At 37.1% G+C, this 60,889-nt stretch overlaps 4 protein-coding genes across 15 annotated transcripts; 2 read left to right on the top strand and 2 right to left on the bottom strand.

Annotated features, from left to right (window-relative positions):
• Nucleotides 1–625: 625 nt before the first annotated feature.
• tasor2 (transcription activation suppressor family member 2) lies at nt 626–24,727 on the bottom strand. 3 transcript variants are annotated; one of them, XM_053625593.1, is made up of 23 exons: nt 24,159–24,727; nt 22,481–22,629; nt 22,261–22,356; nt 22,090–22,162; nt 20,078–20,169; nt 19,768–19,905; nt 19,306–19,433; nt 18,006–18,019; nt 17,725–17,824; nt 17,480–17,574; nt 17,202–17,302; nt 17,041–17,113; nt 16,876–16,947; nt 14,648–16,768; nt 12,925–13,681; nt 12,128–12,548; nt 6,728–10,199; nt 6,018–6,586; nt 5,192–5,314; nt 3,858–4,011; nt 3,596–3,701; nt 2,172–2,353; nt 626–1,048 (listed from the first exon to the last, which is right to left on the bottom strand). In XM_053625593.1, exons 1-23 carry the CDS (start codon nt 24,187–24,189, stop codon nt 951–953), a joined length of 9,165 nt encoding a protein of 3,054 aa, XP_053481568.1. In that variant the 5' UTR covers nt 24,190–24,727; the 3' UTR covers nt 626–950. The 3 variants fall into 3 exon arrangements, with proteins under 3 accessions (XP_053481568.1, XP_053481567.1, XP_053481569.1); XM_053625592.1 differs by having other exon boundaries at nt 6,018–10,199; XM_053625594.1 differs by having other exon boundaries at nt 6,018–10,199; nt 12,925–13,264.
• Nucleotides 24,728–24,857: 130 nt separating this feature from the next.
• On the bottom strand, nt 24,858–34,382 carry LOC128608128 (serine/threonine kinase-like domain-containing protein STKLD1). 9 transcript variants are annotated; one of them, XM_053625595.1, is made up of 18 exons: nt 34,092–34,131; nt 33,846–33,932; nt 33,729–33,773; nt 33,523–33,597; nt 33,286–33,390; nt 33,076–33,146; nt 32,821–32,936; nt 32,086–32,201; nt 31,655–31,788; nt 31,292–31,422; nt 30,221–30,298; nt 29,990–30,127; nt 28,880–29,008; nt 28,599–28,724; nt 27,700–27,828; nt 27,351–27,491; nt 26,126–26,205; nt 24,858–26,021 (listed from the first exon to the last, which is right to left on the bottom strand). In XM_053625595.1, exons 1-18 carry the CDS (start codon nt 34,104–34,106, stop codon nt 25,968–25,970), a joined length of 1,770 nt encoding a protein of 589 aa, XP_053481570.1. In that variant the 5' UTR covers nt 34,107–34,131; the 3' UTR covers nt 24,858–25,967. The 9 variants fall into 9 exon arrangements, 8 of the variants coding, with proteins under 8 accessions (XP_053481570.1, XP_053481571.1, XP_053481576.1 ...); XM_053625596.1 differs by having other exon boundaries at nt 29,990–30,106; XM_053625601.1 differs by lacking the exon at nt 33,523–33,597 and having other exon boundaries at nt 33,286–33,437; nt 34,092–34,137.
• Nucleotides 34,383–34,509: 127 nt separating this feature from the next.
• On the top strand, nt 34,510–44,787 carry LOC128608130 (solute carrier family 2, facilitated glucose transporter member 6). The gene is made up of 10 exons (XM_053625604.1): nt 34,510–34,600; nt 35,127–35,280; nt 35,519–35,725; nt 36,374–36,473; nt 36,713–36,924; nt 37,533–37,682; nt 37,794–37,902; nt 38,062–38,241; nt 43,744–43,889; nt 44,229–44,787. Exons 1-10 carry the CDS (start codon nt 34,533–34,535, stop codon nt 44,388–44,390), a joined length of 1,488 nt encoding a protein of 495 aa, XP_053481579.1. The 5' UTR covers nt 34,510–34,532; the 3' UTR covers nt 44,391–44,787.
• A 4,542-nt stretch (nt 44,788–49,329) lies between these two features.
• Nucleotides 49,330–60,251, top strand: LOC128608126 (solute carrier family 2, facilitated glucose transporter member 6-like). Of its 2 annotated transcripts, XM_053625590.1 has the most exons (10): nt 49,330–49,488; nt 52,600–52,753; nt 52,998–53,204; nt 53,925–54,024; nt 54,363–54,574; nt 54,930–55,079; nt 55,201–55,309; nt 55,426–55,605; nt 57,004–57,149; nt 57,329–60,251. In XM_053625590.1, the coding sequence occupies exons 1-10, from the start codon at nt 49,421–49,423 to the stop codon at nt 57,488–57,490; spliced, it is 1,488 nt and encodes a 495-aa protein (XP_053481565.1). In that variant the 5' UTR covers nt 49,330–49,420; the 3' UTR covers nt 57,491–60,251. The 2 variants fall into 2 exon arrangements, with proteins under 2 accessions (XP_053481565.1, XP_053481566.1); XM_053625591.1 differs by lacking the exon at nt 52,998–53,204.
• The last annotated feature ends 638 nt before the right edge of the window (nt 60,252–60,889 follow it).

Below are 60,889 nucleotides of genomic sequence, written 5' to 3'. Positions count from 1 at the left end.
CAAACTCTCCTTCCAGAAACTAATATCTGAAATGCCACCATCATGAAGAAAGAATAAATAATGACAACATTGAAAGGACCTCCGAATCGAATCAAAACCCCAACGCTTGAAGAGTTTGATTAACTTAAATAGGTTAAATCAGTACAGATCCCAGTGACCACCACAGATTTAATGAAAATCTGGCTTTCAGAGGATACCGTGCATTGAATTACATTTATTCATCTTTAGTAGCCACTTCATCCTGGTCAAAGCTGTGCTGGATCTGAAGCAAATCTTGGGTACACTCAGTGCGTGGTGGGAAAACACCCAGGATGGGATGTCAGTCCATCGCAGGGCACCATGCACACGCAAATTCAGACACACACATTCACACCTCCTGGTTTCAGGAAGACACCAGAGAAACCCACATAGACATGAGGAGAACATGCAAAACTCTACATAGACAGTAACCCGAGCTTAGGCTCAAACTGGAGAGCTTGAAGCTGTGTGGTGGTAACACTACCCGCTGCACCACCATGCCACTCCAACAGCAAATAAAACCACTAAAAATAAGGATGTGAAGTCCTTGATTTCCTGTACTGATATTTTCTCAGCAGTGGAAAATAAACAGAAACAAACCACGATAACTAATCAACTGTTTTTATTAAAACGGGTCAATATGATTTATAAAACTATATGGAAAAACTGAGATACACTAAAATATCAGTGTTTTTTTTACAGTATTTAAAATTAATACATATCAAACTTTATACATAAAGCCTCCAGTTGAAAGCTTTAATTGTGGATACGATATAAATAGTAACACATGACGGAAAACATGTACATTGCAAAATAATTTACATTAAACAAAAGAGCACTGAACAACATGTAATTAGTAATTCAATCTGTACAAAAAGATAACGTGTAGGGTAGGGTGGTCACTGTGCTAAGACACCATTCTAGCCACCAGCTTATGAAATCGAGCATGTGTCATTTGAAAGAATCCGTGAGAACGTGTAAATGTTCATAGTTAAAATCCCATTCTTCTCAAAACAATCATCTGGTGTGTCTAAACAGGGAAGACAGAGACAAACATATTACATATTTAAAAGTATGTATTCATTTGTAAAATCCTGAATGATCTAAAAAAGCATCATAGACAAAGTTGATACTGTGAAACAAATCCTGATATTGTAATCTGGAGTTTTAAAATTTTTTTAAACAGTTAACCTAGCGCATGTAGAATCCTGTCCATGCAGGACATGTAGAGCCATTATACCACAGTGCTGTTGAATACTTCATTTTGATTGGACAGTATCAGACCATGCCGGCTATATTTTGACTCACAGGTTTATATAAAAGAGTTATTGTTCCAATAATAACAGCAAATTCACAGGGATTTGTAATGAGGACGCTTCACATAATCCAAGACCAGGAATAATAGAGAGACCAAAATGTGCTGATATGATGAACGTTTTCGTCAGGATATGTAGTTAAAAGTTTTGGAAGGAGTCTCCAGTGTCGGTGCTTTGTAACAGACAGAGGTAAAGCTATTCCTTTAATTATTCTGAAAGGGTAAAGTCTAAGGACGGAGTACTTTGTGGACAGTCCATAAAGTTAAACATACATAGAAACAGAAAAAAATGATGAGTCATTCTTTAAAAAAAGAAAAAAAACCCTTAATTGGTAGGATATCACAGTGGTATAAGAGGAACACTTTAGGGGTGAAGTTATTTGAAAACAATAACCCTGCTTTGTATCAGTCCACATCACTGATTATTTTCATATATATCTCAGAATGTCCTTCTGCTTTATTCCTTACATATTAAAAATGTCAGACAAATACTATTATGCTTAATTATGGAATTAATGCTTTCTTATTAAACTACTAACTGTGATTTTTTTTATGTAAATGTATGTTGACTGACATTTGTTTTTCTTTTTATGCAACAATGTCCATGCAACAAATGTCAGATCCATTATTGGGCTTGTACTGAATAGTGCATCCTCATCTTTTTATTTTAGAAACTGCTGTTTTTTTTTGTTTTTTTTATTTTTTAAATACACCTTCAAAACCTTTAAGTAAGCTAAGAAGAGCAGAAACACACAAAACATTTTACGAGGCACTACATGCACTTTACTGTCTGTGAACATTAACAGCTGCACGAACAAAACAAGAACAAAAACTTCACCTGTAATGAAAATAGGGAACCGTGCAGAGACGTTTTGGATCTGGAGATGAACTAGACAGCGAAGGTAGTCTGGTCTGTCCCGTGAAATGACGTCACATTCATGATAAGGCAAGACCTCCACTATTCCCGCTTCCTGGCAGCAGTCAATGAACTGCTTCCTCCTTTGTGCTTCAGGACTGCACCTAAAGGTAACAGCACTAGATAGCTATTGCAGAATTGAGACTTGCATATTAATACTGAAGGCATTCACCAGCAGTTGGAGGACTGGACCTTCATACTTCATCAACATGGATGCTAAACAAAATGTATGTGTAGTGGTGGTATTTTCTACTATATGAACTTTGATTCTCCTTCACATGTATTTAAATCACATGCTATTTTGGTTACTTCAAAAAGTGAAAAAGGAGAAAATTGTATTTAAAACATGTCTAAAATGAAGAAATATTAATGTATTTTATTTGCATTTCATTTTAGGTGAAATAAAGAAGATATACAAATTAGAAATAAATGCATGAAAACGGTCAATATTTATAGCAGCTGTTTTTTTAAAATTAATTATTTATTATTATTTTTTTTTTAAGAATACAGACTAATGGGCATTTCACAAGTCCTGTCCATCCAGCAGCCAATTTCTGATTAATAATATTTAATTTTATATAAAAGGTAAAAACATATACAGATTATACAAAAATCAGTATACTTAAACGATAAACAGTTTTAAGAGTCCTTAATAACCCTGTTGTCAACTCTACATTATATCAGTTGGAAATATGAAAATAATTTAATATTATCCTGAGCTGACAGACAAGCAAACGACCTGCTCACCGCTACATTTGTAACCTAATCTACTTATGGAAAAACTACTTTACTAAATTTTAAAGAAATATAAGGTTACAATGTCAAGTGAGTGTTCTCACTTTGATCATCAGCATCATCCACATCAGTATCGGTTTCATCACCTGAGGTAAAAGTCACTCACTGCATTTATACACACCGATTCATCAGTTCAGATCTGTTCTGATTACATTTCTCGTCTTTTTATTCAGTCGTTTAAAAACTTGAAAACTTTTACCCTTATCTGTACAGTAGTGTGTAAGCGCTCTACTTTGTTTTGATGATGTGCAAGTGCGTCATGAACAATTTGAAAGCTGTTATCTGAGGTCCAGGCTCATGAGGAACCAGGCTCATATTTCACTATAACGCAGCTGTCCAAGAACTTGATCAAACCGTGATATTTACCGTGTAAATATCACGGCTGAAAAACGTTACGTTTTCCGGCTGAAAAACGTAACGTTTTCCGGCTGAATTCGGCTACAGCGTCGTCAGACAGGTTTTCCAAGGCAGCCGTTTTGCAAAGTTTAATCTAGCTATATGTTTATAGACCAGACATAACAGGAAGGCTAGAACAGAAACTGTGACCTTACCTTGCACTTTCCCGAAGCTTGCGGCTGTCTCTGTAGTGCAGAAACCATTTCCACTTCCCTTTTTTATCTAGTTCTTCCATAATGCCCACAACCTTTTTAATGTTTTCTTTTAAGACATTTTGTAAAAGAAAAAAAGAAAAAGAAAAAAAAAAGAGCATAATCAAAATCACAAGTGATCTTTTAAAATAATAGATTATAAAGCAACATTTCAATATTTCTATTTTGTCAAAATTGTAATATTTTTATACATTAAATCCACTACCTAAATTCAGTGTGTCTAGTGCGGTTTCATCGAAAACCACAAATCCTCCCTTGGCAAAAAGCTCTTGGTGTGTGAGGTTTACAACATCGTCAGGCTGATCGATGCCCACAAACAGAACCCTGGATGACTTTTTTAACTCAAGCAAATGTGGAACCTGGGAAGACATGATCTGCAGTTAGATATGTAGGTGCATTTCAAAAAAATTTTAATATCGTGCAAAAGTTAATTTTTTCCATAATTTTATTAAAAAAGTGGAACTTTCATATATTCTAGATTCATTACACATAGAGTGAAACATTTCAAGACTTTTTTTTTGTCTTGATCATTAATCTTGATGATTATGGCTTACAGGTCATGGAAATCAAAAATCCAGTATCTCAAAATATTTCAATAAAGAATTTATAATACGGAAATGTCAACTTGAGAAGAGCTCTAATCAGCTAATTAACTCAAAACACCTGCAAAGGTTTCCTGAGCCTTTAATCTCTCAGTCTGGTTCAATACACACAACCACAAACTTTTCAGATGAAAGTAAATTTTGCATTTCATTTGGAAATCAAGGTCTCAGAGTCTGGAGGAAGACTGGAGAGGAACAGAATCCAAGCTGCTTGAAGTCCAGTGTGAAGTTTCCACAGTCAGTGATGATTTGAGGTGCCATGTCATCTGCTGGTGTTGGTCCACTGTGTTTTCTCAAGTTGAGAGTCAATGCAGCATCTACCAGGAGATTTTAGAGAACTTCATGCTTCTATCTGCTGACGAGCTTTATGGAGATGCTGATTTCCTTTTCCAGCAGGACTTGGCACTTGCCCACAGGGCCAAAACTACTAGTAACTGGTTTGCTGCCCGTGGTATTACTGTGCTTGATTGGCCAGCTCACTCTCCTGACTGTTGTATTGACATGTATTGTCAAGAGTGAAATGAGAGACACCAGACCCAACAATACCGACGAGCTGAAAGGCTTCCATAACACTTCAGCAGTGCCACAGGTTGACTGCCTCAATGCCACGCCGCATTGATGCAGTAATTCATGCAAAAGTAAATACCAAGTAAATTAACATACTTTTCAGAAGGTCGACATTTCTGTATTATAAATTCTTTATTCTAATTTTTTGAGATACTGGATTTTTGATTTCCATGAGCTGCAAGTCATAATCATCAAGATTAAAACAAAAAAAAAGTCTTGAAATATTTCACTTGTGTAATGAATCTAGAATACATGAAAGTTCCACTTTTTGAATAAAATTACAAGAAAAAATTACTTTTCCATGATATTAAATATTTTGAGATGCACCTGTATATTTTTCTAAATGTCCACATGTTTAAAACTGACTTACCTCAAATATGTGTTCTGCAATATCCTCGTTTCTCAGGATAATAAGTACAGGGGTTTGCCCATTGGCATAAAAGTCAAACTGATAAGGCTCAATTGCGGTGTGGCCCTCAGCTTCCAACAGATCCTGGAGATCATAACAATGAATGTTAATGAATGTTTTCCCCGCCTATAATCACACTCTAATTTATGTTATCCTTAAAGGAAAACATAACCCTGAACCACATTATGATTCTGGTGTTAATATGCTGGTTGGGGCTGCATTTCCGTTATTCCCGTGAGAAGTTAGCCGTTGCTGCATGCTTCTTTTGTTTTTATTTATCAGCGAGGTCGACATAATGGGAAATATAATGTATAAGTAGTTGTGATGGCAAATGTTGGACTCAATGATCCAATGCAATACAGCTATACGTTGAGTTATGGCAAAGACTTAGCTTGTTTTCGATCAAGAAATGAGGAGCGTGATGGTGTTGACGGTGATATTACCAAAAAAACAAACAAACAAACAAAAAAACCCTGCAGCTTTGGAAGCTGATCTGTTCGAGTATACAGATGAGGGGGTGAGAGAGCTGGACAGAATAAAGGACTAAAGCGCTGATGCATCAATCTCTGTAGGTAGAGATGAAAGTGCTAAATCATACTGGTGCCATTAACATCGGCATTGTGGGTGATGTAATAAAATGGATAACTAAAGTGAAAACAAACCAACAAGTAGATGACAAAACGTTCAAACTAAAAAAAAATTATATTTATGTTAATTATAAAGATTAACATGTAAGTTGTTCAGGGTGAATTTTTTTCCTTTAACTTCTTAGCCAATATTTTCCTACCTTTGTTTCCTCAAAAAAGGGGTCTGCTGATGTAACCAAGATGTAGAACTTGTACTTCGTCTTGCACGCTTGCCTCACAACGGCGTTTAAATTATCATGCAGATAATCAAACATGTCCTTTTTGATCCGACCACAGAATCCAGACTGTTTGCTAGTTGTAGCGCGCTCAATATCCCATTTTCTTTTCAACTCGTCATTCTGATGAGGGATAGTCTTGCCAAGGCAAATGTCATTCATCATAGTGTTGTAAGACTTTGAACATTCTTTGGTGATGTCTGATACCTTTGAACAAGTTGCTTCAGTGCCTCTTTCACAGAAAAGGCTTTGGAGATGCAAGGGCTTACAGTAATTTGGAGTTTTCTTCAAGGCCTTCCTTTCAGTCATGTCCACGTTTATCTTAAACTTAGAAAGAGTTGGCAAGGTCTGATCAAGTGCAGAAAAACTGTTCTGCTCATCAAGTCTTGAAAATTGAATGGTCATAGGGTTTTCAACAGGGCTGATATTTAGTCTGCGTTGTGGTTTCACTCTGGAGGTAGGCTTGCAGTTTTTGAGCAAATGGGTCATATTCTCTGAAAAAATAAGATACTCAAGTTCCATTAAAGACTGGGTGTCGGATTCTGTTTGCTGTTCTTCCACACTCTGACTCATAATACCATGTATGCCTGACAATCGCTTTTGAGAGGAAGGACTTTCAAATATCATTCTATTACCTTTCTTGTCGACCATAGTGACGATAGAAGAAGGTGGATCATGAAATGGTCCATCGTTGCCTTCATTTGACTCAAATATTCCCTCTCTCCTGAAATATCTACGCCAGTCAAAAGGCTGCTTGCTTCCTCCTTTATGCTGATATGGGCTAGATGTTCGTGTCCTTGATATGCTTGATCGATCTGAACTACATGAAAAGGTCTTTTTTATGCTGTAGTCTACAGTCGCAGTAAAGTCTCCTTCATCTGACTCATTTTGACACAACTTTATCTTGTGTTTCCTTTTACTGTAACACACAGGCTCTGATACATGACTTTCAGACTCATCATTAGATTCAGATAAACCTGCTCGATGTCTGAAAGAAAGAACTCTTTCATGTGACTCATCCACATTGGGACTGAATTCTGAATAACGAATTCTTTGTCCCCAACCAAAGTTGTCCGAGTTACTTTCTGTAATCTCTCTTGGCCTATATGCAACTTCTCTGTGGACAGAAATGCTGTTTGTGTAACGTGTATGCTCAAAAGGTGCATACCATTCACTGAGATCTTTTTGATCCTCTGTTTTGAAGCAAGCACTGTGTGTCCATGATGAAGGAAGCTCTTCACAGGAATATTCTTCGTATTTTTCAGATGAAAAACCAAACTGGTATTGTTCAGGCTCAATTTCTTTGGTTTTTCTAGGTGTGGGAATCGCATCGTAATCAAAATAATCCAAGTTCTCCTCGGGCACATGTTTATCAGTTACTAATAGTTCACTTTCATCGGTCTCTTTGACTGTGGCATCGTACTTATTAGAGGACCAACTAGGATCCTGAGGGGAGATTTGGTCTCTGTGAGCTGGAGACTTCTCTACTCCAGACTGCGAATCCTCAGAACTATCAAGTACCAACCATGTATTGGTAGACCTCTTCTTTACACAATAGTGCTCCGTTTCAGAAATGTCCTGTAAATTCACTTCCTGAAAGTCTGAAACCTCTTCCGTCAGTTGACTGTATGGTGGTTCATCCAGAGTAGGAGTACAGCATCTGCTGTTCATCTCAGCCTCAGTATCTATTTGCAGAGCAGGTGGAGATGCATCCATGCTATCAAAATTGTCATATATCTCATCCCTTTTAGCAGCATACCTTGCACAAATTGTGGGGATAAGAGGTTTTTGGTCAGTACCCTTCTCTAGCATTCTAGAGTCTTTGCCTGAACCAACATTTGCATTTAAAATAGCTAAATCATCAGCTTCTTCAGTTGTTCCCTGGATGCTAGAGTCTTTTGTTTCATATGGTTCTGCTTTAAAAACTCCAGTTAAGGGGGACACATCATCACACACTTTTCTGGGTTTGTTCTGATTGACCTCAGGGGTCTCATGTTGAACCACAATGGAGTCATGAAGCATTGTGCTTTCACTACCATTCTGTGTTGGGATGCAAGCGCCACCAACAGCAGGCAAGCTATGGCCTTCCTTCAACGTAATTGACTGATGAGATGTTGAGCTCACATGACCAGCAGATGAATAATCAGATATGCCTGGCTGAGCACCCTCTGTAGTTTGCTCTTTATAATTGCTTGCCACATGTGCCTCAGGTTTTATTTCATCCTCCTGCAGCTTTACAGTGTCTTCTTCAAGCACTTTAGGAAGAATTTCACCAGCAGAGACATTCACCTCATGCACCTTTTCTTGATTTTCATCTTCAGAATCCTCATCACTGATATCCATATCTACACAATCTGTCCAATCTCGAGACTCGTCAATAGTGTTCTGCTCCTCAGAGTCTAATTCAATGTCGGCATCACAAATGAGCTGTGCTGCTACTTTTCTTTCACTTTCATTAGTCATTTCATCTGTATTACTCTCATCTTTCCCAGACACATGTTCCTCCATGTTCCTTCCTTCTGTCGTATCAACATCGTGCTGTCTATCCACAGAGCTGCAGTCTCCGACATCAGGCTGACATTTCGTTTCATCCTTTGTGCCATCATTCACATCCTGTACGTTTGCAGGTGTGTCTTCTCTGACATCAAGCCCAGGGTTGGCTTCCTTGTTTATGTTATTCACATCCTGTACATCTGCAGACATATCAGTTCTGACATCAAGCTCAGGTGTGGCTTCCTTGTTTGTGTTATTCACATCCTGTACATCTACAGGTATGTCATCTATGACACCAAGTTGATCTTTGGCTTCAGCCAGTACATCTACAGACATATCTCTGATGTTCACCACAGAATTAACTTCATCTGAGGCATCATCATCCTCATCACATACACCATGAGGAGTATTTTCTCCATCATACACTGATGTGATATCTCCGATATCAAGTGTTGTTGTAACCTTGTTTGTCTCATCGTTAACCTGTACCCCCAAATGTGTGTCATTTCTGATATCATGTGCACTTGTGTTGTCTCCAACAGGTTCAACCACTTCCTTTGACTTAATCACATCAGGTACATTCACAGATGAGTCATCTGTAACAGGCACAGGTGATACTTTGTCTTTTGTCTCATCATCAACGAACACTTCCTCAGGTGTATCGCTCTGGACATGACTCGCAGGTTTAACATCCTCCTTTATTTCATTCACATTGATAGGAGTGTCATCTCTGACATCAGGTACAGGTCCAACCTTCTCTGTTACTTCATGATTAACATGCTTCTCCAAAAGTATATTATCATTTCTGTCATCTCTTGGTGTTTCATCAATTACAGATTTGACCTCCTGCTTTGCCTTGTTATTTACGTCAAGCACATCCATTGGTGCGTCTCCAACATCATTACACATTACCTTATTATTTCTCTCACCAGACACAGATTGCTCCTTTGTACTACTATTCACATCATGAATAACCATAGGTGTTTCATCACTGGCAAGAAGCACAGATTTAACTTCAATTTTTGCATTGCCATCACTCACAGAAACGGAAATGACAGAAGAACTTTCTATCTGGGTTTTAACTGGCGACTCATTCTTGCTACCAGAGTGCGTGCACACTGATGTAGTTTCATGTTGTTCCTCATCAACTGCTGCTTCACACTGCTCATCTTTGGATACACTCTCACTGTATACTGACACGGGTGCTTCATCTTTGTGTTTGTCCTTAAAGCTCAATGACTTTAATATGATTTTTCTTCCAGGCAAGGAATCATGCACTTTTGAAAGATTGACAGGCCTGACAGGCCCAACAACCTGGTGGAATATAGCCACATTTGTTGTCTCACTGCCCATCCTCCCAGCACTTTTTATGTTCATGGTCTTTGTTGTGGACAGGTCCTTGCTAACAAGTTCACTCTTTTGCACATTCAACAATTTCTGTTCATCGATTCTCATGTTTGACGCCTGGTCCAACAACTGAATGTATGCACTATTGCTCTCCAAGACTTTTGTGTAAGAGCTTTCAGTGACATCGGTCATAATATCCTCTATGTCACTGCAGTCGGTACAATCAGGTGTGGAATTTTCCTCCAAGGCCTCAGTGGATCTGTAACCCTGCAATGGTTAACAAAAAGGATTAAGGTCTGTGCGACAGCATAAAATATGGATTTCCTGCCTTTTAGAAACAGATGCAAATAACAATACAGATGTATTAACACATCATATTATTACTAGAGGCTTGTAGAAAATCTAAGAGCTATGTGAGCATTTTCAGTCACTGAACACCTAACAGATACGGTAATATTTATTATACCACAGTTCCAGTGAATTCCTGAACCTGACCGGTTGATTAATCTGAATGTATTGATTAATCACAAGCATTACTTTCTAACAGCAGTTCCGGCTATAATTCAAATCATAGGTTTATACACTAGATGGCCAAAAGTTTGTGGACACCTGACCATCACACCCATATATGGTGTTTCCCAAAGCTGTTCCCACAAAGTTGGAAGCACACTGTACAGAATGTCTTTGTATGATGCAAAAAATCACAATTTCCCTTCACTGGAACTAAGAGGCTCAAACCTGTTCCAGCATGATAATGCCCGTGCATAAAGCGAGCTCCATGATGACACGGTATGCCAAGGTTGGAGTGGAAAAACTCAAGTGTCCTGCCCAGAACCCTGACCTCAACCCCACTGAACACCTTTGGGATGAACTGGAACACCGACTGCACCACAGGCCTCCTTGCCAGACATCATTGCCTGACTTCACTAATGCTCTTGTGGCTAAATGGGCAAATCCCCACAGCCACGCTCCAAAATCTAGAGGAAAGCCTTCCCAGATAAGTGGAGGTTATTATAACAGCAAAGAGAGGACTAAATTTGGAATGGGAAGTAAAAAAAAAAAAACACATATGGGTGTGATAGTCAGGTGTCCACAAACATTTGGACATAGTGTATTAATATGCTCGTTCTAATATGTTACTGTTTATAAAGTTATGTTTATTTAGCATTCATAGAAAGAGTCTCCAGAGACATTGCTCTGTAGACAGTGCCCTCAGGGCAGAGGACTTTAGCGGATTCACTGCAAAATCACAAGCTGCATTGTTTTATATTATTATCTTCACAAGCAACGCTGGTGAGAGAACAACTATTTATAGCTACTATAACTTATGTGACAACAGGAACTTGTTTTGCAGACATTCCACAAGTCATGTTTAATTATAAATGGATTACAAAATATGCTATTATTTATTAAATAAAAATGGCTAGAGAAAAATAATACATTTTGGTTTGGCTTCACACCTCCCTGTCATTGATTATTTTCCTGTAGCATCAGTACTTAAAAGTGTTTTATTCCTTATTTAATGAATGCACTAAAATAGTTTATAATATTCAGCCAAGATTTAAGCATTTACTGTCCATCCCATCCATCCATCCATCTTCCATACCGTTTAATCCTTTTCAGGGTCATGGGGAAACCTGGAGCCTATCCCAGGAAGCATTCGGCACAAGGCGGGGTACACCCTGGACAGGGTGCCAATCCATCGCAGGGCACAATCCCATACACATGCACACACCCATTCATACACTGCGGACACTTTGGACATGCCAATCAGCCTACCATGCATGTTTTTGGACTGGGGGAGGAAACCGGAGTACCCAGAGGAAACCCCCGCAGCACGGGGAGAACATGCAAACTCCGCACACACAGGGCCAAGGTGGGAATCGAACCCCCAACCCTGGAGGTGTGAGGCGAACGTGCTAACCATGCGCCTCTAGCATTTACTGTACAGTAGTCAAATATTTATCACTTTTAGCTGCTGCGATAACACCTTTTACTTGGTATAAAGGAATTCTCTAGAATTTCCATAAAATAAATTATTTTGCCATTCCTACGTCCAGACGTCTTAAGGCGCTTTTTAGCTGAATGCCCAGAGCTACATTAATCCTATAATTTGCATTTTTGGTCATTCTGTGCAGACAGAAAAAAATAAAAACAAGATTGGACACTGTTTATGTTGCCTTAGTAGTGCTTACCATATGAATGCCTCCTGCTAGAACACTAGGAGAATAGTCTAATCTGGGTTTAATAGCTGGCTGTTTATTTTCCCTCGTATGTTCCAGGTTTGATTGTATACCAGTACTAGGTGTAGGATTCTCTCGAACAGTGCAGAGATCCACAGCCCCAGATGGTTTCACTGAAAGGTCAAGAGCATCTGCTACAGGATCTGAGGAAGTAGGTTTGTCCTGCTTTGAGGCCAAATCAACATCAGGCAGCAGTGTGGCAGTCTGAACAGCACACTGTAACACCGTTACAGGATTTTTTCTTTCCACTGTTGGACAGATCTGATCAAAGTGAAAGAATCTGGAAGTGGGTTTACTGTAGAACAGGCCTATCCACATATGGAAGATGAGATGCACCTGCTCATAATTGTCTTCAATGCTGAAATCCCATTTGCTGAGGAAATTAGAAACAGACAGGAATGTGGTTACTGGTAAATACAGCGTAGACCATTTCGGCTATTACCATTAGTTACTATTATTTGAAAAATTTTACTTATAAGCTAAATAACCTATGGACATTCAAACAGGTAATGACTTATTTCTAAGAGTCCTCTTTCAGAAAATCTACTACAAATACAGCTTTTTATGCAGTACATATGTATTTAAATGTTCACAATGTAACTACACGTTGATTACATTACTACAAACGTATATAGCACTTTATAACATTTTGACATACTGCGTTATAGCCAAATTTAAACACTCTTGAGTCACTGGATCCAGTTCTAGGTGAAAAAAAAAGAATACAAACAAAGGAAAAAATCACATACCCATGCAGCGCTCTTGTCACACATTTGTCTATCCTGTCATTTGTGAACTTGCTGTCAAATTTGAAATCATAGTTTTCTTTCCAATGTCTTGTCACTTGAATGGAGCCCTCCTTTTCAATGATGGTCCTACAGCGGAAAAACATAGAACTCCATACTTTGGCCTTGACAGCGGCTGGGGCTGATGCACTTGAAGATGGCAGGAATCTCCATCCATTTTTGCCTTCTTTATTCGGATAGTCTGGACAACTACTGAGATCAGGTAACGTCAGAAGGTGGTCAGAATTCATGGACAGACGAGACTCAACTGGAGGTTGAACCTGCTGGCATATGCCTGTCAAACCTGACAGCAGAGAGGTGGGCTGTGAGTAAGAATGCTCTTTTGAGATTTCTAATATCAAATCCCCAGTCACAACAAGACCCTCTGGAAAAGGAGATTTAGAGGGTAATTTTAATCTGGGGGTGAGGTCTCGCAACAGATGAAAGACTTTTTGCTGTGAGCTATTGGTCTTGGCTCCAAGGTGTTTTTCTCCCAGGTTAGGCAACACTTCATCACTATTTACACTGAGGGCCAAATCAGCCAGAAGATTAAGAGCATCTGAAGGTGCAGGCACACCAACAGCCACTTCCACTTTATTTCTTTGGCCATCAGATCTAATACGCTTTCCTTCTACCCTATTTTCTACAGGCTCAGATATGAGCTGTTGGTCGACTTGTTTAACTATTTCATTAGGGGAAATGTTGTCAAAACTGTTGCAACCTGTGAAAACAGAAAAAGGAAAAAAAAAAAAAAAAAGACAACAGAGAATGAAAAAGCTGCAAGAGTATGGACACAAGCAGAATTTGTCACAGGCACACACATACATGTAAGACAGATGGTAGAAGCTGTAGAAGGAAAGAAGCTGTAACTGGTAATTTCCCTACTGACAATGTAAAACTAATATTATAAATCCATCTGCAATTAATAGTAATATTAGTATTGCACATAATGCAAAAAAACCATGCATTTAAATTCACTCACAGTATAAACAATTTTAGTAGGGGCAGCAGAAAAAAAGCTAAACAAAGGCAGGCAGAGAGAATGGAGGTCCACATATGTTTTCAAGCAAGTCTGCTGATTTAAATATACATAACTTATATGATTATTTGTAAGAGGACTAAATTTATCCACACAGAGTCTGCTGTTATTAAAAAAAATATATCTGTTTTCCTTTTAGGATATTTCATTTATTGTCGATTAGAGGTGTGCATTGGGATTGGGATTCTACAGCCAACCAGAAAAGACCAAACAAACAAAGTCACAGGAGATCAGATACGAAACTCGCAGGACAAAGATAGGCCATGTTCTTTAACATGTTGGACTTGGCGGGTTGATTATGCATTCCTGGACCCCATTTACAGTGTCCATTCATTAATCTTCAGTAAATGCTTTATTCTGGTTGCAGTCACTGGGGCCTAAATTATTAATTTGTTTATATTTCAAGAAACAGAACCAAGTAATTGGTCTGGAGTTTAAAAAAAAAAAAATAAAAAAATAAAAAAAAAATGCAGGCGTCCCATGCACATCTCTACTGTAGATCGCAAATAAACTTGACTACAGTGCACAGTAATATGAAAAGATCCTACTTGTTTATATTTGACATATTATGCAAGGTATAAGAAAATATATATACACACATACACATACACACACACCTATCTCACAGTGACTTTACTATATTCCTACCATTTTCTTTTGGGATCTTTAAGATCCGTTTCTCCTGAGATGTTGTGGTCCTCAGCCGTGGTTTAGATGGTGTATTTTCCGCTGGCTCTTGGCTCCCAGCTGAGTTGTTCTTGTCTGACAACTCTACATCATTGTTTGGTTTGCCTCTTTTCAGTTCAGGCCCTGTATTATCGGATATCGATATCCCATGATCCTGTACAGCAGGAGATGTAGTCCTTTTTGCTCTTTTGAGCACTGTCTTTAGTTTACTTATGGATATTGCCCTGTACACATGGCCTTTCACTGGGCTTTTATTTTTTTCAGTTGATTCAAGGATAGATGATTGCTCAGAGTTTTTAGGGGATACAGGATCTTTCTCAGTAGTGTCCTCAGATGATAGTGCCTTACCTGGATTCACTGAAATGTCTTGTGTGTCTGTTAGGTGCATATGCTGACCACTGTTTTCCATTTCTAATGGCTGATGTTTATCATGTGGTGGTGTAGTTGTTGGCCTCTCCCCCAAAGGACTGTTGGTTGTAATGGAGGATTCTTGAGCTTGCTTATGTTTGTTTGAATTTATGTCTCCAGGAGCAACCTCTGAGCCATGTGGGACAAAGACAAAACCACAATCTGTGATTATTGTCTTAAGGCCATATCGTTCTCTCATATTAATTCCTTCCATTTTGCGCTTTGGTGTACTGGGCATGATGCTTTCTATGACAGCAAGTTCTGTAATGGTGGTATTTTTCTCAGTCTCACTGTTTTTACCACATGGTATTTCACTGCTTTTAAAATCTGACCTGAGCGTCCGCTTCGTACTGACATCAGGATTCCAGTGCCTCTTGCGCCTTGGGAGAGACCGCCAATCTTTCTTCAGTGTACTGGGTGAGGAATGTGTTGCGTCACTGTTACTACTCTGTTCAGGGTTAGATTCTGCTGAAGGGCATAAGGATAAAGTAGTGTTTTGAAGTGGGGGGGCAATTTGACTGACTCTATTAGTATTGCGTTTTAAAGCTTTCCTTCTTCTCCGTTTTCCACGCCGGTTTGGCACGGATTTTCTCTCAGCAAGAACATTGCTATTTGCCTCTTGCGGTACGTCTTTGCAACCTTTAATTAATGCGTCAGTCTGGTTTACTGATGTAGTAGGAGGTGAAATGGATGTTGGAAGGTCAGCTTCCTGTAGGACTTTGTCTGCAACAGGTATCTGACCTCCAACTTTAGGGAGTTCATCTGATATAGAATCTACTGACTGATCAACCTCCATCTCAGTGTTAGATGCCAGAGTTGAGGAATCATCTGCAATTTCTGTGGATGATAATGCCACACTGGTGTTCTCAATGGTTTCTTTCAAAACTGCCCCAGAAAACTCCTGCCCACTGCATTTGTCATCAACTGAGACACACTCAGATGTTTTCTCACTGTCCTGAGCAGTATTATCTGCATGAATGTTCTGAGCATAGTATTCTGGGGGGAGGTCACCTGATGTGGGTGAAGTGTCTGTCCTTTCAACTGGGTTATTATCAGGCGATGCAACCACTGCTGCACCAGGTGTGCTGACTTCCTCTATCAAAGCACAATGGGGCGATTCAGCAGCTACAGTTATTTCTGTTTCAGCTTGCTGCTCTGCTGTCTTTTTCATGTCATCAGAAACATTCCTGCATGTTAAATGATCAGTTTCATTAGGCAAATCTCTTTCCAAAACCATGCCAGCAGGAGTCTGAGGGGCCTCAGGTGACGATATATAGTAATAGACATCATCGTCGTGATCATCACTGCGCTGCTGTTTTCCAGCAGCAAGGAGTTCCATTGCTCTAACCACTGGAATTTCAAAACTGCGTGGACTTTCTAGGTATGTCCTGAGGCGATCCCCAGTTTGTTCTGTCCACTTTGGGGCAATCAGAGGAAAACCACTGGGTACATCATACTGATCAGGAAACATACTAGCCTCCCTATTAGGACTGCTAGTTAACCCTGGACAAATAAGAGCAGCAAAGTTCTGCAAATGTTTCTCCATTATGCCCAGAGGCTCCTCATGCTGCTTTGGAGGACACTTCTCCATTTCTAATTCAGCATAATTCAGGGCGGGGAGAACTTGAAGAACCTCCGATGAAACTGTAGTCTTATGGTATCCACTCTTGGTCTCTAAATCCCAAAAGAACCAATAATTAGAAATAAAAGACACCACATGAACAATGCCCAAAACTTACAATAACATATGCCACAAAATACTTTAGATACATTTTACTCACCTCTTGGCACAGTCCTGGAGTCAGGATAAACAAACATTCCTTGAAGAGCAAAGGCTTTATCTGTGCCTGCACCTACAAAAATGTTCCCAACATTTTACTAATCAGGAAGTAAAGCATTAAACATAGTTAATAAGAATTAGAGTATTGCCTTTAGAGTATCATTACCTTCATAGGAGAGGAAATTACATGAATGTAAAAGTACAAGGAAACCACCATCTTCCAAACATATTACAAGGGCCTGCCAGTTAACAGAAAAAATAAATAAATAAATCTCTCTTCTTGTTCCGTATTCACTGGCTCAAATGTCACCTACACCCCAGACTTACCATGTCCTTCTCCTTCAACTCTTGAGTTAAGAAAGCTAGGTCATTACTTTCTTCAAAGGAGATGACATCATACATGCTAAACCATTTGCCATCTAATGAAACTGAGAGGAAAAAAAAAAAAAAATCAGACGTATGTTCCACAAGAAATCAAAATATCCACATACAACATCTTACATCTATAAAATGACAAGTAGTACTCTGTAATAAAAAGAAGTGTTCTAAATCTCACTATTCTAAATAACATATGCTATGAATAATTACAATACATTTTAACACACCTTCACAAAGAGGAGAAGTTTCAAAAACTGCTTGGGGCAATGTCTTCCTCAGTTCAGAGACTCCAATGGCACGGTCAACTTGAACTGTTTTTGGGCTGAGGAAAAAGAAGCCAGATCGGCATTAACTAAAATAAGAATATAATTCAAATTCAATATGTTGCCACATTCAGTATACACCAACAGTTCCATATCCATATGCATAGTTTGACTCATTGTTGTACACTGCCAAAAGTGATCCAACGTACAGATTTGCTGGGAACATAGCTCCATGGATGGACTTCAAGCCAATGTTGTACAAAACAGACTCAATCTTTAGCTGGCCACTCCAGGGTTGGTAATGAAATGCTGAAATTATAAGGTCTTCAATGAAATGCCAGAAATTGAAGCACGATGGACAACAATCCAAAGAAACCTTTTTTTCTTTGCATAATATATAATAAGATGTTCAATAAAATTTCAATAAAACATGCTTTGTGTTAAGTTGGTCCAAAAATGTAGAATGTTAAAATGTTAATGCAAAGCTTACATGATTTTTCATGGCTGAAAAACAAAGAAGAAAGAAGAAACACGTTTAAACATTTGCACTACATTCACATAGGCAAATATTTACATGAACAGCAGGTGGTGGGACAAAAAGATGCAGAAGAGAATTCAAATTTATCGCTTATTTAAATCATGTCATCTTTACAAACCTGAAAGGAGCAAGAGCGCATAGGCAAAATAAAAAAAAAAAATACATCACTAGTATTTTTCCAGTTAAAACCTGATGCATAAAAACTGTATAAACAATATACAGTATTATTATTCTATATTATATACAGAAAATCATGAAGATACAGGTCAAACGCTTCAAGTTAATGTTCAGAGCAAATACGATCTCATCAAAATGTAATCTCAATGATTTTGACTGTGGCATGGTTGTTGGTGCCAGACTGACTCATTTGCGTATGATCTCTTTGGATTTTCATGCACAACAGTCTCTAGAGTTTACAGAAAATATAATACATATAAAAATATAAAAGAAGATATAAATGATCAGAAAAACAACAACAACAACAACAACAAAAAAACATCCAGTGAGCTGTAGTTCTGCTGGGAGAAATAATTTCTTCAATGGGAGAGGTCAGAGGAGAATGGCCAGACTGGTTCAAGCTGACAGGAAGGCTAGGGTAACACAAATAACCACTCTGTACAACCCTGAAGAGCAGAAAAGCATTTCAGAACACACAACATGCAGGACTACAGCAGCAGAAGACCACATCGGTTTCCACTCCTGCCAGCCATGAACAGGAAGCTGAGGCTACAGTGGGCACAGGCTCAGCGAAACTGGACATTTTAAAAAAAAAAGGGGGGGGTAGTGGGGGAGGAGTTTTTGGCTCAAACCAGTCTGGCCATTCTCCTCTAATCTACTGAACAAGGCTTTTGTGCCTACTACAGAACTGCCACTCACTAGATGTTTTCTTTTTGCAACACTGTATGTAAACTCTATTCTATGCAAACATTCAAGGCCGGGAGCTCAGCAGTTTCTGAATCACCCGTCAAAGCCATGGAGATGAAATTTTCCCCATGTGGATGTTTTCTGTGATCATTAACTGAAGCTCTTGACCTGTATCTTCATGATTTTATGCATTGTGCTGCTGCCACATTATTGGCTGTAGAAGTATATATGCATGTATATATAAACACACACACAGACACACACACGCGCACTACCTGGCTTTCAGTTCAACTGTAGTAAAAGAAAACCAATGTCCTACACCATCACATGTAACCCATTCTACATACTTCTCAGACACTATATGAATAGTTGTACTATTTATGCTGACCTTTTCTCTTTCTGCTCTAAAGAGATGGCAGTTTTTCCATAGGAGAAAGCCACAATGGCGAATGGGCACACATGCCTTGGGCATGACTCAACCTTTTCCCCTCCATCCAGAAGCTCATACATATAATACTGAAAAACAAACATTAACTTAGTAAGGCACAAAAACACATTACATTTATTTTAATTCAAACCTCTATTTAAACACAGCACATGACAGATAACCCTCATTTTATGTATAGCTAAATAATAATAATAAAAAGGTGTGGTGTGGTGATTTAGTCCTCATAGCTCTGGTGAGTACCAGCATTTAATGATCTACGCATGTGAGAGTCCTATAACATGAATGATGTGAATGTTGAGTAAGGAGAATTTTTGTGTACACAATAGTTGGATTCTACTTTTTAGAGGTCTGGTAAAGGCATGGGTCAAAGCTGAATTGGAGAAATAATGAGCTAAGTGTCACCTGAGTCCTTTCAAATGCTAGAAAGGAGCTGGTGGTTGCACACACTGCTCTGAGCTGCTCTGATACATGACAGTCAAACCCAGCAGTTGGGGGTGTGAAGTTTTGTGTGTAGTTTTCCGTCACCTCCTTCTCTCGACCCTATTGACGAAGTAAAGTTTTTTTTTGTTGTTTTTTTCTTAAAAATAATGCAGATAAATAAGCTAATTGTGGCATAAAAAACAACTCATGTATGTACTTATTTTAGAAATTTTACTTAAAAAAAAAAAAACATGCAGCATTGTGTTTTTTTTTTAATTTTTTTTTTTTTTACCTTTGTCAACTTTAACAGAACAATGTAGCCTGTCTTGCCATCGTACCAGCGCTTTAGGTCAAGGCAGTCAGAGTACTTTGAAATATACACACCTGTTTCAAAGACAAATGACACCAGTCATCCTATACACTCCTATAAATCATCCTATACACTCAATATATAGGCTACAATCAGTTTAAAGTTCTAGATAACTTGCACAAGAACCAGAGGACAGGTTTTGTTCAAATGAAAGTTCTCAAACATGAGGTACATATTAATATTTTTGACTAAAAACCCTAGTTGTTTTGTCTTTTCAAGCTCCAACATGTCATGTAACCAGGCAAACAGCAAAAACATTCAGGAAAAACCCGTTCAACGACATTAGCATGGGTGAGCCAAGATCAGCACAAGATCACAAGATCAACAAGAAAAAGTGAGACATGGGTTATAAAGCACACGACAATCCTCCTCACAGACATATGACACCTTCCTTTAAGTAAAATGTGTAGAGTCTACATGAAAAATATTAACATTTCCTATTATTATACTACATTCCACTGACATAAAACAATACCCCTTTTTTAATGTGCATTCAGATTTAGCATGCTCTGACTACCTAACGGTTAACACTGATACAAAAAAAAACAAAAACAAAAAACGAAACAAAGGGGTGGCGGGACGATGGTGGCTCTCAATACATTTCAGTTACTTTGCTGAAGAAAGATAATCAGATAATGCCAACACTATGTTGTAACAAACTGAACGGAAGAAAATGTGTAGATGACCTCATCTATTTTCAAAAGGAAAAAAAAGGCAGAGGCAGGGAAGTGCAGTGACAAAGGGTGCAATAAAAAGAAAGTGAGAGCCAGTGAGAAAGAACAGCACATTTACTGCCGAACTTTGACTAATAAGTCACTAATTTTAGGACCGGCCATAATCCTTTCATAGAATGTCTTTCTAGGAGATGATCTGGGAAAATTTAGCTGGTAATTTAACAGACAGGTCGGATCAGTGTGTCCCATCCTTACCTAATCCAACCTAAAGAAAATGACTATAATGTTTGCCATACACTAGCACAGCTAGATAATGCAAAAAAACAGCCGAAAAAAACAAAACAGAACTAGACATTTTTACCACTAGCTTCTTACTGATTATAGAAATAAATGTGTATGAAACATGCATGAACAATTCATGTTGAATATCTATTAAAATATCTTCATGGATTTTGTGTTTCATTTTCATGTTCGACTAATGTAAGCTGTATTGCTGCATAAGCCCTTTGGGCTGGTCCCTCTAACACTTTCTGTTTCTATTTCTCATTTTCTCTTGCAGATAAAGCTATACATTTATGCTTTCACTTTCTATACTGGATGACTGCTTACACATCACAAGGTGAGAGCCCATTTTCAGCTTTATTTGTGTGCATTAATGCCATGAATATACTTCAATTTTAAAGATGACTCATTATTTATAGTTTGGAGCTTTTTAGGCTGTTCCAGTGAAGTTTATGAAACGGAGCTCTTGAGATTTATATGCTGTATTTTTAGTGGTGGCTTGCTTTAGTGTTGGGAATTGTATACATACATTGTATAGATACAGTATATAAGAAACTGTCTATAACCTATTTTATTTGCTTAAATGTACCACAAGGTCAGAATGCTGTACCATGGTGTAGTCCTGTTACAGTAGAAACTGAAACCAATTTCTCTCAAAGTCCTGATTTAAATTTCTATGCTATTCTTGTGAAATGGCTCTCAATGTACTACATGATAAAACTATTCATGTTGGACAGAAGTTGTGGGTGGAGTCTTTGAGTGTCTTTGTTTGAGGTTTAAAAAAAAAAAAAAAAAAAAAAAAAGTTACTATAGCACCTTCGAGGTTGTTTCTTCACAGCACTTGGCTTTGTGTTGCTTATGGATCAAACTGAAAAACTACATTCCGAGTATCACAAGGATTAAAAAAAGGTGTCAGACACACCCACCCATACCCACAATATTCTCAGATAAATCTACCACAGCTGTATTGATAGTTACCCTTTGAACAATCTCCGAGAATGGTGCACGTCCCTTGCCCAACAACTAGGCCTGTATCCGCGAGTCTATTTGCCTTTAAATAAAGGTGAACAGGTGGTCAGGAAATTCAATTACTTATTAACTGGATTTAAATACAGGTCCATGATGGTACTCTGTGTTGCGTGAATATACCCTGGATTTGTCATCAAGCAACAAGAAGCCAAACGACTCCTTGAGTTCCTCTTCAGAGTACCGATTTTCACGTTTTTCAGCACGAAATGCAGAATACTGTGAGAAACGTGACACACACACACAAAAAAATCAGTCTGGATAAATTTGTTCTGAAAAATTGTGCAATTAAAGACCACTGATGACACACAGAGCAAAAACTAAAATTCACATGTCTACTTACTCTTTGTTGTAGAGCTGCATTATTGATCAACTGTGCTGAATTGTAGGTAAAAGACTCTTTGGACTCCTCATACAAATAGCTGTTACGAAGAGGAGCTAAAATACTGCTTTCAAAGGTTACTGAGCCAGGAAGCACTGGCTCAAGAAGACCTGCAAACACAGAGGAAACTTAAATGATGCTTCGGTTTATACCATCCATTTCTCCATCCATCCATCCATCTTCTACCGCTTACTCCTTCTTTAGGGTTGCGGGGGAACCTGGAGCCAATCCCAGGGAGCATCGGGCACAAGGCGGGGTACACCCTGGACAGGGTGCCAATCCATCGCAGGGCACAATCACATACACACTCACACACCCATTCATACACTACGGACACTTTAGACACGCCAATCAGCCTACCATGCATGTCTTGGGACTGGGGGAGGAAACCGGAGTACCCGGAGGAAACCCCCGCAGCACGGGGAGAACATGCAAACTCCGCACACGCATGGCGGGACCATCCATTTCTAATTTATTTTATTCCGACCTAAATGTTTTAGCACGACACTAAAATACAACTGGCCAACTATTATTCAACTATTCATACTACCATTCAAGAGTGCTCTTAATATCTTTGTATACCCAAGATTTCAAGATTATTTATATATTAAATACAAGCTATATTTCCTTTTTAATGTCTGTAACATGAGGATCCTGTGTATAAAAATGTCTAATGGTACTTTTGCATTCTGTACTACCACTGCTACGTTGAAAAACCACTAGCATAAATACTGACCTTACGATCATTCGGCAAGAATTGGTTATCCACTAGAAATAAAACGAACACAATCTCATCACCGGTATGTAGTTCTCAAATATCTGAGAATATCATAGCATATTTCAAATATCCAGAAAGTGGCATTTAGGTTACATTTGATTAAGGGCACACTTCTGTATGTATGAAGTATTATACAGAGGTATATTTATTGTGCACCTCTTGTACTAAGACATGTTTCTGTAATGTGGTTCTCACTCATTTTGCTCCTGGTTAAAAAGCATATTTATAAATTCTGGATTCAGTTTTATTGCATTAATTAGAGAGAGGTGGGGAAAAAATAATACCATTCTCTTGCAGGCAGAACAAAATGTTCTGCATCGGTACAGGGTTATTAGAAACGTGAGAAGTATGCGGTGTAGGGTATCTTTGTGAAACACAAAAGGCACTGTTTTTTTTTTAAAGGCTAAAACATCTTTAAGCACAGTTTTAACAGTCATTGCATTTCTTCACATAAACACAACCAGCATGCGTGTCACAGCACGCCAAGTCCTTACATCAAAGTAATGCATTTATAACCGTGAATGCAGTTATTTCCATTGTTATCATAACTTCCATTTCGTAAAAAAAGACTTCAAAACGGATTTCACCTTGCTGTCAAAACCCGAATTATCACCACTTTTTGGTTAAAAAGTCATCTTTGGTGTTGAAATAGCCTTATAAACACGCAAGCGCCAAGTTTAGCCAGTTAGCTTGCTAAAGCACAGCAGCGTTTCATCGAATATATTAAACAAGCACTTGCTATGTTGTCAAACACACCTACAAGAATCGCCAGAAAAGGAATCTATTATCTATTTTTTTTAAAAAAAGATAATCTTAACAACAAAGTACTTTCATGAGGGGGGAAAAGAGGAAGACGTTCACCTTCTTTCGATATAGTAGTGTCATTCTCCATGAAGGCGAGGCATTGGCTGGCGTTTCTGCGTTCCTCTTGATATAAGATCACTTAGATTTACGTTTCATTGCTTCACTGCTGTTCATCGGATTATTTTAATTCCAAGGAAACTGATCAAAGATAATAAGATAGAACAGTCAGCCCAAGGAAGAATACTTTCTGTAGCTATCTTTTTTTTTTTTTTTTTTTTTTTTTTTCTAGCTCGACTGAAAACTGATTTCGTCTCAGCTTTCAGGGATACCGTTGTGCAACCAGGAAGTGAAGCTAGCACAGCTAGCTTACTGCTAAAGCGTATAAAGGTTGGGCGTAACTAGAATATTAGCAGCTTACAACCAAACTGTCACAATTGGTTTAACTGCGCTGTGCATTGTATTGCTCATTGAAACTCATACATACGCTTAATGTGGACGAAATTGGGCCGAGTGCGGTTATGCTAAGCGCTTCTTGTTTAACAGACACTCAACTCAGAGCTGTCGAAGCGTCGAGAATCGAAAAAGAAACAGAAAGTTAAACAGAACTGCGCCTCCATTTTGTGTCGGAATCAAACTTGCTGTTTCGGTTTCGTGTCGCTGGTAGTCGCCCTAGAGCATTCAGTCGATAGCTAGTCAAATGTCGATATCAGTACAAGTGCAGTATAAAATATCACGTGAACATTAATAATTGTTTATATTGAAATATAAGCTCTTATACTGGTCATGACTGCCATTCATGTTTGATAGATCAATAACAGTTGATCATGTTTTGAGTCTTAGACTGATCCATATCTCTGCTGGTTATCAATGATGATAATAACATACTCACACATCTTACACAGCATTAGTCAAACCAAGATGATCTTGTCCCCCTTGAAAATGCAATGCACTGAGATCCAACTTCATATTTCCTAGATTGTTTCCTCATTAGTTATGCAAAACATCGTTGCTTTAGTTAAAACATGAGGAGTCAGGAGTCCTGTATGAATACATCCATGAAGAGAGTTTGGATAGAATGAGCCAATATGTAGCTGAAAGACTTTATGTATTTTGGTTGTTCTGTGTTGTCCAGGTTCCTCCTACCTCCAAAAAACATGACGGTAAGTGGATCGGCTATGATAAATTGCACCATGTTTATAACGGTCATGTTTTGAATCTTAGACTGATCCTTATTTCAGCTGTTTCAAGCGAATCAGTATGATAATAACATACTCACACATTTTACACAGCGTTGGTCAAGCTAAGATGTTCCTGTCCTTCTGAAAATGCAATGCACTGATATTTAACTTTGTAGTTCTTATAATGTTTTCTCATTAATTATGGGAACATTCTTCCTTTACTTAAAACATGAGAGGTCAGGAGTCCTGTATGGCGTATATGAATCCATCCATGAAGACACGTTGGATAAAATTAATATGTAGCTTAAAATGTTATGTATTTTGGGTTGTCTGGTAAATGAAAGTAAGTGGATCTGCTATCATAAATTGCCCATATGTGTAAATGATTGAAAATGGTGCACTGTGATGGACTTTCATTCCATCCAGGATGTAGCCCTATGTTCTCTGGGATAACACACTTACCAAATGCGAGTATTTTGGGTATTATTTATTAATACTGGAAGCATGTAATTTAGACCATCAAAAATAAATGATGTAGAATTCTAAATGGTTGAATATGTTGTTTTATTGACCAAAAACATGGAACAATTTTATGCTCATAAAGGAATGCAAGGATATATGAATATTTCAATATGCTAAATTGAAATGCCCCCATGGCCGTGGTCATGCTGAACTTATCGACTCTACATCATTTAAGGCTCATCATTTTCGACAGGGCGTCCTGTGCCAACAGCACAGTCTCCTAAGAGGGACAGAATAGCTGTTTAAAGTCAAGTCACATCCATATTTGTCTAATTGTCAAATGGTATATGGGACAACAAGTTGAAAAATAATCCTGTTACAAACCGTGATGGACTCATATTGTTGCAGTATCTGCCCCAATTCTTCCTGTACATTTTTAGCAAGCAATTCAGGAATGACAGCATCTAAGATCCAAATACATCAATGTCAACAGATATATGCAAAGTATATTTGAAGTATCTTTATTGTGCTTTGATATGTTAAGTTAAGCATAATATAAAGAAATGTACTTTCTCATTGACATGCAACTGAAAGCGTAATTCAACAACAGTGCATATACAGACAGGTGACAAATTAAAAGAAAAAGCCTGTAGCTCTGTTATGCATTTAGCTGGCATGGTTTGGATATACTTGCATTGAACTGTTACTGCAAATCAACACAAAATCCTATCATTATCCTATAATGAAGGGCATGAAGGCTCACTGAATGGTAAATCATATTTTATGGCCTTCATAGTAACCAGATCTCAACCCAGTTGAATACCTACAGGAGATTTTGGACTGACATGTTAGATAGTGCTCTCCACCACCATCATCAAAACATGAACATATGAGGTAATATCTTTTGGAATAATGGTGCTCAATGATACACTACAGTTCCAGAGACTTGTACACTATACCAAGGTGCACTGGAGCTGAAGCTGAACAGAAAACTAAGTGTCATGTCCATGCTGGAATCAATGTCGAACTACAGCTCCCAGAATACAGTGTGGTCTACAAACGTGGCTGCCAAGGACTATAGCCATCACAGACAATCTCACTATCACCCGACTACTGATTGCACTCATCCAGACTCTACTACACATGTTCACTATATAAGCATCATCAGTGCACTCTTACTTTGTGATGTATATGCTCTGTGTTGTTTTTCACCAGTCTTTACCAAGCCTTTGATTTGTGATTGCTATTCTGGTTTTTGCTCTTGCGTCATGTAGTTTATGCTGTTTGTTTATTCCCTGACCTGACCTTTGCCTGCACCTTGACTCTGTATTTGGATGACTTTTTTCTCTTGATTGCTTTGATTATTAAAGACTTGTCTACCTGCACTTGCATACAGTGCCTGCATTCCTGACACTAAGACACTTTGTTAGTTTTTCCTTTAATTTGTCACTCATCTGTATATACAGTTATTTTTACTGTACCTAAACATATTTATTCTAAATTAGTTACCTCTTATTTCAACAAGCAAATATACCTTTACTTCACTGATCTTTTTAATACATGATCCATTTTTAACCAAAGTAGCAACTTAGCATGTTTTTGCACTTACCATGTTGGACTAGTTGCTTCAGTAGATGGCAAAAGTTCTCTGTGACCTTTGGGTAATCTGAATGGTGTCTTCGAGCGGCCATGATGTGATAAACACCATTTATTTCATCTGGTACATGGAGAAGCTGTAAAGCAGCAGTCTCTGAGGTGGACAGATACGGAGAATGTCTTTGAGAATGTATAGAATATTTTAATTAGTTTGTTGGACATGGCTTTGGCTATGAAATCACTACCTGACATCTAGAGCACTAAGTAGAATGACATGCCACTATAATTCAGACTGGACAATGTCAATCAATTTACATATGTCATTAGCACTTAGTTATTAAATAGATCACAGGATCTCTGACCTGACGTTGTGATTAAGCCGGCCATAGCGACAAACACATGGTTCACTATAGCAGCTTCATTTGGATGACTTTTGAGTTGATGAATCAAGAGACAAGTAGCCTTCTCAATATCTTTCTCTTCATGTAGTGCTATATAGATAAAAACGAAAGTGAAAGAAAATTCTGCTTTAGTGCTGACCAGTGTTGGGTAAGTTACTCAAAAAAGGTAATCCACTACAGATTACTAATTACTACTTTAAAATTGCAATGTGATTACATTACTGATTACTGCATGTAAAAAGTAATCAGATTACTAATTACTTTATTTTCAAGTTACTTTCAAAACCTATCAAACCTACAAAAATACACTACAAAAAAGTTGGATTTATTGTAAAACTTGACTCGGGTGTTGCCACTGTTTGTAGGACTACCAGACCGATAAAATATATAACTTTTCTAACTAGGCTAGTTTGGTGTTGCTAGACAAGGGGAGGCACAACTAAGTTATGGGTTGAGCTGCTACAGTACCATGTAAAATATATTATCTTTCTTTATGCTCTGCTCATATCATGTTCATGTAAACTGGAACTGTAGTAACAATCCACTCCAAGTGGAGAATTATTCAGGCTAAAGAAAAAATCTTCGTGGCTACAGCCCCGAAGGCCCAGGCCAGGTTATGCCCCGGCACTCGTGCCAAATGTGATTTATTTTAAAAATGCATTTTACTTAATATTGTTTTCTTAACATTCATTTTTAATGCAAATAACGTAATTTTATTGACATCAGTAACTGTAATCAAATTACATAAATTTGTACTTTGTAACGTGTTATACCCAACTCTAGTGCTGACATATTTTATGTTTATGCAGTAGAAATGAAGGTGTGTCCTTGGCTCGTATACTTGAACTGCATTATTTTACCTTGATTAATCAGAAACTGTAGTGCAGCACACAAGCATTCTGTCACAACTGCATCTTGCATATGCATCTCACTCACAATGCACAATGTCTCAACAGCATCTGGAAATGATTCTGGAGCACCATAGCCTTAAGAGAACAGATGAACTGAAGTTAACTTTTCATACTAATACGTATAATAAAAATCACAGCAGTACTCTATTAGCAAGCCTTAAAATCTTTTTAACCATGAAGTCCTTTGGTCAGGCTTAATTTATTGGTGATTTAACTGTTATTACAATGACCTTTTTCCAGTGTACACTGTATGATTTTGCAGCAAGGGATGATGATATCCTTCTCATGTGGGTAGTCCTTTAATGTATTCAATACATGATGAACACTGCCCAGTTTCACAATCAGTTCACAGGCCTCCTCTAGCAAAGAACAAGCATATCAGTCTTAAAACAAAGCTGTAGAAATTGCAACAATAATTATCTAATAATATCTAAAAATACCTAATTAACAAATGGTGAAATTTCAAATGTTCTACTATATATTGTTCTGAAAACTACAGATTTCCCTGAACTGAAATGTGTTTCTCTTTTGTATGTATCTCAACAGCAAGTAAAGTTATAGCATTTTAATCTGATTTCTCCCAAAAGTTAAAAGGAGAAAGACTTCATTCTGACTGCTTCACTGGACCATACATTTTGACAGCCAGTAACTGATTACAAACTGAATTGATTAAGCTTATGTTCATTTCATATCAAACAGCTTGATCAAATTGTGACATTCACGATGTGAGGAAATCACACGTAGCTAGCAAGGTTTTAGACATCTTTAGGCAGACTGACTGATTTTACTACTACACTGATTAAACTGGCTCCTTACCCAGTGTGATCTTTGCAGGAAACTAGCCTAGGCAAGATTAAAAAGTAAACAAACACTTTTCCATGTTGTTTTGATGAATTATATTTATGATTTCTTTAAGTTGATCTGTCAAAATATGTTATAGGCATACTCAATGTTTTGTCTTTTTTGGCTGTTTGCCAGAATTCAGACACAGGGATATCCAACAGGGTTTCCCAAATCACCACACAACTACATGAGGAGATTTCATAGAATCCATACTGCAGTGAATGAATACAGACATTTACAGTAGAGGTGGGGACATCAAATACACACCATTCATTGAAATGAGTAAGAGCACTTGAAAGGCATTGGCTAGCAGATCTGTGTTCTTTGGATTGTTCTGCACAGCTTTCAGGACACAGGAAATAACATTTTCTCCTCACAGGCAACAGTCCTCGCCAATATATTGTCCTAAAATACAACTCCAATTCCAAAAAAGTAAGTGAATTGGGGTTGTAACAGGACAAGCTGTTCATTAAGGAACATATATATAGATGACTAACCTGCAGTTAGAAGGAGTTGTATGAGCTGGAATGATTTCAGCTGAATGCAAGCTGACTCAGAGTGGCTCAGCATAGCAGAAGTCACAGCCTCTACCACATCACCAATTCTGCTCATGGCTATTATATAAAGAATGCACTCTTAATGCATTAAATTATAGAAGTTATATTCATATCCATACTCTTAGTATTCTTTCTTTAAATATAACAAAAAAATCAAGTGAGAAGATATACCCTTTCTTTCCTCCTTCAGTAGGTATGACAGAACAGAAAGCTGAATGGCCTCCACATCTGTATAAGTCATCATAAAATCTATAATATAGAACAATCACTGTAAGTGAGGAATAAAGCTCCTGGGGTCATGCTTTAAGGAAATAATCAACGACAGGATGGTGTAATGATGTTACACTCTCAAGTTGATTACTGTCCCATAACAGCATGTCCCATAGTGTTTTATTCCTTTTATACCACATCAACTGTACTGTGGTACTATGCATTTTACGTTTTATCCATTTATAGATACATTTAATGTTGTGGAACAAGTTAGTTCCTGTAATCACTTTGTTGTTGCAAGTATAAACAGTAATTTCTACACCACCCTCTCTCTCTTTTTATTCTCTTAAAGCTAATAAAAAGACAAAAAAAAAAGTAGTTTATCCCATAACCACAAAACTGCACAGTTTAAATGCTTGAAGACGTTCCGAAAGACGTTTTTGTAGTAACGACACTTTTATATTATTATTATTATTATTTTTTTTTAATTTCCCCCCTAATTTTAATCTTGGCCAATTCCCACCCACAAGTTAGGTCTCCCCTGTCATTCAACAGCTAGCAACTGTGGAGGGTGAGGGTGAAGTCACATGCTTCTCCCGAGACACATCAAGCCAGCCTTCTGCATGCTTGAGCTCACAGATGCCAAAGATTGGCTAATGTCACAGTAATTGACAGGGGAGAGATAGTATGACACTCCTCCCTCCCCACCAAGCATGGCCAATTTTGTTCTCTTGGACTCCCTTCCATGGAAGGCTGTGGCACTGTCAGGATTGGAACTTATGATCTCTTAAGAGCAATTGCACTACTCAGGAGCCCCGTGAAAACAAGTTTCTTAATAAAAGTATTACAAGTCACAATGGTGCAAGTCACTATGAATGTGGTGTTACTCATGGAAACAATAACATATTAGAATGAATACATTAATGTATTATATCTTTAATTTGACTTTACTATTGTCTAAGCATGAAGACAGCTTTCTAAATTAGCGTAGGATGTGAAATTGGGGAGATGTTTCTAAGTTAGAGTACATACCCAAAACACTGTCAATCCCTTCATGGAATGGTGGCCCAGTGACTCCTTGAGGAAGAGTCCGCGTAATTGTATGTGGTGAAGAACCACAGAGAATCAGACTTTGTTTCACAACAGCTTCATTTGCCAGCACCCTGTATTAACAGAAAACTCAACTATTCTTGTGTCAATTTTCACTGAAAAATCATTAAATTAATGCATTATATATTGCATCTGTTCTGTACAAGAGGGTGAAGTTAAAAACTTTGTGTTTAACTTTGACACATACGAATATGTAAAATCACTGTAAGTAATATCTTGAGCAGATGTTTTTTTTTTTTTTTAAACATGTGGGTACACCTTTTTAAGCTATGGATTTAAACTGACCAGACATTGGCTCTATTTTTCGGATTGTGGCTTAACATCCTGGTGAGGAGCTTGCGAAAGTCTTTGCATATGATAAGATCCAAAGGACTGAGATCTTGTCTCAGTTGACTCAACTGTAACAAAGAGGCCTCCTCCTGTGAAATGCAGAATTAGTAATGATCTATTGTGAAACTGTTTATTACTAAGGCAAAGCTAGCATGAGACCAAGAAACACCACAGCAAAACATTTCAAACATTTATAAATCCTCGAATCTATTTGAAATTCAAGTTATTTCATTTCAAAATGCTGACCTTTGTTGGAAAGAAGAAAAGAAGCATCACTTTTCAGTGAATAGAGAATTATGCAAATGTCTTACAAACTGAGACAGAAACTACTGTCATTTATTATTTGACAGTATATTTGACAAAAGACAAATAAGAGAGTAATGTACATTCAGTATGTGACATATCAGCATATCCAGGAGGACACAGCCGAGTGACCAAACGTCAGACTTGTCACTCCACTGGAGCAACATCACGCTCTCCGGGGCCATCCAGCACTTCTCACCTAGAAAGACAGATTAACAGTTATGCATGTCAGCATGTCACAGTTTACAATCTCCCTAGAGCACTGTAAGGTAGTCGAATCAGTGATTAAATATATCTAAACTCAATTACAGTCCAATGCCTTTGTGAGAAGCGGCACGACCTGGTAACCTCGAGAACAGTCATTTACTTTTGTCCACTAGATGGCACTGCATATCTCAAGCAGTGGTTCATATCCATTTCTAAAAAAACGAATGAGGAGACTTTTTTCCACTGAATGAACATTCAGATTACTGGTGATGAGGTCATATATTTAAGTACACAACTGCCTGGCTCCTTTTTGGTTCAAGAGCACTGCTTCCTATCAATACATATAAGTTTCAGTGCCTTTTTTGAGAGCATGTTGGCATCAGTAATCAAGACAGAACGTGGAATCCTTAAATGTCAACAAAACTGCAGTACATGCTATAATTTTGTTATAGAACTGCCACCATTTGGGGATAAGCAACATAATTAAATGATCACTTAAAACATCGTAATGTGTATTGAGTATTGTGAACGTCTTGTTATCGTAATCACGAGATTCTGTCACATTGTTACTGAGTGCTTTTACAGTTGTGTACAATGCAGGTTAAACGTACTCTCTTTGATTCTTATATCAACCTTTGTACGATCTTGTGTGATAGTTGCTGTTCCAAAATCACATATGCGAAAGACAGAGTCACTGCTCATCAAAATGTTGGATGGTTTCAGATTTCTAAAAGTTACACACAAAGCAGATCTTTCACGCCACAATTTTAACAATCAATATAATCAACTATAGTGGAGGCTATATAAAAGATATGCAGGTGTAGTAAAGATATAAGATGATGTAATTTGTAAATACATCTATTAACCTGTGTAAAATGTTTCTGTTGTGGAGGTAGACCAATGCATCCACCATTTGTCCCAAGAACATCTGTAAGTACTATACAAAGTATGCATTTCTAGAATAAATACCACAGACATTGAGAAGATAAAAAAAAAGCCAATTGGCTAAATTGCTATACACCTGGCTGATATAATTCTTTTAGCTAGTGAATTAATACAGATGATATAGATGATACCTTGTCTTCAAACTTCTCCTTTTGCTCCCTTTGAGACGAGATGACTATTTTGAGGGTGGTCATATAAGGACAGTCCATTACCATTGAAAGCATGGACGATGTTATCTATGATGAATGACTTGTCTTAAATAATCTGTCGTATATTAATCAAACTATATATGCGAACAGAAACAACAACAAAAATACTTAAAGACAAAACAAACTTGCATTTCTGTGAGCAAATTCACAAGGTCTTACGTGTTTATCCCACAATATGAATAACTCTCTGTATCTGACAATGTTTGGGTGATTCACATTGATGAGACACAAAGCCTAGGAACAGCACACACAAACACAGCTAACTCATTACAAATCAAAGCAAAAAATATAACCAAAATTATTTGTTACACAATCTTTGGTATAGGGATAGTAGTTAAGTTAAGTTGAATTAGTTGGTTGTCTACCTCCTGTAGGCTTCGATTGGCTCTAGTTTCATCCAAACATTCCACCTAAAAAAGTAATTCTGAAATTATTCAGGCTCACGAATAGCTAAAACTAAACTAACTAGTGTTCTTTAATACCTTCTTCAATGTGTATTCCAAGCCAGAATTTCTTTCTTCTACAAAAAAGGTGATACCAAAGGAGCCTGGACACATCACATCTACAACCTGTAAACAGATGGACAAATGAGCCACTAGCCAGTTACCTTTTCAAACTTGTTACATGGTTACAATACTTTTAACAAAAAAAAAAAAACCCAAAACAAACAAAAACAAAAAAAGCATTCTTTCATAAAATAAAACAAACACGTCCCCGAATAACTTTACCACATAATTTTCCATAGTAGGAAAAATTTTGAGCTCTATAGCTAAGTCTTTCAGCTCTACATTCGTGAGGAGACGGTTGTGTGGATGTTTTGTGTGTGTGTGTGTGTGTGTTTGTTTTTGAGCGCTTGGAGACCTCGAACATGCCGGCACACAACTGCGCATGCGCTGTGCATCCTCGCGCGCGGTCATCTCATTATTTACTCCAAAATGAAATAATCGTGTTTTATGATGTTGCAGCATATTGCTTAACATAAAACACACAGGCCAAGGTCGCCGAATCCCTATTTTGTAAACCGCTTCCTCAATTCCTCTCAGTCTTGTCTGGCTTGACATGAAAAAGTCCAAGATTTCAAACTCAGTCTCGGTTTCACTTTAGTCTAATCTAAAACATGAAGCGGTCAGATAGTAAGTTAGTCAGATAGTGAGGACACAGAGGAAACAATGGAATCAGAAGGGAACGAAGCAGCTCCATTATTGGCGAGTAAAAAGAATAAACAGAAAAATATAAGGTATCTCTCTCTCTCTCTCTCTTTCTCTCTCTCTCTCTTGTATTTTCTCTATTTTCTCCACTTTGTCTAACCAAACTCTATGATTGCATATAGCCTTCAGTTTATAAATTTATAGACAATTGTTTAAACTGGTTTGCTCTGCACATCTGTAGCCCCGAACAGGCCTGTCTCTATTGTCCTTTTTTTTTTTTTTTTTTTTTACAAATTGTTTATTGTTCTATGTATACAATATCCTGAGTATTTATTGTCCTCTGTATTTATTGCTCTACTACATTTTTATATGTTGCATCTGGTCCAGAAGAAACAACATTTTGCTCCAGTATGTACGACTTATATGGTGGAGTGACAAATAAAATAATAAACAAACAAACAAACTAACTAACTAACTTGATTTTTAACTAACGCTACTATTTTCACAGTGTGTGACTTATTTTATACTTCTCTATTGTATAGCTCTGATATCCTGTTTATTTGTAGGGGACATTTAATGTTTAACAATTTGTGTTGCAACCTTGTTTTCCAATAGAAACCACTGGCTTTTTGTTGCGGCCTTTTCGGCTGTTTTGGGCAATTTCATTTTTGGATATGCCATGGTATTTCCGTCCGCTGTGATCCCACAGCTTCAGGTGGAGAAAGATATAAATCTGCACATGGATGTTCATCAGATTTCCTGGTTTGGGGTAAGAGCAGCTTGTTTGTTTCTCACTAAATATCACCTCATCCTAAACTGTTTGAGAATGAATCTATAAGCAATGTAAATGAAGGGATATGATGTGAAATCTGGTACAGTTTCTTATCTTCTCTCAATGTTTTTCTCCTGATTTAAACGCCAGTTCTAACCAAAATTCAGAAATTTTATATGTGTTTGTGTACCTGTCCAATGAATTTGACTCTGATTCTGTTCTATTTGTTGAATAGTCTGTTTTTGCGATTGGAGCTATAGTAGGAGGGTTGAGTGCCATGGTGATGAATGACAGAATTGGAAGGAAACACACCATCATGATATCCGTAATTCCCTCCACGGCAGGGTTTGTCATGATGGTGGCAGCGCATAAAGTGTGGTTGCTTCTCCTTGGCAGACTGCTCACAGGCATCGCTGGTGGCATTACAGCCAGCTCCATTCCTGTAGGTATATTCCCAGGCATAGTAAATCAGATTTCATGTCTCAAATTCCTTGTTTTTTTTTTTTTTAAAAACCCAAAAAACCAAAACCAAACAAAAGAAAAACAGACGTTCCATGTTGAATTCTCACATACAGTGCCTTACATTAGTCTTAAACCATTGTGATAGAGCTTGAGCATTTTATCCAGGATGACTGGGCAAAATATGAGAATTTATACATGCTAAGGAAATAGAGAAAGAGAACCTGAAGGTATAACTGCAATCAAAGGTGGTTCTACGTAAGTATTACTAAGTACTACTAAAGTATTGACCCAAGGGAGGGAACTTATGCAATAAGTAAATATCTGATTTTTTTTTTTTGTTTAATTAATCTTTGTACACCTTTAATTTAGAAACATAATGTAAACATTTTATTTTTTATGGCTCTTTTTTATTGCACTACAGCAAAAGTAAATGTACTTTAATCATAAAAACTCAAATCTAACTCGCATATTACAATAAATCTGCAAATAAATTGATACACTTCCATTCTCTTTGTGTGTGTGATCAGCACATAATTCCAAAAGTAGAATGACACACTGAATTTTAATTAACACCTTTATTCTGGGTGTATTTTTTAGCATAGGCCTTCATTATGCTTTACTATCGCAGGTCTACGTGTCAGAGATTTCACATCCAGGTGTTAGAGGAGCCCTAGGATCTGGTCCACAGATAATGGCTGTGTTTGGAAGTCTGGCACTCTATCTTTTGGGTAAGGCACACACTTTCTGCCTTTTCTCATTCACTCATGTTGTGCAGAGTTATCTTTGTTGTTAGCAACTCATCTGAGGTGTTCGTTCTGAAGACACCCAGTTAAATTCACGCTGTACGTTTTAATTTAGAAATCCATCTGGCCATGAAGATTTAGATGTGTATGGGAATTTAAAGAGAAATCCGTGGCATGTAAAAAAGCTACACTATCTATGTGTGATTTCCTTTCTTCTCCCACAGGCTTGGTTCTGCCATGGCGATGGCTGGCTGTAGCTGGGGAAGTTCCTGTTTTGGTTATGCTATTCCTCCTGTGCTTCATGCCAAACTCCCCACGTTACCTCATCACCAACGACAAACGAGACGAGGCCTCCAGAGCCCTCAAATGGCTCAGGGGCCCTGATTCAAACTACATTGCTGAACTTAATCAAATTGAGCGCAGTGTCAATTCACAGGTAAAAACAAACAGCAGCATTACACTTGCATGGTTAATCTATGGAACAAGACTTTTTGTATCAAAAAGCCCAAAGCTAACAACACTATAAGGAGATTTTTTTAATGAACTTACTGCATAATGCAACTGGTTGATCGTGGTTCAGATGTAAAGCCAGCAAAGTAGTACACAGCTCGAACTGAGCATTTGAAAACCACTGTAGCTCAATGGAACTGTGTATGAAAAAACCTGGCTGTAGTTTAGCATCTCCAGTTTTCTAAAAACAAAACAAAACAAAACAGCGGCTTCTGTAATAGATCCTCTGCTGTAGCTTGTTGTGGCCAGTCACATGCATTTCTGTAAACATAGCTCACGGAGAAAGATTTTACAGATGTTTATAGATTTTTTATTTTCCTCTCTGGTCTGATTAGTGAAGTGATGTCATGCCTTGTTTAAAGCCATATACCAATCATGGTTAAAAGGCATCTATTGTCACCATTTAGTCATATTCATTATTCAGACCTTTGGAATTTATGTAGATCAATGAATTTTATGCAGCTATACTTGTTAAAATGTTTTGCCGCATACCACTGGCATAGCATAACTGCTCCAATGTAACCTTTCCAACAGGTTAAAATACAGTGGTCAGATTTCAGGAGTCCTTTCATGTACAAGCCAATCTTGATCTCTATGCTTATGAGATTCCTGCAGCAGATGACAGGTATTACACCCATCTTGGTTTATCTTCAGCCTATTTTTGAGAAAACATCCATTTCATTGGTGAGTGGCTTCGAACATGTATTGAATCAGTGTTGAGTGTTGTCTGTTCGTGTGAATTTGCTGAGGAATTTGTGTAAGTCTGTCACATTAAATCTTTTAATGTTTATCTAGGCACCCAAGTTTGATGCAGCAATAGTAGGAGTTGTTAGACTGCTGTCTGTTGCAATCGCAGCCGCTTTAATGGACAAAGCTGGCAGGAAAGCTCTGCTTTACACATCAGGTTTGTGTTACAGAACAAGTTTGAGTTCTGTTGAATATTTTGTTGGATGCTTAGTACTTACCATAGTTTTGCAGTTGCTGTGGAAGTCAGTTATAATAAAGTTAGTAAAACATGATAGTAACTTTCCAAAATGATAAACTGTGCACTTAATCTTTTCAGCATTTATAATGTATCTGGCCACACTGACAATGACCATATACACCCACAAAACATCGTGTGATACTGGGAACATTACTGCTGAGGTCCCATTGACTGGAGATGCATATGGAGCCATGGCAGGCCATGCCATAAGCTCCAGCACACTTATCCCCCTCATCAGCATCATGTTTATAATATTTGGTAAGTGCTCAATTTAAAGTTATCCATGTATTCTTTAGTTTATAAAAAACGATTGCGCAATAGAGGTGAAACAGTTTAATAAAGAGTATGCCAATCATACAACCCAATATCAGGTTTTATATTATTAAAAGACTTGTGGTATATTTCAAGCAACACACATAGAATCATTCATGTAATATCATCATTTTAAACCTAAACCAGTGTAACGTAATGTTAACAGCATACCAATTAATGCAAAGGTCCTGTTGAATTTTAAATTCTTACTAGGCAGAAGATGTGGATTAACTTTCTACAATCCCAATTCCGAAAAAGTTGGGACAGTATAGAAAATGCAAAAAAAAAGAAACAAACAAAAAAGTGTCATTTGAAAATTCTATTCACCCTGTACTATATTGAAAACACGTTATTAACACAGTATTTGATGTTTACTTTGTGAATTTAATTCATTTTTGAAAATATACACTCATTTCAAATCTGATGACTGCAACACACTTCAAAAAAGTTGGGACGGTCGACTGCTTAACAGTGAGTAACATCACCATTTCTTTTAATAACACGTATTAAGCGTTTGGGCGCTGAGTGAAGACACCAGTTCATCCATTATGCATTTCTTCAGCTGCTCAACTATTCATAATACGCCACACATTCTCAATCAGAGACGGCAGGCAGGCAATGCTACCACCCGCACTCTCTGCTTATGCAACCATTCACTTGTAATCCAGGCATAATGTGGTTTGGCGTTGTCCTGCTAGAAAACACAGGGATGTCCCTGGAAAAAAAACGACATCTGGATGGCAGCATATGTTACTCCAAAATGTGTACATATCTTTCTGCATTAATGCTGCCCTCACAGATGTGCAAGTTACCCATGCCATGGGCACTGACACACCCCTATACCATGATAGATGCTGGCTTTTGGACCTGGTGCTTATAACAGCTTGGATGGTCCTTTTTCTCTTTGGCCTGAAAAACACTGGGTTTGTATAGTAAAGCCTTAACTTGCATCTATGGATGCAGCGGCGAATAGTGTTGAGTGACAAAGACTTACCAAAGTATTCCCGAGCCGATGTCAGGATATCCATTACAGACTCATGACGGTTTTTATGGCAGTGACGTCTGAGGGATCGGAGATCACGCACATTCAGAAGCGTTTTTTGGCCTTGCCCTTTACGCACCAAGATTTAACTGGATTCCTTGAATCTTTTAATTATATTGTGCACTGTAGAAGGTAAAATGCCCAAAATCCTACCAATATGTCTTTGGGGAATGTTGTTCTCAAATTGTTTGATTATTCGCTGATACATCTGTTGGCAGATTGGTGAGCCTCGACCCATCCTTGCTCTTGAAGGACTAGGCTTTTTTTGTAGGCTCCTTATATACTATGATTAGAGGATTGCCTCACCTGTTTCACATCAGCTTCTTATTTCAACTCGTCACATTAGTCCTAAATTGCCCCTGTCCAAACTTTTTTGGAATGTGTTGCATACGTCAATTTCAAGGTAAACGTTTCTCTTCAAAAAACTATGCAGTTGATTAGGTAAAACATCAAATACCTTGTTTTATACATTTTTTGTTTAAATTTACAAGGTGCATTTACAAATCACTCCTCTTTGTTTTTATTAGCATTTTCCATGCTGTCCCAACTTGTTCAGAATTGGGGTTGTATAACAACACCTCTGACAGTAGCTCCGTCTGCAAGGTTTATGTTAATCCACTTGTTCTAATACATTTATTTAGCATATTTGGAAGGAGTCTCCAATGTTAGTACTTTGTAATAGTCAGAGGTAAAGCTGATACAGGAGAGTCTTTTGGACGTTGTGCATTTATGTCACAACAATAAAAAAGCTGTCATTTTTGTCTTATTAACTTCACAAGAGAAGCAAAGAAAGGCTGGTGAGGGAACGACAGTTCACAACTGTCATAATGCAAGTGAAAACAGTAACTTGTTTTAAAGATGTTTCAGATGTTAAATGTAACTAGTAACACATTAAAAAATCTGATGAAATAGAAATGGTCAGCATTAAGAAACTGCTGTGGTATAAGAGGAACGAAACACCTCAGGATGTGCTGTTATAAATAAGGAAAATATTCCACTTTCTACTGGTGACAGTTACAAGACCCAATTCTGAAAAAAGTTGGGACAGTAAGGAAAATGCAAAAAAACAAAAAAGACTCATTTGAAAATTCAGTTCATCCTGTACTATATTGAAAAGACATCACTGACACATTCTGTTGTGACTGTTTACCATTGTAACATCACGTTTTCTTTTAATAACATTTATTGAGCATTTGGGCACTGAAGACACCAGTTGGTTAAGTTTAGCAAACATCATTTTCCCCCATTCATCCATTATGCATTTCTTCAGCTGCTCAACTGTACAGGGTCTTCGTTGTTTTATTTTGCGCTTCATAATGCACCACATATTCTCAATCAGAGACAGGTCAGGACTGCAGGCAGGCCATACTAGCACCTGCACTCTCTGATTACACAACCATGTACTTTTAATGCTGGCAAAACGTGGTTTGGCGTTGTCCTGCTGGAAAATGCAGGGAAGTCCCTGGAAAAAAAAACGACATCTGGATGGCAGCATATATTGCTCCAAAATGTGTACATATCTTTCTACATTAATGCTGCCCTAACAGATGTGCAAGTTAACCATGTCATGGGCACTGACACACTCCCATACCATGATAGACGCTGGCTTTTGGACCTGATGCTTGGATTGTCCTTTTCCTCTTTGGCTCGTAGAACACAATGGCTGTTTTGTCCAAAAAGTATTTAAAATGTTGACTTGAATATGATTCCACCGTGCTACTGTCCATTTCAGATGAGACTGAGCCCAGAGAAGTCAGTGGTGCTTCTGGACAGTGTTGATGTATGACTTCTGCTTTGCATAGTAAAACCTTAACTTGCATCTGTGGATGCAGCGGCGAATGGCGTTGTCTGACAAAAGTTTTCCAAAGTATTCCTGAGCCCATGTCAGGATATCCATTACAGACACATGACGATTTTTAAGATAGTGACGTCTGAGGAATCGGAGATCACACACATTCAGAAGTGGTTTTTGGCCTTTCCTTTATGCACAGAGATTTAACCAGATTATTTGAATCTTTTAATTATATTGTGCTCTTTAGAAGGTGAAATGCCAAAAATCCTTCCAATTTGTCTTTGGTTATTCACTGATACATCTGTTGGCAGATTTGTGAACCTCGACCCATCCTTGCTCTTGAAGAACTAGGCCTTTTTTGTAGGCTCCTTATATACTATGATTAGACGATTACCTCACCTGTTTCACACTGTTTCACCTATTTCAATTTGTCACTAAATCGCTATTAGTCCTAAATTGCCCCGTGCCAACTTTTTTGGAACATGTTGCAATTTCAAAATAAATGTTTATCTTCAAAAATTATACAGTTGATTAGGTAAAACATTAAATACCTTGTGTTTATACGTTTTTTGTTTAAATACAAGTCAAAGTACATTTTCAAATCACTCCTCTTTGTTTTTTATTAGCATACAATCCCAACTTTTTCGGAATTGGGGTTGTATTTTACTATAACAGCACAGGCCATCGTGTATTGATCCTTACTTAGTAATTGTTAAATTAATATATCGTAAGAAATGTTGACAAAGTAAGTTATCACGTATTCATTGATATTTGCTTACATGTTAACTAAATACACCTGTACTGACAAATATTTATTTATATCCATGGCTAACAGTAAATCCAGATAAATTAGCAAAACTTAAAATACAGCATGTTGATACTACTGAACATCGGTCTCCAGGCGTAAATATTGGATGTTGCTTTCAATTTTGCTTCTCAATTTTGAATCATGTCAGTTAACAAGTTTTTGCTCATGTTGATCATTTTACTCAGTGATGGTATGAACACTTTCTTCGTTTCATCATTTGGAAGTACGATATAAACTATAATGTAACTATACTTTATAGTTTAACATCTAACACTGGACTACTTATTGGAAGGTCATGAATTGAAATCCCAGCACAGGCAACCTTAAGGCCCTTAACCCTTAACTGCTCAGTTATATAAATGAGATAAATGTAAATTGCCTGGATAAGGGCATCTGCCAAATGCTGTAAATGTAAAATATAAGTTATTTTTAGTTATGTTAGTTTATGTGCAGAAACATAGATTGTATTTTTTGATGATGGCTACCACATTCCCAGGCTACCACATTCCTCACTTTCTGAATAAGCATAATTTCTCTGTCTGGGGTGGCCTTTCTGAAACAGCCAGCTTCCACAATTTGTCTTGATCAAGTTTCATTTTGATGAATGTAGACATCAGCATTTATCCATATGTTTAATTCTAGTTCCTGCTTTTGAATGGAGGAGAAATTTTTTTAATTCTAGTGATGGATAGCCAACACTTTATATTATTTTATTAGTCATACTGCTGATGTGTTTTCAGATTGCGCTTGAAGCTTTACTGAAAAGAATGTGTACAGGAATTGGTTTGTACAGCAGCTTCCTAATTTCTTTTCAGTCAATGTAAAGTGCAAGGTTTATATGATTAGCTTGGAAGGAAAAGCTTTGCCAGGTCTGTCATGTAGTTCTTTTTTAAGATTATTGCTCTTCTGTCTTGTTCTTTCCTCTTTCCTACAAACCTGACCCTGAACTTTGTAGCCAAAAAGCAAATGGCTGTGAATAAAGTTCTTGAACTTGAAGAATAAATTATAGTATGCACGCAAAGTGAAGATAATTACAAAAAACATATACATAACATTTACCTTATGTGTCCTTTTTTAACCTACCATTATCATGCAGTTTTTCAGATTCTTTTAATCCTCTAATGGATTCTTGCATTTCCGTGCAATAAAGGTGTTGTATAAATAAGGAATAAAACTTTATGTGGCATGCTGTTTTTGGAAAACAATCAACAACAGGGTTGAGGATAAGTTTTCAATAACAGCTTGTCCCAAAGTATTTTATTCCTCTCATACCTCAGCAATTTTCAAAGAATTATACATTTGTTATTTATTAAAGATGACACATCTTACTTTTTTTGTGTATAGAGGGTGTCCCAAAAGTCTCAATACATAGGGGAAATTAACATTTTTTAGCAAAATGTAACTTTATTTACAAAACATCCTCTACATGATTTAAATTTCCTTTTAAAAACCCATGGAGTCATCTCTCTGACTCACGATGAACTCGTGTTAACACATATGTTCAAACCTCTGCTAATTGCAAGTCCATCGCAACCTTACGACGGCTTCCTGATCCAGACATGAGAATGATTTTAGTACATTCTTTTTTTTTTTGGTCAATATCATTCTTAAAGGCTATATGAAATAAAAAATATATAATGTAAACTAAGCATGAAAAATTTTGGAAAACATTTTGCCTAAAAAGTGTTAATTTCTTGTATGTACGGAGACTTTTGGGACACCTGTAGTTACATTCATTGTTGTAAAACATCCACAAAACAATTTATTTCCTGTTATCCTGTTATTATTGTTTTATTTTCTGAGCAGGATATGCAATGGGCTGGGGTCCTATCACATGGCTACTGATGGCAGAGATTCTGCCAACTGCAGCACGCGGCGTTGCTTCAGGCATGTGTGTGGTAGTCAGCTGGGCCACTGCTTTTATGCTGACACAACTCTTCATGCACGTAGTGGTAAATTCCATGGCACTTTTTTTATGGTTAATGAAGCATTAAGCAGGAAAATTAAAACGACTAAATTTAATGATTTTGCATCATGTATTACATAAAAACTATGTAAACCTCCATTTTTATATAGGATTGCAATGCAGGCTAATTTGATATAAGGTCAAATGACGGATTGGAAATTTCTCAATTCCACTAGACTGTTGCAATCACTCAGTGTGAAACATTCCAAAAAGTAGAACAGATGATAATTTGTGCTTTTACGTAATGTGTCACAGTTTGTACTTTCCACTATTGTGCAAAGAATAGGATAAAGTTCCCCCTTTGCACTTTTTTTCTCCCTTGCAGGAGGCATATGGACTTTTTGCACCCTTTCTGTTCTTCTGTGTAATCTGCGTGCTGAACATCATATTCACAGCCAAATGTGTGCCTGAAACAAAAGGGAGAACACTGGAGGAAATTGAGAACTATTTCAGAACTGGACGCACCTTCACCATTGCTGAGAGTTAATCCTACTGCAATCAGGGAAACTTGAAAAAGAATTTACACTTATGGAATTTCGAGTTATGGTTCCCAAGGAAAATTTACAGGCTAGTGTTCTGTACGAATAAATATACCATTTATATATGACTGATTCTAGCTGAGAAAATATGCATTGTTCGCTGATGAAGCAATCCAAACCACTTCTACTTTTATTAATGCTGTGGGTTTGGTTGAACTGTTCGGTACGCTCGGAACGAAACACACATTGCACAAGATACTGAAAACCAATGAATAAGCGGTTATTCTGACCACAGTCATACTCATGGGTGTGTCAATTGTAAGTAAGAAGTTTTGATTTCACTATTTATTTGGATGGCATTTCTTAGGTTATGTAAGAAATCAAATAAATCTTGTGAACTCCAAACTGACTTTTTACTTATAAAAAACTTCCTTATTAAACGATGACCAGAAATGGGTCCTTTGTAATTAATTAATTATTTTATTTTTTAAACAACTGATACTGTCTTATGAGACACACAAGTGTACAAATTTAAAATGCTATTTTATATATTAATCTATGAATCTCAAATTAGCTTCAAATCATTAGGTCTCATAAAAGCTTAAAATTATTTGGTAAGATCTTAGCAGGTGACAATATTTCGAATAAATAAAAATTTCTCATAATGGGATTATTACGTAACAAAAATATATACTCATCAAATGGTTTCAGGTAACTTGCTAGAATTGGAATTTTACTTCGTGAACATGGACAAAAGGAGTGATATACACAATGAAACCTCCTAGTGCAGTTATATTATATATAAGCACTCTTGGAACACCAACTATCCAATAAGATCAGTGATCTAACTGTTGTATAAGTTTTATTTTGATTTACTAAAATATTACATTTCACCAAGAGTGTTGAATGACACATGTAGACACACTGGTAAACATTTCATTTCCACATTTTAATGAAAATTTAAAAGGAGGCCATGCTTCCCCTGTAGTCTTAAAGCAATTGCCTGAGGCGCAAATTTAAATGCTTGTAAGAAGTGGGCTTCAGGAAAAACTACTTTCAAGGTAACAAGGTCAGTGTTTTTATTTTTATTAAATTTTTTTTTATCATAGAATTAGCAAACAAATGAAACTAACATCAGTGGTAATGGCATGAGAACATTAAAGACTTTTTTTTTAAATGATTTACTTACTTACTTACAATTAATAATTTACTTTCATATTATAATTTGGATAAAAGGGTTGCACTTTCAAAAGTCATGAAGCATCAAAATATCATTGAAAATAAGGTAGGAAGAATAAGGAAGCATTTCATAAGGAAGTTTTTCTTCCTATGATTTTCTGGAAATTCAGATGATGCAACTTCCTGTTGAATATGTCACAATATTTAGAAAATTTTCTAGGGGTGAATGTGTTCAAGTAACAGGGTTGAGTGAATGTTGCCGGACATTAAAATGCATGTTTTTCATCAGCAAAGCTGATGTTTCTTTGTTTTCCAGCATCAGAAATTCTTTGTTTCTTATCATTTTTAAACCATTAACATTAACTTTTTCTCTGTTCTTTTGCTGAGACAAGGTTCTCAGCAAAAGAACAGGGAAAAAGTTAATGTTAATGCTTTATTTGTGAATTGTAGCGCTATGTGCTGCACTGTATGTTTTGCTATATACAAGACCATTGAATTTCTACTCACTACATATTTATGAGTAATAAAGCAGCTATCTTTTATTTACATTTATACTTATATTTCATAACAAACTTGAAGAAAATACATTTTAGGGTTAGAACTGACCCTAGACCCTAAATCAGCATTAATACAGACAATTAAGAAAATTGCATCACCAATATGCGTGTACTGTCCATTATCTGAGTTTGTCATAAGAGACACAATATCCTCTTCGTCAGAAGATGGCACCCATGTGTACTGTGAATGAAGCTTCAAGTATTTTCAATGGAGCAACAATTTTTTTTTTAATCAAACTTACATCTGGTTTTTAACTTTCTGTACTTTACCTGAGTTTTTAGTTCACCTAATACTTTTGACTTTTACTTACTACTGTCTCCTTTCCCCTTTCTACATTAAAAAACTACTGTACATTGCTACATTTTTGTATAATCATATACATGGAAAATGATCTTTTAGCATCAGACAGCTTGAAGGAGATTCTAAATTGCTAAATCTAAAATTTAATAGATGTGACAGCATGAACGAGACCTACTAACCATCACTGTAAACTGCTGTTGTGTACACTTTGTATTTATCAAGGCATTTTGTTTTGTGACAACTAACTAATGGTGTTCAGCTAGTTGTATGGTCAGAGTTATTATCATACTAGCTAATGTTAAAAAGATTGGGAATAAAGCAGTTTTTTCATTAGCCTTAGTTAATGTTTTCCTATACAATAATGCAATAATTTACCATCAGTAAATAGTCAGTGAGTGCTTTGAAACAGGCATTGTTTCTTTTGTGAATTTTTCTTGTACGTTTAAGATGATATTTTTCTAATTTTATTTTGAGTGAAGAATTTTGAGTGAAGCTGTACATCATCTTTTACCAGAATATTTATTTGGTAAGCAACCGCAATTTCACTTATTTAAAGAATTTGTGTACACCTCTAACTTTCAATATATTGAAAACCTGATTTCAATTTTCAAAACCAATGGTTTTGAAAATTGAAAAAAAAAAAAAAAGGTTCAAAGCTTCAATAAGCCCTATTTTGCCATCAGTAGCTTTTATGATGGTAGCTAAATATTGTTTGCATAACTGAGAAACATAACCAGCTATAACTATAACTATAACACTATAACTAACATGGCTAAAGGGATGATGCTGAAAAGGACCTGTTCAGCATTGGGGAAGAAATTTGTTGTCTGAATATTACAGGTAGCTTTAACCGCCTGGAAATAAGTGTGTTTAATAATACCATTCTGCCATCCTTTAAAACATCCTCCATTGTAACATTATGGAGAGAATAGCCTGGGCCATGCTCGTAAAGGGAGCAATGATATTTGCTTCATATCAGTTACAGGTAACCCAACCCCCTACCTAAATGGAAGGTAAAGCTTTGTGTCAGAGAGGAGGTTGTCAGACATAGTAAGCTTTTGTTCTTATCAAAACTATAATCATCCACTTTCTCTCATTTCCCTTTTCTTCTTGAAGTTTGTGGTGAGCAACCTCTGCCCTCTTGGTCAGTTACTACAGCATAAAAGTAACTATACCAAATAGCAGTTTAAATCCAAAATCCAGGACTTCTGAAGTGGAAGCCTTTCTAAATGACTAAAGAATAGGGTTGGTGAAAAGTGGTGTGTGTAAAAGATACTCGAATCACTAAAAATGATCTACTTTTTACCTGGTAATAAAAATTCTTCAACATTAGTTTTTAGTGGTATAAATACAAAGTTGGTTTCTTTTTTTAGTGCATAACTTATTTCCAGTATATTGAACGTTCATCAAGATCCAAAAGACAATGATCAGCTTATGATTTTGGGAAAAACAAAAATCCAATACATTTACATTTATGGCATTTGGCAGATGCCCTTATCCAGAGAGAATTACAGAAATGCTTTGGAGTCTCTATAAAGAAATACATCCCGATACTGGTTCACTGCATATACAAAAATACTCAAAAGGGCTTGGAGTTCATTGCAGATAGGATTGTGGATAACTATCTCTCTCTCTCTCTCTCTCTCTCTCTCGCTCTCTCTCTCTCTCTCTCTCTCACACACACACACACACAAATACATTATGAAATAAAAAAAATTTGCTGTTTACATACTACATTTAAAGTGGGCAATGTGGGAAAAAACAACGAAGGGTCATTTGCAGCGTTCTACCCTAGTAAAGGATTATTTAACGAAATCTTTCTTTTTGCACAAATTATTATTGGCATGTATTTTTTTTAATTGAAGTGCATTTATTCACGAAAATTCCACTGATTTGCATGTGAAGTTTGCATGTGTAACAGTCTGGGCATGTAAAATTGAAGGTAAATGTTTGTTTAACACATGATGGTATTTCACCTTTACTGCTCATCAGAATGTTGGTTGGTTTCAGATTTCTAAAAGTCAAACACAAAGCGAATCTTTCACACCACAATCTTTTTTTCTTCTTCTTTTTTTCCAACAATAAATGACAATAAACCATTGTGGAAGCTATATAAAAGAAATAGAGACAAATATTAGACAGTGTAATTCATAAATACATCTACAGATCTGTGTATAACATATACATTGTTGAAAGAGAAAAATAAGAGAACTGCCAAGTCAGAATACTATCATACACAAGGATGAAAACCACAGACACTGCTGATGACTGATAAAAAAAAAAAAAAAGAAAGAGATGCTTATCTTTAGGTCTAAGTTCCTGCACACCTGGCTGATATTAACAACAAAAATTACGGTATGTCTCATTGCAAAAAGGGATGGTAATTAATAAACTTAAACTTAAACTTAAAATGAATAATAAATACATTTTAGAGCGGTTACAAACATGTGCCAAGAGATTTACTAAACAGCTCATATAACACACAAATGCAGATGGTTTGATACAATGGCAAAGAAAAAAAAGACTAAGTATCAATCTTTTTTAATCAACCAAGAAAAAAGACACTTAAACAGATATCTTAAACCACATAAGCTTCCATAATAGGTAAGGTTTTAACTCTCTAGACAAGTCTTTGAATGCCACAGTCCTGAAGACATCACACATGCTGGCACACAACTGCTCATGCATCCTGTATAACCATGTCACCTCTTTAAAAATCAACTGTTGACAATATAAATGTGTAAACGCTTAAAGAATTAATAATTGTGGCTTATGAAGTTACACCACACTTGCTTAACATAAAAAAACAACAAAGACCAGTGTAATTTAGTTCATATTTATAGTCTCTGCTTCCTCAGTTGCTCTCACTCTTTTGTCTCACTTGATGTAAAGTACATGATGTCAAACAAAGACGCGTAGTCTCAGTTTCACTTTAGGTTATTCTATAGCATTAAGCTGCCATATAGACTGAAAGTCAGAGATTGAGGGCACACAGGAAGCAATGGCATCAGAAGAGAACGAAACAACTCCATTATTAACTAATAATCAGAATACACAGGGACAAATAAGGTAGATTTTAAATAATCTTGTATATTTATGCTCTTTACTGTTATAATTATATATATATATATATATATATATATATATATATATATATATATATATATATACACACACATTCTATCAAGTTAGATATATATATATATATATATATATATATATATATGTATATATATATGTATGTGTGTGTGTATATATATATATATATATTATATATATTTTATATATATAAATATATAAATATTTTTATGCAATTCTCTCTCTCTCTCTCTCTCTCTCTCTCTCTCTCTCGCTCTCTCTCACACACACACACACACACACACACTCTTTCTCATACTCTCTTATCTCTTTTCTACGCAAAATGCACCGTAGTAGTCTGCATCACTGGAAAAAAAAGTTTCAGTGGTTCAGTAAATATGACAAAAACAAATCTGTGATTTTTACCCAAAATAGCAAATGATCAGTTACATAATTAATTTAGCCTCTATACTAAATTAATTCGTGTAAGGTGTATATTTTACTTACTTTGGGTAAAATTTTTATATTTTTTTGCAAGGGCTAACAAAATTGTGGGGGCATGGTTTTTGAACTCAATTTGCATATGCATTTGCAGAACTTTAAACTGATTTGAGCATTATGAATGAGTTATTTCCAATATTTCTTGTTTTGTGTACTAGTAAGTAACCAATAATAGTAATAAATAACTAATAAATAATACTAATAAAAATTTAAATTGCTAGCTAAATGTAATATTTTTTTAAAAATGAGACTAATCCTTGGTGCCATGTAAACCTTACTATGTTTAAATATACTTAGTTAAAGTTATTTAGTGTGCATGCAGTCTTGAGTACTTCTTGTACTAAGTGTTTTATTTCAGTGTTTTTATTATTCTGAGCATTTATTGCCTTGAGTATTTAATGTCTTGTTTATTGATCATCCTGAGTATTGATCCTGACTCTTATTCTTCTGTGTATTTATTTTCATTACTTATACAGCGTTTAGCAGAAGCTGTTATCTTGAGTGACTTACAGAAGTGCTTTGTAGTCATTATAAAAACACATCCTCATGCTAGTTCCCCAACTAAAAGCTAAAACCCTGTTTGAGGAGGTTACTACAACATCAAAGAAAACACACAAAAAAACTTAGAAGTTATTTCAAGTGCTTGATGAGAGCTATCTGACTATATTATAGCTTAATTTATAGATTAATGCTATATATTAAACAAAAGCAAAACCAAGACTTATTTGATGTCTGTATTTGATATTATGCAGGTTAAGCAGAACATGAGCATAAGGAAGCGAGGAAGCATGGACCACAAATACGGATTAAGTTGCACTGGCCTTTGTGTTTTATGTTAAACAATCCATGTGGTGTAACGTCATAAGACACTATTATTTATTATTTGAGTGTTTACACTTTCAGTACTGATCAGTAATTGATTGGGAGGGGATCGTCTCTTCAAGCTAAAACAACGGTTCTATTAAAACAGCTAATAGATGTGTTAATTCAAGTGCTTGGTGAATAAATAGGTCTTTAGATTTTGTTTGAAGACCGCCAGTGACTCAGCTTTTCACTAGGTGTGCTAGGTGAGAGAGCAGTCTTGCTGCATGTCCTTCTTATATTTTGAGGCATGGTGGGAGCTATGCTAGAATATGCTAGCTGGTGTGATAAGTGTGGTATCTCAGTTTACGATGTCTTATTTTTTTTAATTCTGCTTGAAGAGTTAATGAGTTTTCCATGTGCAAAATGATGTGCTGCTTTTAAATTGCAAGAAAAGAGTGTGCCGAAAGTGACAGACAGGATGTAATATTATAGTGCTCGATAGTGAGTTATGCAGAGGAAATGGTGCTGCACAGAACTAGCCCAAGTGTAGACTTCCTGAACCGGTGGTTTTCAACACTCTTGCTGTGTTTTTCCTGTTTATGATTAGTACTGTACCTGTACCATTCCATGCCATATTAGGTAACAAAGTTACATGCACTGTAAAACCGGATAGTTCATTTAACTCAAAAAATTTGAGGAAACTAATAACCTCAAAAATTTTAAGTTGATAAATCAATTTCTTTAAGCCAAATACAGTTAAATATAACAAAAAATTTAAACTTGTATTTAAGTGTATTTGGCTTAAACAAACTGATTTATCAACTTAAAGATTTTGAGGTAATTAGTTTCCTCAAATTTTTTGAGTTAAATGAACTTATCCGGTTTTACAGTGCACTACATTAAAGAATTCTGTTAAAGTCTCTGTTCATTCTTAGTTGAATTTTCACAACATAAGAGCCTTAAGGTGGGTGGGAGTTGGTGTGTTTTTGGCGTTGTTGGCAAATATCATTGTTTTAAATCTTTATGTATGTGGGCATGTTTACTGTCCTGAGTTTTAACTGTCCTGTGTATGTTTTGTCCCTGAATTTTTATTTCCCTGCGTATTTATTGTCCTGAGTATTTATTGCTTTGTGTATTCATTATCCTGTGTATTTATTGTTCTGCTGTTTGTTTATATTGTATATTTTGCACTTGTCACAGACGGTCATGTATTTGCACTTTATGTGTTTCTGTGTTCCGTGACACTGCAGTGTTTTGTGTTGCGTTATCGTCCTGAAGATATTGATTTGACTTTTAACTAGATCTATCATCTGTGACTTTTCACACTGTGTGATTTATTTTAAACTTCTGGGGGGCACAATGGCTTAGTGGTTAGCACATTTGCCTCACACCTCTGGGGCTCAAATTCCACCTCCGCCCTGTGTGTGCACAGTTTGCATGTTCTCCCACGTGCTTCTGGGGCTTTCTCCAGGTACTCTGGTTTCCTCCCCCAGTCCAAAGACATGACTTGTAGGCTGATTGGCATCTCTAAATTGTCCGTAGTGTGTCTGTGATTGTGCCCCTCAATCATTAATCACCTCGTCCAGAGTGTCCCCCAGCTTGTGCCCTGAGTCCCCTGCAATATTGTAGGCTCCAGGTTCCCTGCGACCTTGTGTAGGAAAAGTGGTACAAACAATGGATGGATGGATTTTAAACTTCTCTATTTTATAGCTTAGATATTATTTGATGTTTATTTGTAGGTGACACTTAATATTTAAATTTTATTTTAATTTGTGCTGTAAACTTGTTTTCTCATAGAAATGGCCGGCTCTACGTTGCGGCCTTTTCGGCTGTTTTGGGCAGTTTTATTTTTGGATACGCCATGGTACTTCCCTCCGCCGTGATCCCACAGCTTCAGGAGGATGACGATCCACGACTGCACATGAACGTTAATCAGATTTCCTGGTTTGGGGTAAGAGCAGCTTGTTTGTTTCTCACCCAGTATCACATGTTATCCTAAATTGCATTGAGAATGAATCTATAAACAGTATAAATGAAAGGATGTGACATGAACCTATCTGATAAAGTTGCTTATGTTCTCTCTCATGGCTGCACCGTGTTTTTCTCCACATTTAAACACCAGATCTAACCAAAATGAAATTCTCATACATGTGTCCAATAAATTTGACTCTGATTCTGTTCTATTTGTTGAATAGTCTATTTTTGCGATTGGAGCTATAGTAGGAGGGTTGATTGCCATGCAGATGAATGACAAATTTGGAAGGAAACACAGCATCATGATATCTGTAATTCCCTCCACGGCGGGGTTTCTCATGATGGCCAAAGCGAATGAATGGTTGTTGCTTCTCCTGGGCAGATTTCTCACAGGCATCGCTGCTGGGATTACAGCCAGCTCCATTCCTGTAGGTACATTTTGGGACATGGTGTTTCAAGTCTCAAATTCCTGTGTTGTTTCTTTCAAAACACTCCCCAAAGAACAGAGGCTCCACAGTGGCTTGTATAACCATCTTTCAGTCCCAATACAGAAATAAGTTACATTTCTAAATGTTAGATATATTATAAAAACTAATTAATTCAATTTCAAAACGTGGTAAAGATCAAGTGGGTCAATACTTATGCAAGGAACTGTATCTGGTTGGAGGGTATAGTAAAGCAATAACGTGTGCAATACAGTGATTTTATCACGGCTAAGGGCATGTTTAGTCACGATGTGTAGCATTAAACCCCCCCATCTCAAAGATGACCATATGCATTGCTTTTTGTCACTGTTAGGACCATATCAAATATATTTTTAGCTGGACAGTTGCCTATAATCTAAACAGTGCCTGGCAATGCTGGAGATGAGATCAGAGGCATGTTTTCGACTTCTTTGTTTATTCCTCCTGACTTTAACAGGCTGCAGTGCAGTGCACATTCCCAGTGCTTGCATCAGGCACATGAGTGCAGAGTTCCTGTAGTTGTTGTGAACATTTTGAGCCCTAAAAATAGAGCCACTGGGAAAAAATGTGTGAACCCCAGTACTACAAGCAAAGTGCTTAGTGGTATTTTTTTGTTTGTTTTTTTTGGTTTTTTTAAAAAAATTCTTTTAAAAACATAAACCTTCATAAGCTTTACTGTTGCAGGTCTATGTGTCAGAGATTTCACATCCAGGTGTCAGAGGTGCCCTGGGAGCCACTCCTCAGGCCATGATTGTCTTTGGAGGTCTGGCACTCTACGCTCTCGGTTAGTGACACATCTTCTCCCTTTTCTGCTTCATTTTACTATGTTGTGCAGACTTATCTTTGTTGTCTGCTACCTATTTGAATAGTTGGTTCTGAAAATACTCACAGTGTGCAAATACACAGTCATAAAAGTAGGAAAGGTGCAGCAATCTCAGGTATTTACATATGTTTGTAATGTTCTGGGTCATGTTTTATAAAGGCATTGCAGTATTTAAAAAATCTGTTAAAGAGAAAGTGTTCAAAATAATACTCTAATCTGATTAATAATGATACTCTAATCTCTTGTGACACCTTTGACTATCAATGACCTAAGTTGGATTTCCTTTCCTCCCCAAACAGGTTTGGTTCTGCCGTGGCGGTGGCTGGCTATAGCTGGCGAAGTTCCGGGTCTGATTATGCTAATCCTTCTGTGCTTCATGCCGAACTCTCCACGTTACCTCATCACCAAAAACAAATGGGACGAGGCTGCCAGAGCCCTCCAATGGCTCAGGGGCCCTGATTCAAACTATATCACTGAACTCAATCAAATTCAACAGAGTGTCAATTCCCAGGTAAAAACAAGCAGCAGGGTTACAGAGATGATCCTTTATATTATATATCTTTTATATTATATCCTTTACTGAATGCATCAGGAGATTCCTGCATGAATTTTAATTTATATTATAAACCAACTGCATGGGTAGCATGTCACCTCACAGCTCCAGGGCTGTTCTTTGATCCTGAGCTCAGGTTACTGTCTGCGCAGAGTTTCTCATGTTCTGCCCATGTCTTTCCCTGGTGCCTTATTTATAGCCTAAACTAATCAGTAATCACTTCATCATTAAAAGCTAAATGTTGATGACATTCAGTGACGCTTTATATAGCTGGATTTCTTCTGAAAAAGCTTCAATTTAACCTTTCCAACAGCTTGGAATGGAGTTCTCAGATCGTAAGGGTCCATTCTACTACAAGCCAATCGGGATCTCTGTGTTTATACGAATCCTGCAGCAGACGACAGGTATTACACCCATCTTGGTTTATCTGGAGCCAATCTTTGAGAAAACAGCTGTTTCACTGGTGAGTCACTTCAAATCAGTGTCCAAATGACATGACTTTTCTGTACATTGATATGAATTTGCCCATTGAACTTGTCTAAGCCTCTCATTATATATTTCCCCAATACTATGTCTTTATCTAGGAACCCAAGTACGATGCAGTCATAGTGGGACTGGTTAGACTGTTTGCTGTTATGATCGCAACCTGTTTTATGGACAAAGCTGGCAGGAAATCTCTTCTCTACGCATCAGGTTTGTTCTGCTGAGGCATGACTTGCGTGAACCAGCTTAACCTTCACCATAATCAAGATGCTTTTCTTTTTCATGAGTGCTATCCAAATAATAAAACATGCACTACACTCTTTCAGCATTTATAATGTTTCTGGCCATGCTGACAGTGACCGTGTACACCCACAATACATCATGTGATCCTGGGAACATAACTCTTGCAGTTCCATCTGCAACAGAGTCATTTGGAGTCATGACTGGTTTTGAGTTCAAATCCGGCACAGTTATCCCCCTCATCAGCATCATCTTTATTGCACTTGGTGAGTACTTGGTTTTCACACCAGAAACGAAATTTAACACTACACCTTGATAACCATAAAACCCACAATCAAGGTTCTTTATATAAAGCAATAAACACAATGTCCTGAAGTGTTTTACAGTACAGTAATTTATACACAATTGAAAGTTAAATCAAATTCAGCAGTTGTAATGCTATAGATAATGTAACATTATTAAAACTTAAAACTGAGCACACATGTCTTATTTATTCCAAATGAAAAGTTAAAGCACTGAAATGATTAGATGGGTTGCAGTTTACTGCATAAATTAAGATGATCTACATTAAGATGAACAAATGATAAACTTCAGCATTAATAATCTATAAGTAATGGTAACAAACAGAGTAAGCTAATTGATGTCTCTTTACATTTTAATGAAATACACATGCATTGAATAATATTTATTCAATCCATAAATAAAATGAATTCTGTATAAATTGAATGACAGTGTTTCTAAATGTAAATTAGAAAGCTTATAAAAGCAAGTCATATGAGTGTGTTGAATATATATGTGCATGGGAAGTTTCAACTGTCAAGCTTTGGTGAACCTGTGCCCACTGTAGAGTGAAGCCCAATGTGGTTGTCTGCTGTTTCAGCCCATCCACCTTAAGGTGTTCTGAAATGGTTTTAAAGAGTGGTTATTTGAGTTACCGTAGCCTCTGTGTCAGCTTGAACTAATCTGGCCATTCTCCTTTGACCTCTCTCAGCAACAAAGTTCTTCCACCTGCAGAACTGCTGCTCATTGGATGTTTTATCATTCGGTATAAACTGTTGTGCATCTCTGAAGGGATGAAAATACCACGAAATCAGCAGTTACTGAAACCAGCCTGTCTGGCACCAACAATGATACCATAGTCAAAGTCACTGAGATCAGTTTTTCTTTTCCCTATTCTGATGTTTGATGTGTACATTTTGTTGATATATTGGTGGCGGCTGTCCACCAATATACTTGGGTGGTACCCTACAGTATGCTGTGGAATGTCAGATGTTATTTCCTTTAATCACAGCTATAAACAGTTACTACCTCAACAGTCTCTTCTTTTCTTCTTGAGAAGTTAATAAAACAACAATAACAAAAAACTGCAGCTTTTCATATAAGCATGAAACCACAACTCGTAAAACCATCCATTCTGAGGACTTTCCCACATCTTTACCTCTGACTGTTACAAAGCATTGACCGGAGAATCTTTCCATAAATGCTAAATAAACTTTGTGAAATCAACAATTACACACAATTACATTTTTAGATAGAACACTTGAATTAATATAAACTTGCCACTTATAAATTGCCACCTTTTGACCAATCAGATTCAAGAATTCAACAACACTGTGGTGTAAGTAAAATTATTATTATTTTTTGCTTATATTTCTTCTGAGCAGGTTATGCAATAGGCTGGGGTCCGATCACATGGCTGCTGATGTCGGAGATCCTGCCGATAAAAGTGCGCGGTGTTGTTTCAGGCGTGTGTGTGATGGTCAGCTATATCACTGCTTTCGTGCTGACACAATTCTTCATGCAGGCAGTGGTAAATTTCCTGTCATTATGGTCAATAAATCAAGCAAGAAATGACCACTGTTAATTTAAATTGGTTTTATTGGTTTAGAAGAGATGATTGTTTGTTCTGTTAAACATTGTGTCACAGGCTGTGCTTTCCAGTATTGGGCAAAGAGTCAAAATTATTATTCTCTTTTTTTCCCCTCACAGGATGCATTTGGAGTCTTTGCACCGTTTCTGTTCTTCAGTGTAATCTGCGTGGTGAGCATCATATTCACAGCAATGTGTGTGCCTGAAACAAAAGGGCGAACACTGGAGGAAATTGAGAACTATTTCAGAACTGGACGCACCTTCACCACTGCTGAGAGTTAATCCGACTGCAATCAGGGAGAAACACAAACCTACATATTTAAATAATGATATTTTATTATCAATCTATGAATCTCAAATCAGTATAAAAGCTTGACAGGAGAGAATGAATAATAATAAAGAAATAATAAAGACAAACGTTTTTCAGTTTTACAGATGTAGTTTTGGATTTGTCTGTTTCCCTACTGAAAAAGAAAAATATCTTTTTGTTGTGATATGATATGATAGAAAAGGTCAAATATAATATACATTCCCATTCTGACCTTGAAAAGATCCTCCACTGTAGCACTATAGAAAGAAAATGTTGCTGGCTTTTCATTCTCTTCACAACTACACTCACTCACTCTTCTCTTATTGCTCGTTTCTTCTTGCAGTTTGTGGTGAGTGACCTCTGCCCTACAGTGTAAAAGTAACCTTTTGGTGAAGAGTTAATCTCAAATAGCAGTTCAAGTGGCAGCCTCACCACACTGTTTTCTAAACAACTGTAGAAAGAGGTTGGTAGCAGCTTTCCCTTCTATTTCACAAACAGAGCATTGGACAATGAGAATCAAGCGGCTCCTTGATGCAGATCCACTTTTAAAGGGTCAAAATGATGTACATATATTTGGATGGTTTAATAAATCCTGCAGAATGCTCTAAATGAGATGTAAAGTTAAGTAAGGAATAAAACAAGACAGGAAATGCTATTATATTAAAATAATCAACACCGTTCGTGTGTTAATGTGACCTGACATGAAGTGGGGTTACTGTTACCATCCCTTAAATTCACCATATAAAGTTTTTTTGTACCCACCATATCAGTATGATTATGTAATGCCAAATCCATGCCATTAAATTGTGTAGAGATATAATCCAACTAATGGAATGTTTTGGGGAGGTGAGGGGAAACCAGAAAACCAGGGAAACAGACATGGATATGAGGAAAACACGTAAAACTCCACATAGACAGTAACCCAACCTTAGGATCAAATCCTGGAGACACTGGGGACCTGTGAGGCAGCAGCGCTACACGGTAAACCCTTGTAGGAACACAAATGGCAACACAACTTAATATTAATGACTGTTCTTGAATTTCTTTATCAATTTCCATAAGTGCATTACCTCTTGGACTATGGGTAAGTCATAAAGACTGAGGACTGAGCAACTTACTTATCTGAGTTGACACACACAGGCATGCTTTAACTGTTTAATATCTGCCAATATAAATATTATTCATTATGCTATACCAGTTTAGCTACAGTATCTTTGTACAGTATGTAGGACTATGTTGGTTCAGGTTCCATGTAGAGTTTCCGTGCATGTTCTCCCTGCATCCATGCCTTTTCCTCCCACCTTTCAAAAACAGGTCAGTAATTGGATTGCTTAATATAAATTGCTCCTAGCTGTGAATGAGTTTGTGAATGTGTGTGCATGGTGAATTATGATGGACTGATGTCCCAGCCAGGGCTCCAGATCCCTGAATAATAGAGTAATATTTTTGTGGAAATGCTGTTTAAATGTGGCAGCAGTAACCTCTAGATGGCTCTCTTTTCTCACTGAATGTTACCAGGTTCAAACATAAAATTGTTCAACAGATTTGATGAGTGACTATCCATCTTTGAATGATGTTCAGCTGCTTTTTCGATGTAAAATGACTCCTAAATCTCAGGTAAATTGAAAATTTGATTCACTCTTGACATCATATTTTCCCATCCTGAAAGACACATAGGTACACTCTGTTAATGTAATTATTCAAATTTTTTTTTTTTTTTTTTTTTTTTTTTTAAAACACAAGTCTTGAAATGAATCATGCCCCATCATCCAAGGGACTGTTGAAAACGAGCAGAGGATAATAGGAGGTTTTGCTTTGGATGATTGTGAGAAGATAAATAATGTGATCAGTAAAATGACTTTTGGCAGCAATCACACAACATCTGTGCAAGTAGGGATCAGAATCATAAGCTTCAGTAAGACTATGATAAGCCCCAGGGCTATTCTCTGGGCATTTCCTCTCCTGACAGCCAGGATCCAGCATGAGTTCCAGTCAGAGGTGCTCTCCCAAGGACTGAACCTATTGAAATTGCCCAAGTTGGGCTCCCACTGGTCGGAAAGTAATGCCATAGAAAAGGTGGACTCTGTTTTTATTGTGGGAATAAGGAACATTTCTGAGCAAAATGTAAGACCTGCAGACCTGAAGCCAAGAACCCCACACAGCTAGCCCATCTACTCATATGCAAGTGTATGACGCTACCAGTTACCATATCTTGGGGGTCTGAAACCTATATTTTCCAAGCCTTCCTAAATTCTGTAGCAAGGAATTTTGTGAATAAAACAGTGACCAAGATTAAATGTACATCTTGTTCCCCTTAAAGTTCCCCTTACTGGAACTTTAAGAGTTAAAGCTCTGAATGGATCTCCACTAGGGCGTGGTAAAGTGTCTGAGCACACTGTTGCCATTCAAATATGCACTGGCATTCTCCAGAAAGAAACACACTCTTTCATGATCACTAATCACCCAGCCACCCAATTATGCTAGGTTTCCCATGGAAGTCTACTCATGATTTTACGATTGCTTGGAGCAAATGTGAGCTCATAACCTGGAGTGAAAACTGTTTTAACCACTTTCTGTCTCTACCATGTCACTCCACCCACAATAAAAGTAAAGAGATATGACCATATGAAAGCCCTACAGAGACATAGCTGAAGCTTTCAACAAAGCATGAGCATCCAGGCTACCTCCACATTGACCATGGGATTGCGCCATTGGACTTTTAGCAGGTGCTGCCCCCCCTGGAGGCCAAGTCCACCCCTTGTATCTTCCAGAGACAAAGGCCATGGAGTACAACCTGTGTGACTATTTACGTTGATGACATACTGATCTACACCAAAACTGAAATTTATCATGTTGACCAGGTATGAGAAGTTTTGGAAAGAGTGGTAGTGAATGACCTATACAATAAATTAGAGAAATATGAGTTTCACCAATTCTCAGTTAAGTTCCGAGGCTACATCCTTGATGAGAACGGGGTAGAAATGGACCAGAGTAAAGTCAATGCTGTCACCCCCTTGTGATGCCAGTGGGTTGGTGGAATGATGCAGTTATTACAAGCAAAGGATATACAACCAAATATTAAGTGTTATTTACTTTAAGCCTATCTGTTTCAATACTTTTGCTTGCCTAAGAATTGGGTGGTCTGACACCATGTTCTAAGTTCTCCAACACATCTAGATGGAAATATCAGTAAATGAAAGCTGAAATTATGATCTATCATCTCATATTCATCTTTTGATCTTAAACCCAAACAAAAGAATTGGCCTTGTCATTCCAATACTTTTGGAAGGGTCTGCATATAAAAGATATACACACAAACATATAAGCCAGTGTAATTAAGAAATACATTTATAGACCTGTGTCAAATGTTT

The sequence above is a fragment of the Ictalurus furcatus genome, chromosome 5 (genome assembly GCF_023375685.1).
Source record: "Ictalurus furcatus strain D&B chromosome 5, Billie_1.0, whole genome shotgun sequence".
NCBI classification, from domain to species: domain Eukaryota; kingdom Metazoa; phylum Chordata; class Actinopteri; order Siluriformes; family Ictaluridae; genus Ictalurus; species Ictalurus furcatus.
Note: the sequence above shows the minus strand (reverse complement) of the source record. Positions and strands in the feature narration are given on the sequence as shown.

Excerpts from the sequence above, each read along its gene's own strand:
- tasor2 (XM_053625592.1), bottom strand. The coding sequence starts at position 24,189 with ATGGAGAATGACACTACTATATCGAAAGAAG. Across the intron at positions 5,315-6,017 it reads CCTTTTTTGAGGAAACAAAG|GATCTGTTGGAAGCTGAGGG; the intron begins GTAGGAAAATAT and ends TATGATCTCCAG. Across the intron at positions 3,702-3,857 it reads ACTAGACACACTGAATTTAG|AAAACATTAAAAAGGTTGTG; the intron begins GTAGTGGATTTA and ends ATGTCTTAAAAG.
- LOC128608128 (XM_053625595.1), bottom strand. Across the intron at positions 31,423-31,654 it reads AAAAATAGAGCCAATGTCTG|GGTGCTGGCAAATGAAGCTG; the intron begins GTCAGTTTAAAT and ends CTGTTAATACAG. Across the intron at positions 30,299-31,291 it reads AGGGATTGACAGTGTTTTGG|ATTTTATGATGACTTATACA; the intron begins GTATGTACTCTA and ends TCTATATTATAG.
- LOC128608130 (XM_053625604.1), top strand. The coding sequence starts at position 34,533 with ATGGAATCAGAAGGGAACGAAGCAGCTCCATTATTGGCGAGTAAAAAG. Across the intron at positions 36,474-36,712 it reads TCTGGCACTCTATCTTTTGG|GCTTGGTTCTGCCATGGCGA; the intron begins GTAAGGCACACA and ends CTTCTCCCACAG. Across the intron at positions 36,925-37,532 it reads AGCGCAGTGTCAATTCACAG|GTTAAAATACAGTGGTCAGA; the intron begins GTAAAAACAAAC and ends CCTTTCCAACAG.
- LOC128608126 (XM_053625590.1), top strand. The coding sequence starts at position 49,421 with ATGGCATCAGAAGAGAACGAAACAACTCCATTATTAACTAATAATCAG. Across the intron at positions 54,025-54,362 it reads TCTGGCACTCTACGCTCTCG|GTTTGGTTCTGCCGTGGCGG; the intron begins GTTAGTGACACA and ends CTCCCCAAACAG. Across the intron at positions 55,606-57,003 it reads CATCATCTTTATTGCACTTG|GTTATGCAATAGGCTGGGGT; the intron begins GTGAGTACTTGG and ends TCTTCTGAGCAG.